Source organism: Bradysia coprophila (assembly GCF_014529535.1).
Source record: "Bradysia coprophila strain Holo2 chromosome X unlocalized genomic scaffold, BU_Bcop_v1 contig_155, whole genome shotgun sequence".
Taxonomy (NCBI): domain Eukaryota; kingdom Metazoa; phylum Arthropoda; class Insecta; order Diptera; family Sciaridae; genus Bradysia; species Bradysia coprophila.
Genome location: NW_023503298.1, coordinates 1 through 55,148, shown reverse-complemented (window position 1 = coordinate 55,148; position 55,148 = coordinate 1). Strand labels below are relative to the sequence as shown.

At 36.4% G+C, this 55,148-nt stretch overlaps 3 protein-coding genes across 4 annotated transcripts; 2 read left to right on the top strand and 1 right to left on the bottom strand.

The window, feature by feature from the left end:
- Window positions 1-6,411: 6,411 nt before the first annotated feature.
- On the bottom strand, window positions 6,412-9,533 carry LOC119067999 (ER membrane protein complex subunit 6). The gene is made up of 2 exons (XM_037171360.1): window positions 9,276-9,533; window positions 6,412-6,739 (listed from the first exon to the last, which is right to left on the bottom strand). The coding sequence occupies exons 1-2, from the start codon at window positions 9,409-9,411 to the stop codon at window positions 6,531-6,533; spliced, it is 345 nt and encodes a 114-aa protein (XP_037027255.1). The 5' UTR covers window positions 9,412-9,533; the 3' UTR covers window positions 6,412-6,530.
- Window positions 9,534-9,597: 64 nt separating this feature from the next.
- Window positions 9,598-11,068, top strand: LOC119067998 (WD repeat-containing protein 91). Its single transcript, XM_037171359.1, has 3 exons — window positions 9,598-10,197; window positions 10,268-10,408; window positions 10,464-11,068. The coding sequence occupies exons 1-3, from the start codon at window positions 9,954-9,956 to the stop codon at window positions 11,039-11,041; spliced, it is 963 nt and encodes a 320-aa protein (XP_037027254.1). The 5' UTR covers window positions 9,598-9,953; the 3' UTR covers window positions 11,042-11,068.
- Window positions 11,069-38,662: 27,594 nt separating this feature from the next.
- On the top strand, window positions 38,663-51,936 carry LOC119067997 (protein glass). Of its 2 annotated transcripts, XM_037171357.1 has the most exons (13): window positions 38,663-39,003; window positions 44,303-44,433; window positions 44,591-44,712; window positions 48,176-48,319; window positions 48,387-48,723; window positions 48,795-49,037; window positions 49,094-49,215; window positions 49,290-49,337; window positions 49,392-49,477; window positions 49,547-49,628; window positions 51,322-51,397; window positions 51,462-51,490; window positions 51,686-51,936. In XM_037171357.1, the coding sequence occupies exons 1-13, from the start codon at window positions 38,934-38,936 to the stop codon at window positions 51,753-51,755; spliced, it is 1,560 nt and encodes a 519-aa protein (XP_037027252.1). In that variant the 5' UTR covers window positions 38,663-38,933; the 3' UTR covers window positions 51,756-51,936. The 2 variants fall into 2 exon arrangements, with proteins under 2 accessions (XP_037027252.1, XP_037027253.1); XM_037171358.1 differs by lacking the exons at window positions 49,392-49,477; window positions 49,547-49,628.
- The last annotated feature ends 3,212 nt before the right edge of the window (window positions 51,937-55,148 follow it).

Here is a 55,148-nt window from a genome sequence, read left to right as displayed (position 1 = left end):
AGAACAGTCGGAGCGTTTGCTGCGACTGAGCCCGTACAAACCGTATATCTATTGCGTACGTGGCCTTAGTGCGTCTGTCACCCTACTTTGACCGTAAGCCTATGCGCCGGTTAAAGTAGTTAAAGTAAATTATTATGTAATGTGTACATCTTAGAAATTACGAAGCCCCGTACGACGTTCCTTTCAAATAAAACAAAAATTTCAAATAGCCCTAAAATTTTAATTTATTGAGTATAAATACACATAGGCCTAGTATCGGCCTCCAGTCCGAGGATCCAAATTTAATTTTTTTTTTCAACAACATTCTATTCGGCCTTTGATTACCTTCCAAATGAAACAAAAATTACGAAAAACGGAATGAAATTTGCTCGAGTTATATGTAAAATACACATAGCCCTAGTAGCGGCCTTAGTCCGAGGACCCAAATTTAATTTTTTTTCAACAACATTCTATTCGGCCTTTGATTACCTTCCAAATGAAACAAAAAAATTACGAAAAACGGATAAAATTTGCTCGAGTTATATGTAAAATACACATAGGGCCCTAGTAGCGGCCTTAGTCCGAGGACCCAAATTTAATTTTTTTTCAACAACATTCTATTCGGCCTTTGATTACCTTCCAAATGAAACAAAAATTACCGAAAAAACGGATGAAATTTGCTCGAGTTATATGTAAAATACACATAGGGCCTAGTAGCGGCCTTAGTCCAAGGACCCAAATTTAATTTTTTTTTCAACAACATTCTATTCGGCCTTTGATTACCTTCAAATGAAACAAAAATTACGAAAAGCGGATGAAATTTGCTCGAGTTATATGTAAAATACACATAGGGCCCTAGTAGTGGCCTTAGTCCGAGGACCCAAATTTAATTTTTTTTTCAACAACATTCCATTCGGCCTTTGATTACCTTCCAAATGAAACAAAAATTACGAAAAACGGATGAAATTTGCTCGAGTTATATGTAAAATTCACATAGGGCCCTAGTAGCGGCCTTAGTCCGAGGACCCAAATTTAATTTTTTCAACAACATTCTATTCGGCCTTTGATTACCTTCCAAATGAAACAAAAATTACGAAAAACGGATGAAATTTGCTCGAGTTATATGTAAAATACACATAGGCCCTAGTACCGGCCTTAGTCCGAGGACCCAAATTTAATTTTTTTCCACAACATTCTATTCGGCCTTTGATTACCTTCCAAATGAAACAAAAATTACGAAAAGCGGATGAAATTTGCTCGAGTTATATGTAAAATACACATAGGGCCCTAGTAGTGGCCTTAGTCCGAGGACCCAAATTTAATTTTTTTTTTCAACAACATTCCATTCGGCCTTTGATTACCTTCCAAATGAAACAAAAATTACGAAAAACGGATGAAATTTGCTCGAGTTATATGTAAAATTCACATAGGGCCCTAGTAGCGGCCTTAGTCCGAGGACCCAAATTTAATTTTTTTTCAACAACATTCTATTCGGCCTTTGATTACCTTCCAAATGAAACAAAAATTACGAAAAGCGGATGAAATTTGCTCGAGTTATATGTAAAATACACATAGGGGCCTAGTAGCCGGCCTTAGTCCGAGGACCCAAATTTAATTTTTTTTTCAACAACATTCCATTCGGCCTTTGATTACCTTCCAAATGAAACAAAAATTACGAAAAACGGATGAAATTTGCTCGAGTTATATGTAAAATACACATAGGGCCCTAGTAGTGGCCTTAGTCCGAGGACCCAAATTTAATTTTTTTTTCAACAACATTCCATTCCGGCCTTTGATTACCTTCCAAATGAAACAAAAATTACGAAAAACGGATGAAATTTGCTCGAGTTATATGTAAAATACACATAGGGCCCTAGTAGTGGCCTTAGTCCGAGGACCCAAATTTAATTTTTTTTCAACAACATTCTATTCGGCCTTTGATTACCTTCCAAATGAAACAAAAATTACGAAAAACGGATGAAATTTGCTCGAGTTATATGTAAAATACACATAGGGCCCTAGTAGCGGCCTTAGTCCAAGGACCCAAATTTAATTTTTTTTTCAACAACATTCTATTCGGCCTTTGATTACCTTCCAAATGAAACAAAAATTACGAAAAGCGGATGAAATTTGCTCGAGTTATATGTAAAATACACATAGGGCCCTAGTAGCGGCCTTAGTCCGAGGACCCAATTTAATTTTTTTTCAACAACATTCTATTCGGCCTTTGATTACCTTCCAAATGAAACAAAAATTACGAAAAACGGATGAAATTTGCTCGAGTTATATGTAAAATACACATAGGGCCCTAGTAGCGGCCTTAGTCCAAGGACCCAAATTTAATTTTTTTTTCAACAACATTCTATTCGGCCTTTGATTACCTTCCAAATGAAACAAAAATTACGAAAAGCGGATGAAATTTGCTCGAGTTATATGTAAAATACACATAGGGCCCTAGTAGCGGCCTTAGTCCGAGGACCCAAATTTAATTTTTTTTCAACAACATTCTATTCGGCCTTTGATTACCTTCCAAATGAAACAAAAATTACGAAAAACGGATGAAATTTGCTCGAGTTATATGTAAATACACATAGGGCCCTAGTAGCGGCCTTAGTCCAAGGACCCAAATTTAATTTTTTTTTCAACAACATTCTATTCGGCCTTTGATTACCTTCCAAATGAAACAAAATTACGAAAAGCGGGATGAAATTTGCTCGAGTTATATGTAAAATACACATAGGGCCCTAGTAGTGGCCTTAGTCGAGGACCCAAATTTAATTTTTTTTTCAACAACATTCCATTCGGCCTTTGATTACCTTCCAAATGAAACAAAAATTACGAAAAACGGATGAAATTTGCTCGAGTTATATGTAAAATTCACATAGGGCCCTAGTAGCGGCCTTAGTCCGAGGACCCAAATTTATTTTTTTTCAACAACATTCTATTCGGCCTTTGATTACCTTCCAAATGAAACAAAAATTACGAAAAGCGGATGAAATTTGCTCGAGTTATATGTAAAATACACATAGGGCCCTAGTAGTGGCCTTAGTCCGAGGACCCAAATTTAATTTTTTTTTCAACAACATTCCATTCGGCCTTTGATTACCTTCCAAATGAAACAAAAATTACGAAAAACGGATGAAATTTGCTCGAGTTATATGTAAAATACACATAGGGCCCTAGTACCGGCCTTAGTCCGAGGACCCAAATTTAATTTTTTTTCCACAACATTCTATTCGGCCTTTGATTACCTTCCAAATGAAACAAAAATTACGAAAAGCGGATGAAATTTGCTCGAGTTATATGTAAAATACACATAGGGCCCTAGTAGTGGCCTTAGTCCGAGGACCCAAATTTAATTTTTTTTTCAACAACATTCCATTCGGCCTTTGATTACCTTCCAAATGAAACAAAAATTACGAAAAACGGATGAAATTTGCTCGAGTTATATGTAAAATTCACATAGGGCCCTAGTAGCGGCCTTAGTCCGAGGACCCAAATTTAATTTTTTTTCAACAACATTCTATTCGGCCTTTGATTACCTTCCAAATGAAACAAAAATTACGAAAAACGGATGAAATTTACTCGAGTTATATGTAAAATACACATAGGGCCCTAGTAGCGGCCTTAGTCCAAGGACCCAAATTTAATTTTTTTTTCAACAACATTCTATTCGGTGTTCGATTATCTTTCAAATGAAACAAAAATTACGAAAAACGGATGAAATTTACTCGAGTTGTATGTAAAATACACATAGGGCCCTAGTAGCTTTTCACTTCTAAGGCCCTAACTCACGGTCCACTCACCCGATTTTCAAAAAATTCTTTTTTCCTGTATTGGTATTGACAATACCTATCATTTGCCGTTTCATTTACATTTCCATCGTTTATTTTGCCATAAATATCACCAAAAGACCTTAAATCACTTAGGTGGCCCTAACTCACGAAGGGCCGACCCGAATATGCCCATCTTCGAACTTAGCCTCACTATTTTGACTATCTTTCAGGGAAAAAAAATTTGTTGAAATCGGATTTGATTTACTCAAGATATCGACGTGACAGACAGACGGATAGATGGCCCAAATTTTTATTGCGGATTCGTCATCTATGAACATAGGCAAACACTTTGCCCGTACCGTCTGCTTCGAATTCCATCAATTACACACGGCATCGTAATCCTATAAGCCCCTTCGTACTTCGTACGGGGCTAAAAAATCAGAAATTTTGAAGAATTCTTACTCAATTTTATGGATTTTTTACAGTCAAAGGCAGTGAGCACAAGAATTTGCTTCAGCCGTTTTTCAGCTGATCAACACATACAATCAAAACCGTTCATTTTTATAATGAAAAAACTCAAAACATTAGCTGTGTTTACAGTTTATTCAGCTTCATGACAAACGTACGTTCAATTTGAATCTAAAAAATGATTTTGTTCATAAAATTTTACTTGTAAATGTTCATCAGTTCTTTAATCCTCAACCTTTTTTACGTAAATGTTACGGTGAAGATTTTTCTTAAATCTAGAAGTTAAAACTGGTTTCCATTTAAAAATGTTTGCCGTAAGAGAGCACCGTGAAGGATTTCTATTGGTTGAACTTCGTCTCTGTCGTTAAGATGCGTTCTTACGATGAAAATTTTGAAGTGAAAATCAAACTTGAGCGACTCAATTTCCGAGTTTCTTCACAAACTCGTAATGTCACATCAAAAATGTCATACGAAATACAAGTGAAAAATCACAATTCGATATTTAAACGATTGATATTCAGTTTGATTCTATGTTGCAATCTGCCTTCTCGGGTTCCATTTCATTAGTGAACCTGGGCAGGCTTGATATCCATTCCTTAGACTTTGTAAGTTCTCAATATTTTGTAATAAAAGTTAAAGACGATAATGTTGACGGATTGACTCTATCGATATTACGCATTATTATTTCATTTGAGCGAAATATCATCTTGCAATTTAAATTCGCTTATTTTCGATACTATGATTAAGTTTCCATTCCACTCAACAAAAAGTACTCCGTGAGAGAGCGAGCTGTCAAATAAACAAATTCTATTTTGTCTCTCGCACGGAGTACTTTTTTGATAAGAGGAAACTAAACATTATGTCCTGAGGTAAAACCGGTTATCAAATTTTTATTTACCGGTAAACGGTAATAGCCATTACCGGTTTTTTACCAGTTTTTGATTACCGGTTGCATTCACTAGTTGTAGTGGTAAAACCGTATAAGAACGTATAAACGTTTTTTGATTGTGTGGATCAGCTGAAAAACAGCTGAAGCAAATTCATGCTGAAATTTCACTGTCTTCGACTGTAAGCATTTACTTTCAAAAATTAACTTTTCCTTATTGTCTCTCGATTCTTTCAGCTTTTCAATAAAACAATATTTTTTTAAATCCATTCGTCATTTGGGATCAATGCCCTCTAGGATGGGTCGTATTTTCATTTTGTTTTTATTTTAAAAGGCCGGACTGTACTTAGAATTGACCAAGGAATCCTAAACAGCAAAAAAAAAATTCAAAAATTAATTTTTCCCTTGCCTCTAGGCTGATTTTGATTTTCGGGGTAGTAGCATGAAATTGCACACATTGCTGACTGATATCTCAGGCATTTGGTATTAGAAGGCATTACTGATAATTAGAGTTAATAGCTGAGGAGTCCAGCTAAGAAATACCATAACAACGTTGTTGACCTTCGCCTTCACTCGAGCAGAGTAACTCTGTCAGTGTTCACAACTAAGACTTTTCGACCAAAAATTTCAACTTTATTTGCAAATAAAATCAGCAAATCATGACATAATATGTCGTGTGAGGTATGTCTGAACACTGAACAGGTAATTTCGTAGAGAATCCATTGCATTATTCTAACAAAAAATTGCCAACATTGGGCTTCAAAAACAGAGCTCCTGTGAGTTTTTTAAACTCGTTTTCAACCAACTTCTCTGCAAGAAGTATAGCATAGCATAGTTTTCAGATCGGGTAGCATGGCATCGCCATTCTCAGAGACTCGATATTTGTGAATCACATGAGATTTGACGGGCATACAAAGGAGTTTCTTCGAAAAAATTAGTTTTCAAAAAAAATGCGCTGACAGAATTAATCGATGTCCCCTACGCAACGACAGGGAATGATGTAAAATTTATAGTTTATTGCTTGTGATCATCAACATAATATATGTGTAACAATTATTGATATTGATCGCAATTGTTGTAACTGATTCCTTTTGGGGTTACGGTTCAACCGATCACAAATTTGAATAAGGAAAAAGGTCAAAATCGTATTACACACACACCAGAGAATACAGAATGTAGAAATATGTTCAAATTTATGTTTATACATTAATGTTGTTTGTTATTTAAATGAAAGAGAGTTTATCTATCGTATATGTTATCTTTATGAAAAAGCAAGGCAAAAGAGAGAAAAAAAGGAATTTCTTTTTATTCTAGAATATTTTATTGCAATAATTTATGTAAATTTGGATTACAAAACGAAGCTGTTGAAAACACAATACATTTACACGATGGTTTTTTCATTATTTCGCATGTGGCGCCCTTCAATAGACGTGAACCATTCCGAACAAAAATGTCCAAAACAGAACGTACGTGCAGAGGCCGCCCATGAAACCGTTGGTGAGCAGACTCCGACGACTAATGAAATATTTCTGCCAATTTGAACCGGATTTTAACAATAGCATGCACCAAAGTCCCAGCACAGCAACGAAGTAAAATAGAAATCCTAAAATTCCAGTCAGTCCCATGATTCCTGTAATCGATAGAAAAGATCATCGTCGATAATATTTCAAGCGGGTAAAAAATTGTGTGTGCGTTGAACCACGATGGAAGGATAGATTCAGCGTGCAAAGTATACTTTAATCATTTAATCAGCGATGAAAACGTTCAAAAAAAATCTTCAGAACTCTTGCTGCACCGAAGATGGCTTGAACCCTCATAATATTGCACCCGTAAGATCCATGAAAATTGAAAACTTTGTAATGTTCTGCCTGGTTATGCTTTAAGAGTGATATCGCCAAATCTTCAGGTGATTGGGAAACAAGCGGTCTCCGATTTTAATGAGTGATAGCTCGTTGGATTCGTCATTTAATTCTAGGAAACACAAGTCTTTCACTTTTTCTTAAAAAAAATTGTTTTTTCGGCGCTGTTCTCGCTGTTCTGGCAGTTGGGCCCTCAGAAAGAAGGAAAAAATTTGCATTTTGGCACCCAATTTTTTTCTAAGACCTCTGTAAGTTTGCAGCACAAAAGTATTGGGTTCATTTATATGTGGGACGACAGTAGGTGAGGCCAGCTACAACACCCCATACTCAGTTCCGCAAAACATCGAAGCTTCAGAGAAGGCGGACTCTCCGAACATTCACTATATTTCTAGTCATGACTCTCGTGGATCAACTAGCACTAAGCGGTGCGTATAATCTACCTGTAGGTCTTTCCAAGGCCGACAATCGTATAACATTACAACAATTTAATAGTACATTTCGTACGTAGTACTAAAAGTCTTTTTTAGCGTGTGAGAAGTTTCCAGACAGAGCCGAAGGCGAGGTCTGGGATCGAATACACTAAAACAAACTTTTAGTCCGTGGTACGAATATGTAGTATTTTTCATGTTTTCCTATCGGGTCCTAGGTATGAAAAATAATTTTTAGACCCGTACGAAGTACTGGGGTCTTATGCGTTTACGCATACGTCCGTAACACGTCGAATTGGACTCCCTGAGTAAGGGGAAACCTATTGTGGTTGTCTAGAGATGCCAAATCAGTGAAAAAAAAAGTCCGTCTGTCCGTCTGTCCGTCTGCACGATAACTTGAGTAAAACGCATCCGATTTTGAAAATTCTTTTTTTTCCCGTTTGGTAATGTCAAAAGACAGGCTAAGTTCGAAGATGAGTGATTTTGGATCGACCCTTCCCGAGCTGTGGCCCAATAAGTGCTTTACGGTTTTTCGAAGATATCTCCGGACATTCAAACGTTACACTTGTAACTGATACGTCAAATAAAAGGTATTTACAATACCGATCGACAAAAAAAAAGTTTATGGAAATCGGATGACCGACTCGTGAGTTAGACCCCTTGGTGTGAAACAGGCACAGGGCGGCAAGCAGTTTTTGCTTGTAGGTCGGCCACATTTCAACATATTTCATCTGTTTTAGCTTTATTAGATAGGTATTGACCGTACCAATCAGGGAAAAAAAAAGTTTTTGAAACTATGTTCTCCGGAGCGTGAGCTAGGTCTCTTGGAGTGAGCTCTTATCTGGCTACTCGGCCGTACAGTGAACGTGGAGTATTTTGTCAATATCTCGAGTAAATTTTGACCGAATTTCATGATTTTTTTTTGTTTGAAAGGTATTAACGAATGTAAAGCGTCGGTAAAATTTCCGGTCTCCTAACAAAATGGCTGCCGGTGGCCATATTGGATTTTAATAAAAGTGATATATATTGGGAAAAATGGTACTTAGAGTGTTTCTGTTAACATGGAAATAATTTGTTATGTGTGGGGTGTTTCAGGCATTCCATATATGGACATCTATATATATCTATATTCACCTATATTGAGCTATATACAGGCATATAGAGCTATATAATAGCATATTCATCTGTGAAATGTTTATTTATAGGAAAATATAGGTAAATATAGCGGTATATAGCTGTTTAAATAGGAATTTATGAAAGTTGACTTCGTACGGGGCTGTCTATATTGCCTCCGGCAATTTATTTGTATATGCTAACAAGGCAAAGAAAGATAATGTAAGTGATTTTAAAGGGCGAATAGCTTTTCAGTAGAGAATGAAGTAAAAGAAATGAAGAGTTTCACAGTAAAGGCTTTTGATACGAATAGGTGTTTCGTACGGGTCGGCGTTAGCTATGTTTTATTGAGTTATTTCCGAAAAACTGTTTTCGGTACCCTCTGACATGTCTTCACTTTTGAGCGCCTTTCACAGAAAACTAATTTTTTTAAGAAAAAGTAAAAGATACGTCTTTTCTAGAATTGAAAGACGAATCCAACGAGCTATCACTCATTAAAATCGGAGACCGTAGTGACTTGACCGTGTTGTCTGAGTACAAAGATCTTTATTTACATTCATATGATATTTACATACATGATAACACTTTGGAGCTTATGCAAGTCTAACTTTCGCTACCTAGCTGATGTCCGGCTGATTATGTGAGTAAAGAAGTCCGATTTTTTTTTAAATGCATTGCGGCTCGTAGATACGTATCCGTACGTATTTTATGGTAATTTCATTGAATGACAATGTGTTGGGTGAAATTGGAATTAATCAAAACTTACCAGCTGTACTACCACTTAAGGCTGCCATCGATGTTCGGCAATATTCAACAGCTGAGGCATTATTTCGTATGGCTGATTCACTGTATGCAATGATTTCGCCTGTTTTTAGTTCTCTGGTTTTCACTCTGGACGACATTACAATTGATTGAAGCTATTAATTAATATAAGGAAACGTTTTTCGAAAACAGTGTGTGGAATGTCAGTAACATAAATTGATACACGAATCAAAATCACGCTGTCAAATCGACTGTCATCGCTGTCATTGAAGTATAGCGATTGCGTTCAATTGGCTTTTCTGCAATGTCATGTAAAATTGAACAGAATTTCTTATCTCGTCGTCCCTCCGAACATAAAAATATTTTCGGGATTGGGGTACTCTTTCGAGACTTTATTGTTTGAAATTTGAATGTGAAACCATTTCGTTTAATAATATTGCACGGACCAGCTGAAACAAACATAATTTCCTAGAAAACAGCAAATTTCGAACCGTGTCAGTGGTGTCCTCTGTGCATAAACAACTGTTATTATTTTGTTATGGCTTTCGATCGGTGTCGGTTCAGCTTCTGATATGTTTTTGACAAACATTTTTTTTAATGGTAAAAAGTTCCAAAATAAACTTCGAAAATTTTTGTAGCCAAACAGATTCGCCAAATTTACGGGAGAAAGACATATTGCACCATGGCCCATATTCAGTACGTCGATGGGCTGATACGAGAATATTTATTGTTTCGCGGACTGCCAAATTCTCTTAAAACATTCGACAGCGAATTGAAGAACGACAAAGATAAGGGATTTCGTGCAGATAAGATCGTAGAGCAAATAACCCATTCAATTAGCGTTCAGGATCTTCAGAGTTTACGTGAATTATGGAACCATTTGGATGGACATTTGTTTAGCAAATTGGAGCATTCGTTCGCCTCGGGTAAGATAAACACATCGTTTTGTGGTCCGGTCATATCGCTCAAAGTGAAATTTTTCCTATCGATTCAAAGCGGTGAAAAAACTGGAGCACAGCGTTCTGAAACTGTATCTGGTGACGGCATTCTCATCGAATAAACCAGAGAAAATCACAGAATTTTTTACCAAACTTGCACAGGAATTGCATTCACAAACCGAATGGAAGGAATGGTTTTGTAAGTCAGACAGAACCCAGACGAGACAGTGAATTGACCCTCTATTTACTTGCAGTTTTTCCATTCTGTAAAAACCCGGAGGAGCATCAAATATTTGGCGTATGCTTTTCCAAGCAGTGGCAAGACACACTTCTCGTCTCTTTGCACAATTTCTTAGCAACAATTTTCCAATGCATGCCTCAACCAGCATTGATCCGAGCCGAAGCTGAAGCGTCGCTCATCCGAAAGCTGCAAGACGAAAATCAAATGTTACGCAATCGAATACAAGCAATGATCCAACAGCAATCTCATCCATCGGCCACCGCATCTACCTCACATCAATCGCGTTTATCTACATTCCACAGCCAGAAGAATTTCGAAAGACAAGCACGAACCAGTTCAAATCCACAAACTCTCGACGATATCATTCCATTCGACATTAAGCCACCGAATCATATCATAGATGATTTCTACACAATTGCTCAAGAAACGTTGACGATTAGCAGTACGGCCGAATCTCAAGCGAGGGGACTGCGGTCGCTGATCAAGAATATCAGTTCAGGTACGAGTCCAGTGCTGGGCAGGAAAGAGTCACTGGACAGGGGAAAGAAGCGATCTGGCAGTGTAGGAAGTCGGTCATGGAATTTACACTAGAGTTCAATTAAAGTTTATACAAACGAATTGTCCGAATTTTTACTGTTGCGGATCACTCATTTAGCGAGCATAAGCACGCAGTGGTCAAGTTGAATCAAGTGAGGAAAAACTCGGTGACTAGCAATTTACGAATATCCTTTCTACTTCATAATTCATTGGTCAGTGCAGCTGAAGAAGATTCATTCGACAGTAACAGCTAAATCTGGCTACCGCTTCGTATTGGTTCGTTCGTTAAATTCAGCTGTAATTGTTGAATATATTTGACTTACCATAATTCATTGAGCAATAACTATGAAGATTGAACGAAAAAAAAAATCCAAAGAAATGTAATTCAGCATTTTCTAGGTGACATCTACATATCCCAACTAACCTAATCGGTCTGAAACTATTTTTGTTCATGAAGTCTGATTCATTAGCTTTCAAGGCTTTTCAGCGTATTTTGTCGCACAGCTTCATTTGAGGTGTTTTCTGGAATTGATTCTGTTATACTCACCGAAGAAAATAAACCTTAAGAGTGATATCGCCAAATCTTCAGGTGATTTTTGTTGGATTCGTCTTTCAATTCTAGAAAAGACGTATCTTTCACTTTTTCTAAACAAAAATTGTTTTCTGTGAAAAGCGTTCAAAAGTGAAGACATGTCAGAGGGTACCGAAAACAGTTTTTCGACAATAACTCAAGAAAAATGTATTTTAAATTGTTGTAATGTTGTACGAATGTCGGCCTTGGAAAGACCTACAGGTAGAGTATACGCACCGCTTGGTGCGAGTAGATCCACGAGAGCTATGACTAAAAATGTAGTGAATGTTCGGAGAGTCCGCCTTCTCTGCAGCTTCGATGTTCCACGAATTGAGTATGAGGTGTTGTAGATGGCCTCACCCACTATCATTCCACATATAAATTAACCCAGTACTTTTGTGCCCACAGAAGTGTTGGAAAAAACGTTGGTGCCAAAATGTAGATTTTTTCCTTCTTTCCGGGGGCTCTACAGCTGGAACAGCATCTGGAACGGTAATACGGCAGTCACTTTTTATCGTCAACTATTCTTTTACGTTATCAATACAAAAACGCGTCGCTATGCCACGAATATATCAGATCCAGTGTTTGTAATATCAATTCGGAGCTAGAGCTCTCCAAAGTCGCCATATTAAAGCCAATTTGTATGTGTGTGAGTGTTGTATATTTTGGTGCATGATATGGATGGTACTGTGATAGTGAAAGGTTGTGTTGTTTTTGGATGTGTTTCTTGTTGGAAATTGTGTGGATTATTAAATAATAACTTCCACTAGGTCGGTTCCTAAATTTTGGGATGACAGGTGATTCCTCTAGCACTACCTAACTTCCACCGGATTTTTTGATGGATTTAGGTTATATTCGGCATTAATGAGGTGTTCCCAGGTTGGTTCCCAAATTTTGGGATGACAGATGATTCATCTGGCTCTTCCTAACTTCCATCGGATTTTTTGATGGACTTAGGTTATATTCGACATGATTGAGATGTTACAGGGTGGGTTCCTAAACTTTGGGATGCCAGAGAAATGCACTACATAACTTTCATCGGATTTTTTGATGGATTTGGGTTATTTTCGACATGAATGAGGTGTTCCAAGGTTGGTTTTTAAATTTTGGGATGACAGATGATTCCTCTGGCACTACCTAAACCTAACTTCCACCGGATTTTTCAATGGATTCGGGTTATTTTCGATAAAAGTGAGGTGTTCCAAGATTTGTTTCTAGATTTTGGGATTCAGACTGATTGCTCTAGAATTGCTCTAGAAGTGGTGATATCAGTTAAAAAACCCCTAAAGGGTAAATATGACGCAAGTCCTTTATCTCACTTACAAAATAACTGATATCGCTGAGGGTGACTCATTGTGTAAAAGTTTTATCAATAAAAAATTGACCCAAAAAATTTGTGAAAGAAAATTTTTCAACAAGAAATGTGCATCACAAGTGGCAGATGTTGAGGAACGTATTGTTAGGAAAATGGTTGAAAAATGTACTGAAAGAATTCAAACGGAAGAAAACCGAATCATCTGCTACTTGTGACGCAAATTTCTTGTTGTAAAATTTTCTTTCACAAATTTTTTGAGTCAAATTTTTGTTGATAAAACTTTTGCGTACGACCCACAATGCGTCACCCTCAGCGATATCAGTTATTTTGTAAGTAAGATAAATGACTTGCGTCACATTTACCCTTTAGGCGAGGGGTGACGCACTTCCATTTAATCCATTAAATCCATTTAATCCATTTAATCCAAAAAAAATTTAGTTTTACCGAAATAATTAGGCTACCCACCTGAAAAATTTGTAAAGTAATTGCGAAAAATAGATTTGCACGATCCCCAGCTCGTTTAAGTACTCGTGAGGTATAGGAATTTTTTTTTTTGTTAAAAATGGTATTAAATTTATTTAATCCATTTAATCCACTTTACACCAAAAACTCCTAAAAGTGGATTTTTTCGCTTTTTAACATTGTAGTATGAGTTGTAGTACGTGGTTCGATCAAAATCAACAATTTTTAAGACTTTTACAGTATTTGGTAAAATGATCTTTTTTCCTATTTAATCCATTTAATCCATTAAATCCATTTAATCCATTAAATCCATTTAATCCAATTAATCTAGAAGTGAGTCACCCCTCGCCTTTAGGGGTTTTTTGACTGATAACGAGTATATGGAGAAATGAGAGAAGTAAGCAAAATAAGAAATTTATAATATATTTATCGATACTTTTGAATGTTAAAAACTGTATGAAACCGAATGCTTTTATAAAACCTTGATGTTCTCCTCGGTAACATTAAAACAATACCTCCCCATATATGTTAATTCAATAAGAATCTACATTTCCATAGGACAAAATAAAGGGTCTGATTATTATTGGGCGCAGATTAAAAAATTTCGCTCAAGGCCATCATTGGTTCCAGACCCAAAACATAGCTAACGCCGACCCGTACGAAACACCTATTCGTATCAAAAGCCTTTAATGTGAAACTCTTCATTTCTCTTACTTCATTTTCTTCTCTGCTGAAAAACTATTCTCCCTTTAAAATCACTTACATTATCCACTCTTTGCCTTGTTATCATATACAACTAAATTGCCGGAGGCAATATAGACAGCCCCGTACGAAGTCAACTTTCATAAATTCCTATTTAAACAGCTATATACCGCTATATTTAACTATATTTCACTGTAAATAAACATTTCACAGAGGAATATGCTATTATATAGCTCTATATGCCTGTATATAGCTCAATATAGCTGTATATAGGTATATATAGATGTCCATATATGGAATCCCTGAAACCCATCACACTTAACACATTATTTCCATGTTAACAGAAACTCTCTAAGTACGATTTTTCCCACTTTAAGTATCATTTTTCCCAAGATATTTCTATTTTACTAAAATCCAATATGGCCGCCGGCAGCCATTTTGTTAGGAAACCGAAAATAGTACCGACGCTTTACATTCGTTAATACCTTTCAAACAAAAAAAAATTCATGAAATTCGGTCAAAATTTACTCGAGATATTGTCAAAATACACCACGTTCACTGTACTTCCGAGTAGCCAGATACGAGCTCACTCCAAGAGACCTAGCTCACGCTCCGGAGAACATAATTTCATAAACTTTTTTTCCCTGATTGGTACGGTCAATGCCTATCTAATAAAGCTAAAACAGACGAAATATGTTGAAATGTGGCCGACCTACAAGCAAAAACTGCTTGCCGCCCTGTGCCTGTTTCACACCAAGTTGTCTAACTCACGAGTCGGTCATCCGATTTCCATAAACTTTTTTTTTGTCGATCGGTATTGTAAATACCTTTTATTTGACGTATCACTTACATGTTTAGCCTTTGAATGGCCGCAGATATCTTCGAAAAACCGTAAAGCACTTATTGGGCCACAGCTCGGGAGGGGTCGATCCAAAATCACTCATCTTCGAACTTAGCCTGTCTTTTGACATTACCAAACGGGAAAAAAACGAATTTTCAAAATCGGTTGCGTTTTACTCAAGTTATCGTGCAGACAGACAGACGGACAGACGCAGAGGCGCCGACTTTCGTTTGAGTTGTTGGGTGCTCAAACCTTTGACTCAGATCATAGTTTTAGTTTTACTGAAATTGATTAGTCTAGACCCCAAGTTGTTAAACACAAGAGTTTTTATTTCATCATTATGAAATCAAAGATACAAAATTATCGTTTCGGGCAACTTTTGAAATTGGAGAAAGTCGTAAAATCTATCATATTCCTGGAAAACTTTCATAGGCGTATAATATTTAAACTAAATACGTCCTCAATTTTTGCTTCATCGGTTGAGCGATCTTGAAATAATTCTAACGTCTTCAGACAACATATTCAGGAAAGTCTATAACTTTCGAAACGGTTCTCTGCGTAACATACTTTGCAAGACAAGATCTACTCTATTGCCTTCAAATAACACCAACTTCAAACGAATTTACGAAAAAAAAAAACTAAAGCTATGAGCCCATTGTAAAAAATTGTATTTAATTTTTATTTTTCTATCTTTTTTTAACTGAGTCACTATGGGTTGATAAATAATGACGTCCACTTCCTCTGACGGCACTCCTTATCAAAACTTAAGTGAACACTTACTACGCGAGCAGAGCGAGCGAAAAATTTTGAGATTTGAAGCCTTGCCGAGATGAAAATTTCTACGCATTCCCAATATTTGCGCAGTCCAATAAAATTTGGTTTTTTGGTTTGTTTTTTTCGTGTAAAAATAGTATATTACTGTCTCGCTGGGACATTTGAGGTGTGTGTGAAGTTTGTATTTAGAGCCGAATGCGATGAATTCATCCCACACGTCGAAACAAAAAACTTCGCTGCAAGACAGTGCGGTATTTTGTTGTCTTCCTTCCATTTTTACAAGGTAATGAGTCGTTTTCTGGTCACAAGACAACGAAACATTTTGTTGCATCGAACAACGATTTCGCCGATTAAAAAAACATAATCCAAAAAAAGTTAATATCGATAAGCTAAGACCGAATAGAATGATTTTTGACTCGTAGAACGTAACTCCAATCAAAGCAATTAGTTATCTGTTCGTAAATCTCAACAAAAAATAAATTGGAAATTAGAAAACTGACAAAGAGCACAATCGGCTCAATCTGACAAAACAGATAGCACTAATTGCGTGGATAGTATGGAAACATTTGATAGTGAAATTATTAATTATTTGAGCTGCAAAAGATTTGAATCGAAAATAAGTATAGCCTTCCCTTGTCGGGTGCTTCGCACCCAACAGATTCGTTTGTCGGGTGCTCGCGCACCCATTGCCACCTAGAAGTCGGCGCCCCTGGACAGACGGACATTTTTTTTTCGCGGATTTGGCATCTCTATACAACCACAATAGGTTTCCCCTTACTCAGGGAGTCCAATTCGACGTGTTACAAACGTATGCGTAAACCTATAAGACCCCAGTACTTCGTACGGGTCTAAAAAGAAATTGGAAAATATTTCAATTCTTTGAAATTTTAGAATGAGGAAGAAATCTTCATTGGTCTTCTGCTAGTTAGCGGGGAACAGCAATTTTTGAAAAGATATAAGAAAAGTACCCCCCGTATCAATTCCGAAAAACGTTTCAATCAAACTTCTGATTTTCCACTGTAATAATATAATTTTCACATGACTATTCATCCCACAAAAGTACTGGTATTTTGTTTGGTCCTTTATGATTTGTAGGCGTGAACCATTCATTTCATACCACCAATACGCATGTTATCCCGTAATACCTTCTCGAAAGTGGGAAATTGTACGTTGAAGTGTTTTATACATTAAATCGCTGGTTGTGTTCAACATTCGTTTCTATTAAAAATATTAATCATGAGGGGTTGTTGACGTGACAAAGGGTGTTAAACGCGAATTCAGTACAAATTAAGTGGTAGTGTGTTATACTATAATAATTATAATTAGTATGATTACGCAATAGTTCATGAATGCGAAACTGCTACGCAAATTCAAATGCAGAAGAAGTAAATCTAAATAAATTTAAAAGCTGCTCATAATTCGTCGTTGATGCTTCACATCCCCCATAATGACCTAGTTGTCCTGAAACAACATAAAATTACCTTTCTAATGACACTTCACACGACCATGTACGTTTCGTGTACCTCGACAAATTTCTGTAAGAAAAGTGAGTGTTTTCAGCCTTTTTTCGGTTGAAAACTTCAACTGTACATATCTCAGTGTCAATGAATTTTAAACTTAACCTGTTACAGATGGCTGTCATCTGTTATCGACAACGACAGCAATAATAAACGACAAGATTTATCTAATGGTATTATATAGCAAAAATTATGTTCGAAACAAATGAAGTAATAGATTTCTGAAATCAATATCTGAAAATCTTCGATCAAATTAAGTAATATATCAGATATAGTAAAACTGTTAATATGCTTGCCGTCTGTGACAGGTTAATAAGACCCTATTTGCCCCGGAAGTACATGCAATTACCTTTCTAATGACACCCCACACGACTTGTTTAACTCAATAAATTTTTGTAAAAAAATTGCAAGTTTTCTGTTTTTGATCGCCTCACACTAGCCACACAAGCTTAGAAGAATTTTTTTGTAAGTGGTAAAAAAGTTTTTTTTTGGCAACATTTTGGAAAATATTAAGAAAATCTTTTCCAAAAAAAACCCTGTACGTTTATATATATGTGTTGCGTCTTCGGCTCGTACAAACACATGCATATTTTTTGTTTAAAAAAAATCTCTCGGTATACGAACTTACAATTGAGTTACAAACAATTTTTAGACCCGTACGAAGTACTGGGGTCTTATAGGTTTACGCATACGTTTGTTACACGTCGAATTGGACTCCCTGAGTAAGGGGAAACCTATTGTGGTTGTCTAGAGATGCCAAATCCGCGAAAAAAAAATGTCCGTCTGTCCGTCTGTCTGTCTGCACGATAACTTGAGTAAAACGCATCCGATTTTGAAAATTCTTTTTTTTCCCGTTTGGTAATGTCAAAAGACAGGCTAAGTTCGAAGATGAGTGATTTTGGATCGACCCCTCCCGAGCTGTGGCCCAATAAGTGCTTTACGGTTTTTCGAAGATATCTCCGGACATTTAAACGTTAAACTTGTAAGTGATACGTCAAATAAAAGGTATTTACAATACCGATCGACAAAAAAAAAGTTTATGGAAATCGGATGACCGACTCGTGAGTTAGACCCCTTGATGTGGAACAGGCACAGGGCGGCAAGCAGTTTTTGCTTGTAGGTCGGCTACATTTGAACATATTTCGTCTGTTTTAGCTTTATTAGATAGGTATTGACCGTACCAATCAGGGAAAATTTTTTTTATGAAATTATGTTCTCCGGAGCGTGACCTAGGTCTCTTGGAGTGAGCTCTTATCTGGCTACTCGGAAGTACAGTGAACGTGGAATATTTTGTCAATATCTCGAGTAAATTATGACCGAATTTCATGAATTTTTTTTTGTTTGAAAGGTATTAACGAATGTAAAGCGTCGGTACTATTTCCGGTCTCCTAACAAAATGGCTGCCGGCGGCCATATTGGATTTTAGTAAAACGATATAAAGTGGGAAAATTTGTACTTAGATAGTTTCTGTTAACATGGAAATAATTTGTTATGTGTGTGGGGTTTCAGGGATTCCATATACGGACATCTATATATACCTATATACAGCTATATTGAGCTATGTACAGGCATATAGAGCTATATAATAGCATATATTCCTCTGTGAAATGTTTATTTACAGTGAAATATAGGTAAATATATCGGTATATAGCTGTTTAAATAGGAATTTATGAAATTTGTCTTCGTACGGGGCTGTCTATATTGCCTCCGGCAATTTATTTGTATATGATAACAAGGCAAAGAGTGGATAATGTAAGAGATTTTAAAGGCTTTTGACACGAATAGGTGTTTCGTACGGGTCGGCGTTAGCTATGTTTTTTTATTTTTTATCGATAAGACACTTTGTCCGTATCATATGCCAAAAAAAGTTAAAACTTTTTTTTATAAATCATTTTGAAAGTCACTAAAAACACGAAAATTCGAATAGAAATACGTCATCAAAAAATTTTGTATTTCGATTCGAATTTTCGTGTTTTCAGTGACTTTCAAAATGATTTATAAAAAAAGTTTTAACTTTTTTTGGCATATGATACGAGACAAAGTGTCTTATAATTAGGTTCTCCATCGATAAAAAATAAAAAAAAATTTGTTTGTAACTCAATTATTCAAAAATTTCGCGTGTTCGCTCCATGTGATGTAAGTACCTGTTGGTGGATCTATATAATGTATTTAGTAGCTGTTTTTGATGTATGAATGAGAATATTGTGGCAGAGAAGTCTAAAGACATCTGTCGCTACACAGTATATTCAAGCAAGAGCTAGGTTTACATTTTCATATATGAAGTTGACCAAAACTTTCTATTACAGGTTCGCGTTGCGCCAATACTTGGTTGCACTTAAAATTAGACTAACCGAGAAAATATTACCCATTTTATTGGTCAGAAAACTGTAATGTCTGGTCTGTTAGAAAAATGAAAATGAGGCGATCGAGTTTCAAAACGTTGTATAACTAGAAACTAATGAAATCACATTTGGTCAGCACGTTATATAAACTTATTGCATGTTGATTAAACGGCATTTGAATGAAATGAAAACGTCTACGGTATACGGTTGTATGAATTATATTTGTAATTTTTCTCGTCTGCCAAGTGACTCGGATTCGAATTAAAACCTTAAACTGAATAAATCTCAAATTACACATTCATTATATATATAAATGAAATTACTGGAATCAACGAAATGTTCGACAGTGGGAATTAGGGCTGTTGAGACTATACACTAGGTTCGTTGTACCGAAAAGTATGTGGCGAAAAACGTTTCAAATTCGGGCTCTTGGACTAAGGCCGCTACTCGGCAAAAACTTCGCACTTAAATCGAGTAAATACAAACCGATTTTGCTAGTTTTTATTTCATTTGAGAGATAATTGAATACCAAATAGAATGTTTGGTGAAACAGTTTCAAATTTGGGCCGGACGCATTAGGATTACGGACGCATTAGGTTTACAGACATATTAAGGCTACTGAGGTATTATGGTTATGGACGTACTAGGGTCACGTACGAAATAGGTTTACGGGTTCTGACCGCATGTTTTAATTTTGGCACGTGGTATTGTTGTCCTTGCCTTCGGCTCGGGCTGTAAAGTTCACACTGGACAAAAAAATAATATTTAGAAGCAGGTTCCTTTTTGTCGGTAAAACTTCCTTTTTGGTCGACATGATTTACATAATAGCGTCTTTACACAAATGTTGCAATGTGTGTTTCTTGACAGACTCCGCATTTTATCTCGAAATGTTTTGAGGGATTCTTTTGAAAAGCCGCCTACCAAAATCGGACCCATTTCGCCTGGGATTGATATATACATGGTTTGAAAGGTCTTTGACAGTAGACCTCAAAACAGGCCTAACACGGTCTCTAGCCACACCTGGTTGAACATCTCCGAAGTTGGTAAAATGGTGATTTTTATCCGAATTTTTTGGCCGTTATAAACGATCGTCCCGGGCGAGAGTGGGCTCGTTGGAAAGCTGAGTTCAAGTAGTTTCGGGTCATGCCTAGTTTAATTTAATTCATTGATATATGTTTGCAAAAATCTGCATGAAAATTTTTCAAAATCTTTAGACAGGTCTGGGCTGGTACTGATGACGCTTAATGGGAACCTAACATGCTAGTCGTAACATACATTGTCTAAGCTTTCCATTGATACCCCATTTGCAGTGCTGGTGATTGCCGACATAACAGAATTTTATGTTAGTACAACCGCTACTCGTAAAACTCGCCAGCAATCACCAGCACTGCAAATGGGGTATCAATGGAAAGCTTAGACAATGTATGTTACGACTAGCATGTTAGGTTCCCATTAAGCGTCATCAGTACCAGCCCAGACCTGTCTAAAGATTTTGAACATTTTTCATGCAGATTTTTGCAAACATATATCAATGAATTAAATTAAACTAGGCATGACCCGAAACTACTTGAACTCAGCTTTCCAACGAGCCCACTCTCGCCCGGGACGATCGTTTATAACGGCCAAAAAATTCGGATAAAAATCACCATTTTACCAACTTCGGAGATGTTCAACCAGCAACCAGGTGTGGCTAGAGACCGTGTGAGGCCTGTTTTGAGGTCTACTGGCAAAGACCTTTCAAACCATGTATATATCAATTCCAGACGAAATGGGTCCGATTTTGTTAGGCGGCTTTTCAAAAGAATCCCTCTTTGCTTCTAAAGAAGACATAAGTAATATCCTGGAAAGAACACTAACAAAATAACAGTTGCTGCAATCGACACAAAACAAATATCAGAAAACCATACATTGTATCGATTCTATCAAAAAACAAAATGGTAGCAAAACAAGTCAACAATGATTTCATGACTTAATCGTTGTATGTATTATTGGCACCCGGGTGCAAATAGTCAATGTATGAGCTCATACATTGACTTTTCTTTCGTTTCAACTAACAAAAAAACGTGTTTTTCAAACCAAAATTTCATTTCGTTAGATTTGTCAAGAAAATAATTTCAGTGAATTACGTTGAATGGTGACAAAACAAAAATAATCAATATTTTCTCTTTCGACGCGTTCCGACGTTTTGTGGAAATTGCATTTCTTCAAGGTCTCAGAAGGGCTCCTAAATATAGCGCATTTCGACAAAGGCTACTCCTACCAATTTCCTTCCTCACAAAGTTTGTAGAAGGATGAACTCAGTAAGAACACACCAAACTCCAAACATAGTTTCTAGAAGCGTGAATTCAGTAGGAAGAAACGAAAGTCCTTCCTTACACAGTTTGTTGAAGTTATAGAATTCAGTTGGATCAAACCAGACACTTTTTTTGTACAATTTGCAGCGAATTGTGCGAGTAGCATTTTCGATAATATAATTCGTACAGCTTACTAACAATGATTTTTAGCCCCGTGCGAAGTACAAAGGGGCTTATAGGATTACGATGCCGTGTGTAATTGATGGAATTCGAAGCAGACGGTAAGGGCAAAGTGTTTGCCTATGTTCATAGATGACGAATCTGCAATAAAAATTTTGTCTGTCCGTCTGTCCGTCTGTCACGTCAATATCTTGAGTAAATCAAATCCGATTTCAAATTTTTTTTTTTTCCTGAAAGATAGTCGAAATAGTGAGGCTAAGTTCGAAGATGGGCATATTCGGGTCGGCCCTTCGTGAGTTAGGGCCACCTTAGTGATTTAAGGTCTTTTGGTGATATTTATGGCAAAATAAACGATGGAAATGTAAATGATAGGTATTGTCAATACCAATCCAGGAAAAAAACGTTTTTTAAAATCGGCTGAGTGGACCGTGAGTTAGGGCCTTAGAAGTGAAATGCTACTAGGGCCCTATGTGTATTTTACATAGAACTCGAGTAAATTTCATTCGTTTTTCGTAATTTTTGTTTGATTTGGAAGGTAATCGAATGCCGAATAGAATGTTGTTGAAAAAAAATTAAATTTGGGTCCTTGGACTAAGGCCACTACTAGGGCCCTATGTGTATTTTACATATAAATCGAGTAAATCTCATCCGTTTTTCGTAATTTTTGTTTCATTTGGAAGGTAATCGAAGGCCGAATAGAATGTAGTTGAAAAAAAATTAAATTTGGGTCCTTGGACTAAGGCCACTACTAGGGCCCTATGTGTATTTTACATATAACTCGAGCAAATTTCATCCGTTTTTCGTAATTTTTGTTTCATTTGGGAGGTAATCAAAGGCCGAATAGAATGTAGTTGAAAAAAAAATTAAATTTGGGTCCTCGGACTGAGGCCGATACTAGGGCCCTATGTGTATTTTACATATAACTCGAGCAAATTTCATTCGTTTTTCGTAATTTTTGTTTCATTTGGAAGGTAATCAAAGGCCGAATAGAATGTTGTTGAAAAAAAATTAAATTTGGGTCCTTGGACTAAGGCCACTACTAGGGCCCTATGTGTATTTTACATATAACTCGAGCAAATTTCATCCGTTTTTCGTAATTTTTGTTTCATTTGGAAGGTAATCAAAGGCCGAATAGAATGTAGTTGAAAAAAATTTTAAATTTGGGTCCTCGGACTGAGGCCGATACTAGGCCCTTCAAAAAAATAAAATTTTAGGGCGATTTGAAATTTTTGTTTCATTTGAAAGGAACGTCGTACGGGGCTTCGTAATTGCGCTATGCGCAATTTGTAAGATGTACATATTACATTACATAATAATTTTACTTTAACTACATTAACCGGCGCAATAGGCTTACGGTCAAAGTAGGGTGACGTACGCAATAGATATACGGGTTTGGGTTAATATTGACTATTTGCATTCGGGTGCAAATAGTGTTCATATTGACTATTTGCACTCGGGTGCAAATAGTCACTTCGTTTATTTAAAAGCTTAAGGTAAAGTTTTGGCTCCGTGAAGTAAAGTTAACTTTACCTCACGTTTTTGAATAAAATCCTTTCACGATCTGTGGTGACTCATTCTTTTTACTGGTGGGAAGCATCCCAATCTGAATTTGAATAGTTAGCAATAAAATAATTTTCAGGTCAGGTCAGGCAAAGAAATTTTCGGGCGTCGAAATTAATTTCGAAAAGAGTGTAGGCTCAAATTAATTATCAACAATTCTTTAATTCATCGAAAAGTTAAAAAAAATTTTCCCACATTATTTAAAAAAAAATTGAAATTTGCATGCAGACAGTCAATCGGGTAGTATTACATACAGTTTCTTGAAAATCAGAGTAATGTATCATCCAACAACAACAACCTATTTCCTAAGCGTAACAATCTTTACCAGAACTTATTCATATAATAAATAAAAAACCACAATAGTCCGGTGCGTATGTATGACCATGTCAACCACGATTATTTTAGAGACTCTGAATGACTACCAAGGTAGATATAGTGTGTAGGTAATGCCATTCAGACGCACAAATTGAGCAAATTAGTTGATGTCAATGACACAGATGACATAAGATCATATGTAATTTTTGTTTTTAATAAAAGGATGAGATGGTGTTTCTACTGCTGCCGAATCTGATGATTCGGCTATGTATGACATTACCTCCCAATTATATAATTGTAATTAATCGGATTAAACGAGAATAAACTCGTTCGTGATCTAATGTGATCTTTAATCAGCCAAAAAAGGTTTATGAATTACAAACGGAACAGCTAACTTATACACACTGGGGTATTGAGGAGTTATGTGAAAATGACTTTTCGGTTTCATTTTACATCAACTCATCGAATAATATCAATTCATCCACATACCGTATACAACAGCAAAAAATACTCGTCGTCATCGATACCAATACTGTGTCATCAATTGGAAAATTTTCGTTTCCTTTTCAAAGGTTCAATGATTTAAACAAAAAATAAACCCTCACCCTTACTACAGTACCTGTACAATTAAAAACATTTTCAATTGAGTTAACTCGAGAAAAAAAAAACTATAAAAAGGACATCCCGCCGAAAAGGTATATTCGTTTTTTGATACTATATGTACATTTCCCGGTAGTCTGATAGGTTACATGAATTTTTCATTGTTTCGGAATACTTTTATATTATAAAATTACCAGACACCGCGTTGTTGTTGTTTTACATTTTTTTCCGTCTTTTTTGAGGTAAGTGAAAAAGAAACTCATGTAACTTAATATTTGTTTAAATTTTAAAAAAAAATTATCGTTGAGACATATTTATACCATGATGTTGAGTGACCGAAGTGGTAAATTCTAAAACAATACGATTGAAATGAAGGTTAACAATATATGCGTGCTTTCGTTGATAACAGACCTGTTTGTTAAATAAGTTGTGAGCCCAGTGCCGAACTAGCTTCCAAAACACCCTTCGGGAAAAGACCCCTACAATTCGAAAAAGTACCTTATATAAAGCTGCAAAAAGCCCTTCAAAAATCACCCGAATTCCCAGTATCACTATTTTTCTAGTCCCTCGATATTACAGATGCAGTTTCGATTGGAAAACTGCTGATTTAGCTAATCAGAAAAGGAGAATCATGTCACAAAGTCCGAGAAGTCCCTGTGAAAATTTCCAAGAGAAAGTCATTATCGTCAGCTTTGTAAAACCGTGTGAAATTTGAAGTCGTTTACCTATCGGATGTTTTTAGAAAAATTTATAAAAATGGAAAATTTGGGATAATGTGGCAAGTAAGATGTTGTCAATTCCGAGAGTTTCCTTTACTGAATTCGGAAAAATATCCCGTCGAGAGTATGCACGAACCGAGTTTTTTTTTATTATCAAAAGCATTATCGGAAAATGTAAACTGATAGCACATTTTGCCAAGACAGAACACTCACTCATCACCTTCAACATTTGATCTTATTGTTATTGAGGAAACAATGTTGCTACATTCTTACCCACCGCATCAATTGAATAAAATATTATTCCCTTGACTGAAAGTCATGGGTCTTACGGATGATAAACACCCTAAAATGTTTGTCACACAATGATCACTACTATGATTGAAAATGCATGAATGTATGACCAAAAACCTTAAATACAGAAAATGTCTGTCACACTTTGATGATTCGTTGATAACACGATAACTTGAGTAATTTTCAACGGATTTTCAAAAACTTTTTTTTAATCGACGGGGAATTAAATTAATGAGGTTAAGTTCGAAGATGGGCTATTACGGTCGGGTGTTCTTAGAGATATTCCCAAAAGAATTTTTGTCTCGTCCCTTGATTCCACGATAACTCGAGTAGTTTTTGACGGATTTCCAAAAACTTTTTTTTATTTGACGGGGAATTAAATTCCTCAGGTTAAGTTCGAAGATGGGTTATAACGGACGGGTGATCTTAGAGATATTCTCAGGAGAATTTTTGTCTGGTCGCTTGATTCCACGATAACTCGAGTAGTTTTCGACGAATTTCCAAAAACTTTTTTTTAATCGACGGGGAATTAAATTGCTGAGGCTAAGTTTGAAGATGGGTCGTAACGGACTGGTGATCTTAGAGATATTCCCAAAACAATTTTTGTCTCGTTCCTTAATAACACGATAACTTGACGTAATCCTCAACGGATTTCCAAAAACTTTTTTTTTATCCACAGGGAATAAAATTACGAAGGCTACGTTCGAAGATGGGTCGTAACGGGCTGGTGATCTTAGAGATATTCCCAAAAGAATTTTTGTCTCGTTCCGAGATAACACGATAGCTTGACGTAATCCTCAACGGATTTCAAAAACTTTTTTTATTCGACGGGGAATTCCATTCCCGATGATAAGTTCAAAGTTGGGCTATGACGGTCGGGGGATCTCAGAGATATTCCTAAAAGAATTTTTGTATCGTCCCGTGATATTATCGTGTTATTAGTTGAGTAATTCTTAATGGTCCACAAAAGACAATTATCCCACTAAGAAAGACATTTTTGGGTTAAGCTCGTTAATGGAATATACTGGAAAAATATTCTAGGATTCATTCTAAAATTTTGTGTGTGTAATATCTTTATATCGATGATAAGAAAAAAATTAAAGTTTGGACGAGTGTGAACTTTGCGGCCAGAGCGAAGCGAGGGCCGTAATCACACGAGTTTCATTTTTATTCAATATGTAAGCAAGAAATTCGCCTCTTTCCAGGGTCTGTATCTCGTGCTGCCTTTTTGATGGTATCTTTTCATCAGAATCCTTTTTTCAAAACACACGACCACGAATGTATTAGCTTTCAACAGAAAGTAGATTTGGTTGTAGTCACTTGACCAGTTCTGAAAAAAGTGACCAGTGTATCGAAATTTTCATAAACTGCTCAGTTTTCTCAGGGTTGGTCAAACTGCTACAACCAAATCTATTTTATGTTGAAAGCTAACACATTCGTGGTCGTTATTGCGGTTGTACATACTTGAAAAATGATAATTTTGGTGGAAATATATCACCAAAAGACAGTATTTAAAAATCACCCAAATGTATACTTTTCAGCAAATCATCGATGCCTCTTAAGTACTGAAAATACGTATGAGCCAGTATATGATCAAGTGCTGGATTTTCTCATATACGTGTTTTGTATCGAAAGTAGGGTACGCATACACTGGTACACTTTTATATACTTTTAGAGTGATTTTTTTTTGCTCGGATTACAAAAATCTTCTTGAGAAAAGTAGTCAGTCAGTCAAGGGATCTGACCCATCCAAAAGATGGGGCCTAGTTTTTAAATCAACCATGCACGCCGATAAAACAGAATTGTTTTCAAAATCAAACGTTATCATCGGGAATAAACCAATATTTAATCAACTTTCATTCACTTGTATTTAATATACCCTCGAAAATAAACATTTAAAATCCCATTGGCAAATACAGGTGGCAAATCAAATATGTTTTTCCTTCGACTTTTTTTTCTCAAACAATAAGGTAGCGCTGTTTTCATGCAAGTGAATCAGATAAATGTACACGTTCAGATCATCTTATTCCTTGTCTGAAAAATTAATTAATTCAATTTGTTACGTCAACGAGAAAAACCGAAACCGCCGCCACACATACAACACATATATTATTGTATCTATTTCGCATTGGTTAACAAACAAATAACTTCTTCTCCATTGATGTTTTCGAATTGGGGTAGATCCTATCAGCATTCACATTATTGTGTAGCCGCTAAATAATGTGGTTCAATTTTAATTTTTCGATTTTATCAGGAGGGTAAGCAATATATACTTGATGCACACGATAAAAATGATATTCTTTTTCGATGCGTATTCATTGTTGTTTCTTATTGCACTGCAAATTGATTGTGGGAGAAATATGTTTTTTAATTGATTGAAATTAACATTTGATGTTTTTCGATCACGAAATCAAATTGAATATTTATTGAATCATTAGCACTTGCAAATAGGCAAATTAATATTCTCAGGTGTCAACGGGGCATCGGGGAATCTGGCACACGCAAATGGCTTCTTCAATTCAAGCACAATTTTTAACGTTGCAATTTGGCAACGGAGTAAATAGACTAATATGAAAGACCGAAATTCAACAACCCTAACAGAGGTTCACTCCTCTTCCCTTACCCCATCATTCACGTGAAGTGACTTTGGTGAAATTAGTCACCGAAGCAAAGACACACAGAGACTGACTGTGCCAGTTTCGCCCCTTAGAGGTGACTCTGGCACACTATCAATTTGTATGGTGTGCCAGATTACCCCACACCGTGTAGCTTCTGCATCTATTTGAAGAATCTGAAGAATTAGACCTTAGCGAAAGTAATAGACGAGGAGTCCTCTGAGGATTTTCAGGAATATCTTTGATTTTTGGAACGTTTTATTTGGCTAGTAGTAATTTCGCGCCGTATGGGGGCGAAATTACACTATTAAAGTAGGAATCTCGCACCACGCGAAATTCCGACTTTATTAGTGTAATTTCGCGCCCATAAGGAATTTCTTGCTGGTAGGAATCTCGCAACGTCTCAGTTGCGATGCAGGCATCCTAACATTTTGTAAAAGGAAAATCCAATTTTTCTGAGTAAGGATACCGGTATCCTTGATGCAAAATATGTGTATCTCAGTTGGGATACCGGTATCCTAACGTTTTGTAAAAGGAAAATCCACACTTTCTATGACGGGATACCGGTATCATTGATACAAAATACGTGTATCTCAGTTGGGATACCGGTATCCTAACGTTTTGTAAAAGGAAAATCCACACTTTCTATGACGGGATACCGGTATCATTGATACAAAATACGTGTATCTCAGTTGGGATACCGGTATCCTAACGTTTTGTAAAAGGAAAATCTACACTTTCTATGTCGGGATACCGGTATCCTTGATACAAAATACGTGTATCTCAGTTGGGATACCGGTATCCTAACGTTTTGTAAAAGGAAAATCCACACTTTCTATGACGGGATACCGGTATCATTGATACAAAATACGTGTAACTCAGTTGGGATACCGGTATCCTAACGTTTTGTAAAAGGAAAATCCACACTTTCTATGACGGGATACCGGTATCATTGATACAAAATACGTGTATCTCAGTTGGGATACCGGTATCCTAACGTTTTGTAAAAGGAAAATCCACACTTTCTATGACGGGATACCGGTATCATTGATACAAAATACGTGTATCTCAGTTGGGATACCGGTATCCTAACGTTTTGTAAAAGGAAAATCCACACTTTCTATGACGGGATACCGGTATCATTGATACAAAATACGTGTAACTCAGTTGGGATACCGGTATCCTAACGTTTTGTAAAAGGAAAATCTACACTTTCTATGTCGGGATACCGGTATCCTTGATACAAAATACGTGTATCTCAGTTGGGATACCGGTATCCTAACGTTTTGTAAAAGGAAAATCCACACTTTCTATGACGGGATACCGGTATCATTGATACAAAATACGTGTATCTCAGTTGGGATACCGGTATCCTAACGTTTTGTAAAAGGAAAATCCACACTTTCTATGACGGGATACCGGTATCATTGATACAAAATACGTGTATCTCAGTTGGGATACCGGTATCCTAACGTTTTGTAAAAGGAAAATCCACACTTTCTATGACGGGATACCGGTATCCTTGATACAAAATACGTGTATCTCAGTTGGGATACCGGTATCCTAACGTTTTGTAAAAGGAAAATCCACACTTTCTATGACGGGATACCGGTATCATTGATACAAAATACGTGTAACTCAGTTGGGATACCGGTATCCTAACGTTTTGTAAAAGGAAAATCTACACTTTCTATGTCGGGATACCGGTATCCTTGATACAAAATACGTGTATCTCAGTTGGGATACCGGTATCCTAACGTTTTGTAAAAGGAAAATCCACACTTTCTATGACGGGATACCGGTATCATTGATACAAAATACGTGTATCTCAGTTGGGATACCGGTATCCTAACGTTTTGTAAAAGGAAAATCCACACTTTCTATGACGGGATACCGGTATCATTGATACAAAATACGTGTATCTCAGTTGGGATACCGGTATCCTAACGTTTTGTAAAAGGAAAATCCACACTTTCTATGACGGGATACCGGTATCATTGATACAAAATACGTGTAACTCAGTTGGGATACCGGTATCCTAACGTTTTGTAAAAGGAAAATCTACACTTTCTATGTCGGGATACCGGTATCCTTGATACAAAATACGTGTATCTCAGTTGGGATACCGGTATCCTAACGTTTTGTAAAAGGAAAATCCACACTTTCTATGACGGGATACCGGTATCATTGATACAAAATACGTGTATCTCAGTTGGGATACCGGTATCCTAACGTTTTGTAAAAGGAAAATCCACACTTTCTATGACGGGATACCGGTATCATTGATACAAAATACGTGTATCTCAGTTGGGATACCGGTATCCTAACGTTTTGTAAAAGGAAAATCCACACTTTCTATGACGGGATACCGGTATCCTTGATACAAAATACGTGTATCTCAGTTGGGATACCGGTATCCTAACGTTTTGTAAAAGGAAAATCCACACTTTCTATGACGGGATACCGGTATCATTGATACAAAATACGTGTAACTCAGTTGGGATACCAGTATCCTAACGTTTTGTAAAAGGAAAATCTACACTTTCTATGTCGGGATACCGGTATCCTTGATACAAAATACGTGTATCTCAGTTGGGATACCGGTATCCTAACGTTTTGTAAAAGGAAAATCCACACTTTCTATGACGGGATACCGGTATCATTGATACAAAATACGTGTATCTCAGTTGGGATACCGGTATCCTAACGTTTTGTAAAAGGAAAATCCACACTTTCTATGACGGGATACCGGTATCATTGATACAAAATACGTGTATCTCAGTTGGGATACCGGTATCCTAACGTTTTGTAAAAGGAAAATCCACACTTTCTATGACGGGATACCGGTATCATTGATACAAAATACGTGTAACTCAGTTGGGATACCGGTATCCTAACGTTTTGTAAAAGGAAAATCTACACTTTCTATGTCGGGATACCGGTATCCTTGATACAAAATACGTGTATCTCAGTTGGGATACCGGTATCCTAACGTTTTGTAAAAGGAAAATCCACACTTTCTATGACGGGATACCGGTATCATTGATACAAAATACGTGTATCTCAGTTGGGATACCGGTATCCTAACGTTTTGTAAAAGGAAAATCCACACTTTCTATGACGGGATACCGGTATCATTGATACAAAATACGTGTATCTCAGTTGGGATACCGGTATCCTAACGTTTTGTAAAAGGAAAATCCACACTTTCTATGACGGGATACCGGTATCCTTGATACAAAATACGTGTATCTCAGTTGGGATACCGGTATCCTAACGTTTTGTAAAAGGAAAATCCACACTTTCTATGACGGGATACCGGTATCATTGATACAAAATACGTGTATCTCAGTTGGGATACCGGTATCCTAACGTTTTGTAAAAGGAAAATCTACACTTTCTATGTCGGGATACCGGTATCCTTGATACAAAATACGTGTATCTCAGTTGGGATACCGGTATCCTAACGTTTTGTAAAAGGAAAATCCACACTTTCTATGACGGGATACCGGTATCCTTGATACAAAGGGTGTTAGAATAAAATTCGCATCTCCAAAATTTATGTGCCTGATACTCAACTGAATCTACCGCCAATTTATCGCCAGGTACTCGTAAAAATTCTCTAAATCAAGTTAGCCCTTGAAAAATGTATGGGCGCGAAATTCCACTATAATATGTGTAATCTCGCGCGGCGCGAAATTACTCGTTACCTTTTATTTATTGTTTTCGGTGGATTTTCAAGAGTTTACTTTTGAATTTTTGAAGATTTTCTTCGATTTGAGGATTTAATGAAAGGATTTCCTTGGTTTCAAAAATTTTCAAAGGACTTTCTTAGGATCTGAGAGAGAAATGAAGGTCGGTGTAATATTGACACATTTTATTACTGGTACGCCAGCACATGAGAGAAACCAGCACATGAAAAGTGAACGCATCCTAAGCTCTCTATTGAGAGAGAGTTTAATTTCTGAAATAAAAAACCGCACACCTCTGGGATCGAACACGGGCCCTCTCACACATCAGCTCATGACAATTCATGTGAGCTAAATCGTTCTTACATGAAGTACGGTAATTGTCGAATAGTATTTATCTGGGCTCATTGATTGTACCAATTACTTTTATTGGTTTTGGATGAGAAGGAAGTCTCGGATCGACGTCTTCTTATAATATTTTGAAAGCTTGTAAATTAAGACTTCAAAATCCAAAATACCTCATGGGTCCAAGACTACTGGCCCAAGATATAGCTTCTAGAATTTTCTATTCCATACAAAGGACTTTGTTCCAGAGCTACCAGATGTCTGCCTTGGACTCATGTCTCACTATACTCAATCGATTAACATTCTAGAAGCTATATCTCGGACCAGGAGTCTTGGACCCATGAGGTATTTTGGATTTTGAAGTCTTAATTTACAAGCTTTCAAAATATTATAAGAAGACGTCGATCCGAGACTTCCTTCTCATCCAAAACCAATAAAAGTAATTGGTACAATCAATGAGCCCAGATAAATACTATTCGACAATTACCGTACTTCATGTAAGAACGATTTAGCTCACATGAATTGTCATGAGCTGATGTGTGAGAGGGCCCGTGTTCGATCCCAGAGATGTGCGGTTTTTTATTTCAGAAATTCAACTCTCTCTCAAGAGAGAGCTTAGGATGCGTTCACTTTTCATGTGCTGGTTTCTCTCATGTGCTGGCGTACCAGTAATCACATTTTACAAGATTGCTTTATTTCGATTTGGATTTTCTATGACTGAGATTTGAGATATACATCAGGGCTCCCCTCATTAATGCCGTTGTAGGACTGAAAAACAAAAGTCGTAGAGGAAATGTGCTTCATCTTGCAGAATCTAACCATGTTACACGAATTTCAATCGACGACCCGATAAGGGACAACAGAGTCCGTGTAGCAATACTTTCTGGATCTTGGATCTTAGTGTATACCAACGGTATTCTAAGGGCTTTAACTAATGACATCGCACTGCCAACACAGACAACTATGTCAAGTCATCGAAAGCGACGACGAAATAATAGATTTTGAAAAAAATTAGATTAGGATTAAGAATAATAGATTTCACTGGCCACTTCTAAGTGGCTAAGATGATTCTAATAGTCACTACGTTTTAGAATGTATGTGAATTAGGACCTGAGATTCGAAAGGAAATTGAACACGTGTGCGACTTGCACCGATTATAGTGATTCAAAAAAAAACCCATTGCCAATTTCTGTTAAGTAAATTCTCGTGCTATGTAAAAAGGACAACTTTCACACATCGAATAGAATTTCTCCTCTATCATTAACAGCACACAGCAACGCAGCCAAAAAAAAAAAACCACTCACTTAATATTCACAACTCGAAAACATTTTCACATGAAATTAAGTCCAATAATAATTTTAGAATGCACAAAGAGATTATAGGACGATTACTCTTAAAACAGCATATTGCGGCAATGAAAATATAATATGATTGCAATGAACGTTACTTTGTACCTTAAAATTAACCATAAAAGACCAAAGCTATAGGCACGTGTGCAGATGAGATAATAACATATCGTTTACCTACTTTAATGCTTGTGACGAGAGATAGTTTCATTTTGGCAGTCCGTTAACGTGAAATTCAATATTTTTAAGAGTCTGCTTAAACTGGAAATGAGGGTAAATTAATTAATATTTCCAAATTGATGGCAACAATAACATCAAACGGTCATTCCTTTTTTTAAATTGTAAAATTTGTTGCAGTTTCGCTTTATACTGGTCGACTATACACTGCATTATACTAAATTTATAAATTTACATGTTTGTTCAGCTAAAATTGGAATTATACGAATTATACGTAGTGTCGCAGTGAAAGAATCGGTCATGAAAAGTATTCTATTTTCTCCCATTTCAAATAAAAAACCTCCAATGAAAATCGATAATTTGGGGAGCACAAAAAAACTTCGTATAATGTAAGTAATAAATGTCAACATATAACAGGCTTCAAAATCCAATATCCCATCTGAAAGACTTTGGAGGGCTTCTTTCAAATCATCATTTGTATTAGTGATACACTAGCGTCTATGTGTATTTGTTGAATTTGAAATTGAAATGATTACAATTATAACGTGACTCATGATAAATAAGTCTTTTATTACATAAAAAAGGCACTCAGACAATGCATTTAATTGAAAAACGAAATTAATTTCGCTGTTTTCTTCTTCCAGCAGTTATGTAAATATTATAATGGTGTGCAACAGAAACTTTATTGCGTGTGACATTTGTTCACCGGAAAATGTTCCTACATTTGATTTCTACCCTTTCAGCTAATTTGAGTTCATAGATCTTAAATGAAAAGCTCTTGTTCCCACGGTTAAATAAAAATTTGTTCGATTTTGTTAGTTATAGTTAATCAAATCTGTACAATCAATTCGGTTCCGTTGTATCGAAATTCATAAAACTGTGCTGATGGTTCAGTTGCATATTTTCGTGTTGTTACTTTTCATCACTAGTGATGAAATGTAAAGCCACCAGTGAACCAGTGAAAAAATTCCTTTATACGTCACCCAAATGAGGCATGAGAAAGTTCAATTTTCGAAGCGCTGTTGCAGAGTAGTTATTTATCTGCCCTGACGCAAGTCCCTGTTTCTACTTACAAAATAACTGATATCGCTGAGGGTGACGCTTTCTGAGGCGAAAGTTTTATTAACAAAAAATTGACTCAAAAAATTTAAGAAAGAAAATTTTAGAAAAAATTTCGTCACAAGTGACAGATGTTGAGGAAACTAATGTTAGGAAAATAGTTAAAACAGGGAAAAATATGTCCTGAATCATCTGCCACATTCTAAAAATTTCTTTCTTACATTTTTTGGGTCAATTTTTTGTTAATAAAACTTTCGCCTCAGAAAGCGTCACCCTCAGCGATATCAGTTATTTTGTAAGTAGAAACATGGACTTGCGTCACACTTTCACCCTTTAGGGTTTTTTGGCGGATATCAGTTCTTTTGGAAGTTTATGGGTAAGGGTCACTAGTTTTGTAAGCATCTCATGTCGACAACAGCTCAAATCAGCCAGAGGAATCATCTCTCCTCCCAAAATTTAGGAACCAACCTAGGAACACTTTACTTATATCGAAAACAACCCAGATCCATTGACAAATCCGATGGAAGTTAGGAAGTGCCAGAGGAATCATCTCTCCTCCCAAAATTTAGGAACCAACCTCGGAACACCTCACTTATATCGAAAATAACCCAAATCCATTGAAAAATCCAATGGAAGTTGGGAAGTGCCAGAGGAATAATCTCTCATCCCAAAATTTAGGAACCAACCTCGGAACACCTCACTTATATCGAAAATAACCCAAATCCATTGAAAAATCCGATGGAAGTTGGGATGTGCCAGAGGAATCATCTCTCATCCCAAAATTTAGGAACCAACATCAGAACACCTCACTTATATCGAAAACAACCCAAATATATCGAAAAAAATTGATGGAAGTAAGGAAGTGCCAGAGGAATCATCTCTCATCCCAAAATTTAGGAACCAACCTTGGAACACATCACTCATGACGAAAATAACCCAAACACTTTTTCCAACAATTACCAATCATAATTCATAATTACGAGCTGAAAAAAAATTCTTCTGACACACACACACACAAAACACGCTGTTATATGGCATTGTATGGAAACTTCCGGGAGTCCTAGCTCCCAAAAACGCTTGCATACCCCCATTTTTTTAAATCTTATTTTAATCTAGGGCCCGAGATTGTTCTATAACCAAAATTTCAGGGAAATCGTAAGAAACGTTTAGGAGTTACGAAATCGTCCTTTTTCAGAGGAACTAACTAACTAACGTAGTCAATTTGAGTTATGTAAAAATTCGAGATTTTACTTATTTTCATACAAAGATCAATATGTCGAAGTTCAATATCTCGGCCACTTTTGAAGCTGCAGTAACGTGTGATAGCTCGTTGAACTCGTATGGATTCCTAGATTCTAGTTATCTTAGTCAGGGGTCATTGGAGCCAAGGGGGAGACGTCAAAAAGTTGCTGTAAATATGCTCCTCAAAAAAATGTTGTAAAACATTTTTGGTAGTGGACTTGCGTCACGCCTGCTTACTAACGTGCGGGCATGATACAACCGAGTGGTAAATGTTTTTCTAGGCACTAGTTGTGTAGTCGAGTGTGACAATACACATCGTGTGCCTAAAAAAGCATTTATTATTCGAGTTGTGTTCCTAAATCAATTTTCTTGTTTTCCACAGGGGTGAAATGAAACTTTTTCGGATGAAGTTAAACGTTAAACGTTAAAAAACGCGCGTGAAATTTCTTTACTCATTGGACCATACCTAAAACGAGAAAACGTTTCTAATGGCTAAGGATCACATATATCGCTTTCATTGATCAACAATGCAGAACCAGATGTTCCAAAAATTCCTTTAAATTTTTTTTTCTAACTTTTTAACACGTCTTTTGACTCATTTTCGTCTCTCTTTGTGTACTCGCAATAAACTGTAAGCAAAATCCTAACAACGTTGACATCAAAAGTCGGGTGAAACACTGAAAAGTGGGTCGAAGCAATTCTTAAAATTAAACAAAAATTCAAATTGGATGATGTTGTAGAGGAATCCGTTGAAGGGAATCAATGAAGATACATTCGTTTGTCTCTGTGTCACAATTTCAATAAATGCACATATGGTGCAAGTGATGGTAAAACGATAGACAAGGTCAGCAATGTCTGAAGAATATTTTACCTACAAAACGGGAACGTTTTTTTTTTGTTGAACAACTAATACATCATTTTCCACCAACAACACATGACCACCCAACGATATATTGTGCATTCAAAGAGTATATTATAAAGTCTCACTAGATACAAAAACAAAAAGTTGTATCGAATTTCGAACGATACTCTCAGGAGAAAATGAACTTTATCGAATTTCATGTATACACGGTTTGATGAATGAGAATCATCGAACTTTCATTAAAATGTGTGAAAGAATTTTGAAATTTCTTCTCTTTTATAATGATGATCTCGAGTCAATCAAGTATGAATGACCAATGTCCTAACTTTTTCCAATTTTATTTATCATCCAGACATTCAGACTTCTTAATGCCAGACTTCTTCTTATTGAGCAAATATAAGAATAAAAAGGAAATGTTGGAAATATTGATTCGGTGAGGCGACATAACTACACGGTCAATATCGTCAGGAACGATATTATCGTTTTTTAGACGATAGTATCGTCTAAAAAACGATAGTATCGTTTTTTGGACGATAGTATCGTTTTTTAGACGAACTAAACGCCTTTTTTAAACACTGATGTGTAGGTGATTTCCTCTGACAATTGTTTTTTGATATTTTGGAAGAGAATTCGGTTCTTGCTGCACCTCTGAGTAAAATTAAGTCCTGGACAATATTACCACCCAAAACTAAACGATAATATCGTCCTGGGCGATATTATCGTTTTTTTTAAACGATAGTATCGTGCTGGACGATATTATCATTTAAGAAAACGATAATATCGCCCAGGACGATATTATCGTTTTGGACGATATTATCGTACAGAAAACGAAAATATCCACTAGATTTTCTAGAACGGTAATATCGTCCAGAAAACGATACTATCGTCCAGACAATATTTTAGAATTTTCCAATTTAGACGATATTATCGTCCTGGATGAAAATTTTTTGGACGATAATATCGTTTTTTTGGACGATAGTATCGTCTGAAAAACGATAATATCGTTTTTTGGACGATAGTATCGTCCAAAACGATAATATCGTCCTGGGCGATATTATCGTTTTCTTAAATGATAATATCGTCCAGCACGATACTATCGTTTAAAAAAAACGATAATATCGCCCAGGACGATATTATCGTTTAGTTTTGGGTGGTAATATTGTCCAGGACTTAATTTTACTCAGAGGTGCAGCAAGAACCGAATTCTCTTCCAAAATATCAAAAAACAATATTATCGTTTTTTTGGACGATACTATCGTCTAAAAACGATATTATCGTTTGTTAGACGATAGTATCGTTTTTTAGATGATAGTATCGTCCAAAAAACGATAATATCGTTCCTGACGATATTGACGGTGTCGAAATGTCCCGCCACCATTGATTCACTTCAAATTAATCCCACTAACGTCCTTTTGCATTCGACTTGTGAAAGGAAGTGAGATTAATTTCTCATTTGTTTCCACATTTGTCTGTTTCCTTTACTTCACCCCTAAAGATTTGCCTATATATTCTTCAATTACAGTACAGTACATATGTTGAATTCGATTTTCAACCATTACTACCGATTATATACAAAACTATTCAAAATGCTGATCATTCATTGGCTGATACGTTCCGACAATACAATATAATGTAATGTGAACCTACCGGATTTTTTTCATTCTTCTTTTTTTTACATAAAATTCGAACTCGTAAGTCTCACACCACACATATCGTATGCTGTTATGCTCAATATGCGGTTATATACACAATAAACTACTTATCCCTTTGCCTTTGGAAAATAAACATTTTTATTAGTTAACTACGTTATATGTGCGAGGTTTTCATTATATGAGTCAGTCAGTCTGTGTTCAGTATTTGTTAAGGTCAGTTGGATTTTTTTTTAAATTGGGATGTCAGTGTGATCAAACTATATAATTGAAATTTACGTGCTTCAGAAAGAAATATTTAACTTTGATAGAGTGTAAGGACACGAAATGATAATAGTGATAAAGTGAAAGGATATAGCAATGATCACAATTGACTGTTTGCTAGTAAAAAATTTGTAAATTTTTTTTCGTGTGCAAAATGAAGAGTGAAGTTCCTAAGAAATTTAAGCTTTTTTCGGATATCACTTCAATGATGGCAAATGAGCTTGGATAATGATACCGAGTTATCTTCCTTGTACGTGCCAAGGAATACACCTCTGATCGAACTGGGTGAGTTATGGCTCATTATTAAGAAGTAGTAGAGCTCTCGTAACATAGTAACACCTACAATAAAATGAGAAACAAATTCGAATAAATTCTTGGTTTTTCTTAAGTTTTCTTGGACTTAATTTGGACAGTTTGCGCCATTTTATCTTATTTGCTATTTACATTCATGGAGGAATGCGCTATACCCTTTCAGAAACGGCTGATCATCTGTTATCGACATCAGCGTTAAAAATAAACGGTGACCTCCGGTTAATGCCACTTCATTTAGTGAAATGTAGATATGCTAAAGTGAAAGAAGTAAAAGATTCCGATGCATTCTAGACAATTGAAGTAACAGATTTAAAGACTTTGTTGTGATACGCCTGCCGTTTCTAAATCTGTCACTTTTCAAAAACGTTTTATCATCACTGTTAACAGCAACGGCAAAAAACACCGATGACCTTCGGTTAATGTGTCATAAGTACAAGATGAAGCACTTGACCATGTTTGAATAAAATTAGTAAATAACAATTATATCGTGACGGGTTCGCAGCTCAATGGATAATTTCTAATGGCATCTCATTGAACTGATAGCCTCAAAAATAAGGTTGATATTCTTACAGCTAGGAGCGCTGAAAAAATGATTTGGTGTCGATAAAAAAGATTTAGGTTCCAGGTTGTCAATGAGGGATTCTTTTGAAAAACAGCCTACCTTTCTAATGACACCCCACACGACCCTGTACGACTCGTGTAACTGTAAGAAAATTGCAATTTTTCGGTTTTTGCTCACCTTTCACCAGCCACACAAGCTTCGAAGAATTTTTTTGAAAGTGGTTTTGGCTTCTAGGGTCGCAGTCCTTTCTAGATCATTTTTCTTCTCGATCCTGCTATATATACTCGCTAAATCCTTTTTAATAGAAATCTGTAGGTATTTTTTCGGATCGATGTTCTTACCTCTTGTAAAATTGTACTTGAGGCGAACCGAATTTCTTGTAAGGCTAAATGATTAATTGATATATTTTCGACTTTTGATTCTCTACGCTCCTCGCACCTATTATCATTTATTCAAAATTTATGCAACTATTCACCTAATGACTTTTGAGTGGCAATAACTTTGAGGTTTTGATTACGTTCCATCTATCATTTAATCGCAGACAAAAAATAATATTTTGTGAAAGTGATCGTTCAAGGCCACACAAGCTTCTTCATAAGTAGCTATCAAGGATTAAACACGACCACTACATAATTTCTTTGTTAAGTCACTCGACAACTAAACCACTTTTTCCTGTTATAGTTTTTCAGTATAGTACTTCAATCGACGAATAAGGAAACAATGCACCATTAGGAATGAATTCTTATGTATAAGTTAGCTAATCGAATAGTTTCATCATCAATTCAGAAAATCATAAACCTTGGAACAAGACCTATTTTGAGGACAAAGTGTGGTGACGCAATTAACTCAAGTTCACTATGTACTATACTTTACTACGAAGTTCCTTATAATTTTCAGTTGCAATTTTCATAAATTCATTTTTCGAAAAGGGGTGGATTTACAGCCAACAAAGTTATGTTGCGCCAGAAACTTTTCTTCTGATTCGGTATTTCCTCAACCCACACATGTTTTGAACATTGTAAGGATTGGCTTGCTCGAAACACACGTTTTATATATTATCAATACATATTTATTATTCCTTTTGATCTTTGATTAAGTTGAATATGCGTGCGTTGTTCTAAGTAAAGTTTTGTATATTGATTACGAATTCTACCGTGGTGAGACGACATAACTACACGGTCAATATCGTCAGGAACGATATTATCGTTTTTTAGACGATAGTATCGTCTAAAAAACGATAATATCGTCCAACAAAATTTCATCCAGGACGATAATATCGTCTAAAATTATAAATTTTAAAATATTTTCAGGACCATATTATCGTTTTCTTGACGATATTATCGTTTAAAAAAACGATAATATCGTTTTTAAACGATAATATCGTTTTTTTGGACTCTACTATCGTTTTTTTGGACGATACTATCGTCTAAAAAACGATATTATCGTTCAAAAGACGATAATATCGTTTTTTTGACGATAATATCGTCCTGGATGAAAATATCCGCTGGACGATATTATCGTTATTTTCTTTTTCTGAACAAATTTATCGTTATTTTGGACGATATTATCGTCCTGGTCCGATAATTTTGGGACGATAATATCGTTCTGGACGATAGTATCGTCCAGAACCATAATATCGTTTTTAATTTATTAATTTTTTTAAATTTGAGACGATAATATCGTCCAGGACGATAATATCGTTTTTAATTTATTTAAAATAAAAATTCTAGACGATACTATCGTCCTGGGGCGATATTATCGTTCTGGATGGTTGTTGAAGACGAAACACAAAATCTTGTAGATAAACACCTTTTTATAGACGGCAAATATATATTAAAAATTGGTTCATTTGGTTCCGTAAATTTAAATTTATATAGAAAAATTACACAGACTAATTATGAGACGATGCGAGAAAAAAAAAATTAACTCCTAAGTTCCGACACCGTTCCGGCGCCCGGCTCGCATTGCGGCCCTCCGCTTCGCTCCGGGGCAATGGGCCGGATCGCTCGGCGTGTTAAAACGCTTTTTATGTACAATCTAAGTTGGTATTCATTTCGTAAAAAGATGAATTATTTAGGGACGAACTAAACGCCTTTTTTAAACACTGATGTGTAGGTGATTTCCTCTGACAATTGTTTTTTGATATTTTGGAAGAGAATTCGGTTCTTGCTGCACCTCTGAGTAAAATTAAGTCCTGGACAATATTACCACCCAAAACTAAACGATAATATCGTCCTGGGCGATATTATCGTTTTTTTTAAACGATAGTATCGTGCTGGACGATATTATCATTTAAGAAAACGATAATATCGCCCAGGACGATATTATCGTTTTGGACGATATTATCGTACAGAAAACGAAAATATCCACTAGATTTTCTAGAACGGTAATATCGTCCAGAAAACGATAGTATCGTTTTCTGAACGATAATATCGTCCAGAAAACGATACTATCGTCCAGACAATATTTTAGAATTTTCCAATTTAGACGATATTATCGTCCTGGATGAAAATTTTTTGGACGATAATATCGTTTTTTTGGACGATACTATCGTCTAAAAACGATATTATCGTTTTTTAGACGATAGTATCGTTTTTTAGATGATAGTATCGTCCAAAAAAACGATAATATCGTTCCTGACGATATTGACGGTGTCGAAATGTCCCGCCACCTACCGTTAACCATGCAACTTTATTTTCCAATTGAAATATATTCGTTGTCACCATTCAAACACGACACATAAAAGTGCAACGAATTTCGGGTGCGAGCCTACAATTTTTGATGGAAGAGACTATTGGCACCGGGTGCCAATAGTCTCTTTATTATACAAATGCTAACCGCACCGGGTGCCAATAGTCGCTTTATTATACAAATGCTAATCGCACCCAGTACAGTATTATAAAGAGACTATTGGCACCCAGAAAAATTAATTAAAATTTGAACAAAAAATCCGGATATCTTGAAAATAAAACTTGTTTTGAACACAATCCTAGGTAATTCATCTTTTTACGAAATGTAACGTATAGGCGGTAGTTTGTTCGATCTAAGTGAGTTCGTCATTTTACGAAATACAACACAAAGACGGGTTGTTCGATACTAGTGAATTAAACCTTTTACGAAATTTATCGTAAGTGCGTTTTGTAGAATACGAGGGAATTCATCCATCTACCAAATGAAACGTTAAGCCGTTTTGTTGGATCATAGGGAATTCGTCCATCTACGAAATTCAACGAAAAGGCGGATTGTTCGATCCTGAGGAATTCATTTTTTTAACGAAATGTAACGTAAAGGTATCGAAGGTATGCCTTAACGTTACAATTCTCAATAAGATGAATTCCATAAAATCGAACAAACCACCTTTACGTACATTTCGTAAAGGGATGAAATCCTCAAGATCGAACAATCCGCCTTTACGTTAAATTTCGTAAAAGGACGAATTCTCTAAGATCGATCAAACTACCTTCACTTTACATTTCGTAAAATGGTGAATTCCTCAGGATCGAACAACCCGACTTTACGTTACATTTCGTAAAGAGATGGATTCCCTAAAACAAGCTTTATTTTTCAAATATCCGGATTTTTTATTCAAATTTTAATTTTTCCGGGTGCCAATAGTCTCTTTATAATACTGTGGCTAATGGCACCGGATGCCAATAGTCTCTTCATGATACTGTGGCTAATGGCACCGGGTGCGATTAGCATTAGAATAATAAAGAAACTATTGGCACCTGGTGCCATTAGCCACAGTATAATAAAGAGACTATTGGCACCCGGTGCCAATAGCATATTCGATTTTTTATATGAGAAAAATTATATGGAAGACTCGGACATCAAACATGTATGATAAAAAGACACTTTCTGTCTTGCAAACTTACGAGAAATTTGAACAGAATTTTCCTTTGTATAGTTGAACTTTGACTGTTGAAGTTACCTACACTACAGAATCTTATCCAAAACACTAAAATAGGCCGCAGTATGATTTGTACATACGCGATTTCATGTTATTCCATGACCGTTATGATTAATCTGTACCCGTATCTATTCCCAAATCGATGATGATTTTCCTTCGACTTTTCTAATCTAAAATCACATCATCACATTTTATGAACTGACAAAATGTCGTGAATAACGATTGTATCGCGATTATATGTTTTCTCAGGCTTAAAGTCTCGTAAAGTGTACCATCCAAAATCTTTTACTTCATTTAGTTAACTAATATATTTAACGAAATATGCTTACCATGGTTCATCGTTCATCTTCGATGAAAATGTTCCAACAAGGATATAATCTCCCAATAGTAACTGTTCCATGCGGAATATTAATCGATGACCACGTAAAAATCCTTCTTTTACAAATATAAAAATTCATTTTCCAATCCCCCATTTCGTTCTAATATAACAGCAACAACGTTCATAGCAACCAATCACAAACGGTACCGCCTTTTGCGCTATTTCATTTTGTATGCCATGTGAATGTGCTTGTTCTTATATTAGATTGCTCACATATCACACCGTACAGTGTGTAAATTTTTGCGTTATTCTGCCATCGGGATAGAATTATTGAAAAGAAAGATACGAATTTGGTCATTTCGACAAAATTATTGAAATTTTCGTAATTATCAACCAGTGAATGATTACTTGCAACGTATACCATCTAACAGAATCGACATAGTGACGAAATAATTTTTTTTATCATAAATTCATTTTCCAGATTCAATAGAAAATCAAGAGGGTGGAGCAATGTATATTTCTTGTGGGGATGATGGAGCTGCTGGCGTGGAGTCTGAGATGGGCTACGTTCCAAATAATCCATTATTTGGATTACCTCTCGATAGTCCTCAGGTAAAATTCATCTAGATAACATCAGAAAAACGAACATTGATTCATAATTTGAAATCTATTGCTTCAACAAATTGATTAAATTGATAAACAAAAATCAACCAAATTACAATTGAAAGCGACTAAAAAGCAATTATTTTCAATAATTTCTTTACAACAGGAGTGTGCTCCGACGTGCAGTGGATGTGCAAGTTGTCATACGGGATCATCAATACCAATTCCAGGACTTCATGGATCGGATTTCGATTGTGATAACTGTCTAGATCACAACGGAGTTCTAAGGTAAGGTATTTCGGGTTGTGATTTTATTGATTGCGAGATACGACCGAGACTGTGTTACGGTGATAATATATCTAATAAGATTTCTTTCGTGTTAGTGTGCCTAAACGTACACCAAATGTACAATAATTTTTGTTGAAAGGAGGTTTTATATTCGACAAAGGATTTCTCTAAGACGGACTGAAAAATTCTTGTCTCTCAATCATACATTTAAAGTCATTCACCTCTTATGATGATTAAGAAGTGTCTGCAAAAACATTTTCAAATCAATCAGGAAATATAATTGAAACTCGGTCCTCATCATCAACAAAATTTCGGTCTCTGACCATGTTGTGTTGTGAAGTGCACATAAGATTCTGTTTAAAAATTATTTCGTTAAAATTACGACAAAAAAACGTCCAAATTCTGAATTCTATCCTCAGATTGCATTGGACTATTTTTGAGAAAACATTTTCTTGTAACTTAATCGATCGTCACCTAAATGCCTTATATATCCCAAAAAATGTAGAAAAATTCGGCGAAATTTAGTAAAATTTGGCGGAATTTAGGAAAATTCGGCGGAATTTAGGAAAATTCGGCGGAATTTAGGAAAATTCAGGAAAGTTTAAGAAAGTATGGAAAATAGTTCCCCAAAAAATAATTCCTGATGGTTCGGCAGTTCTGAAAAACCCATTTTACAGGTCATAGTTGCTCAGAGTCCTATCCTATCCTATGAATGTTTTGCTTTAAACTTTAATGTTGTGGGGCAAAGAATTAAGAAAATCAAGTCAAAATATTTAAGAAATGAGGACAGATAATGCTAACCGCTCCGCCCTACATAGTTAAATAAAATCAACAGTGTGCAGACAAAAAGTGAATAGTGGAGTGGACAGACTCAAAGGCAGAAAAGAAAAGAATTTATCAACACGTCGTAATCTCGTCGCTGCTTCACTTAACCGATCTCGACGGATATCGCCGGAGTAAATCTAATAAATCGGTTCTTTTTCAATCATCCTGAAGTAGTTGCGAAATAAGTTTAAAAAAATCGTAAAGGGAAAATGTTTCTTGCAACAACTTCAAAAAGCTTCCCTTCCACGCCAACAATTAAATTAATCAAATACCCGAATGATTTTATATAATATGTGCTGTGCCACTTACACATTCGTAAAATGGATGTTTTCCCTGCCATCCAAAGGTGTAACTAATTTTTAGGTCTGCGTTCTTCGTCAAGCTTCGTTGAAAAACTGTGTTGGACCTTTCAAGATTATGATCCCTGAGTAGTGTCGCATTGCCTGTTTAATTGTACAAGCAAAGAAGTGTGTAAGTGGACACAGTTTCTGTGGTTGAAATGGGTAGATTGAATATTTTACATCAAGAATCACTTACATTTTTCTGTTATGGTATTTTGATGTTGTTACGTACGGAATGCTGAAACCTAAAGTTCTAGTTTTTCGTCTGTAAATTGGAATTTACGACCCACAAATAATCTACAATTGACCCACAAAATAAGGAACATTAAAGGTGGCAAAACAGTGTCTGTTGGCGACCAGAATTATCGCCCAGGGAATTATCGCCCAGACAGATTTTTTCAAAAATTAATTGGTATTATCACCCGGGGAATTATCGCCCAGGAACTATCACCCAGCTCGATGGGAATTATCACCCGGGGAATTTTCGCCCAGGAATTATCACCCAGCTCGATAGGAATTATCACCCAGGGAACTATCACCCAGGAATTATCACCCAGACTAACTGGGAACTTTCACCAGGGGAATTATCGCCCAGGAATTATCACCCAGCTATCTGGTAATTATTCCCCAGCTAGTTAAAGCTGAGGAATTACGGCCCAGTAAATTTAGAATTATCACCCAGTTATTAGAAATTGAGGAATTATCGCCCAGTGAATTTGGAATTATCACCCAGCTATCTGAGATTGAGGAATTATCGCCCAGTGAACTTGGAATTATCACCCAGCTAACTGAAATTGAGGAATTATCGCCCAGAAATTTGTGTTCAAAGTATTACCGAGTCAGCAGTAACTTTTCAACTATGTTAAAAGATTTATCACATTTTCGATATACACATCTTTTACTCCTATTAATTCGGTAAAACATTATCTATAGTAGAGAAAGATAACTTCCTCAGTGTGTAAACTTTAATGCGAATTTACGTCTGATCTAATCAATTGTGCACCGTCTTGTGTTAATCTCATTCGACCTAATCGATTGTGCATCGTCTTAGGGGAATGCACATTTGATTCAATCGATTCACCTAAGACAATGCACAATCGATTGAATGAAACATTTAGGTTAACTAATTGTGCATCAACTTAGAAGCACCTACAATTAGTCTAGCAAATTGTGCATCATCTTAAATGGATGCACATTTAGTTTAACTAGACTTGCTAGACTAACTGTAGGTGCTTCTAAGTTGATGCACAATTTGCTAGACTAATTGTAGGTGCTTCTAAGTTGATGCACAATTAGTTAACCTAAATGTTTCATTCAATCGATTGTGCATTGTCTTAGGTGAATCGATTGAATCAAATGTGCATTCCCCTAAGACGATGCACAATCGATTAGGTCGAATGAGATTAACACAAGACGGTGCACAATTGATTAGATCAGACGTAAATTCGCATTAAAGTTTACACACTGAGGAAGTTATCTTTCTCTACTATAGATAATGTTTTACCAAATTAATAGGAGTAAAAGATGTGTATATCGAAAATGTGATAAATCTTTTAACATAGTTGAAAAGTTACTGCTGACTCGGTAATACTTTGAACACAAATTTCTGGGCGATAATTCCTCAATTTCAGTTAGCTGGGTGATAATTCCAAGTTCACTGGGCAATAATTCCTCAATTTAAAATAGCTGGGTGATAATTCTAAATTTACTGGGCCGTAATTCCTCAGCTTTAACTAGCTGGGGAATAATTACCAGATAGCTGGGTGATAATTCCTGGGCGATAATTCCCCGGGTGAAAGTTCCCAGTTAGTCTGGGTGATAATTCCTGGGTGATAGTTCCCTGGGTGATAATTCCCATCGAGCTGGGTGATAGTTCCTGGGCGATAATTCCCCGGGTGATAATTCCTATCGAGCTGGGTGATAATTCCTGGTCGAAAATTCCCCGGGTGATAATTCCCATCGAGCTGGGTGATAGTTCCTGGGCGATAATTCCCCGGGTGATAATACCAATTAATTTTTGAAAAAATCTGTCTGGGCGATAATTCCCTGGGCGATAATACCCGTCACCATAAGTTCAATACCATCCCATAATTAAACAAGTTAAACGACACAGCCATATAACTGATTCTAGAATATTTTAATGAAAACTGTGATTCTTGAAACGCCTTGACCGTTTCCCTTTCAACCTCTTAAAATTCCTAACGAGCTCGCATTATTGTAGCCCATATGTTCAACTTGAAATGCCAACGTGACCATTTAAAATCACACCGAAATTTACAATAAAATCTGCTTTCCAGTTCATCACAGCTCAATTCTCAATCCAACCTTGGTGCTGCATATTGGAGTCCCGACGACATGAACTCATTTTCCGGATTATCTCCACTGGATATGGATCCATTACCCAGCTTATTTCCATTCTCACCGTGTGGTGCAACGTATAAGTACGGAACTTGGCTGCATTTGCATCCGACACCATAATTTCATGTTACCGTTTATATCCCAATTTAGATCGGAACGTCCTACTCACGATATGGCCGACGTGCTTTTGTCTTTGAAACATGCAGTTTTGAAACCTAGTCCTGAACCCCAACAAATGCAAAGCCAAAGTCAATCGTACGGTCATCATCCTCAAGCATCGCTGTCATATACAGTGCATCCACAAATGTTAGTTTCACCTAGTCATCAGTCACAAGTTCAAAATTCGAATTATGGTTCGTCGAGCTACTACGATTCGGCATGCGGACAACATCCGCCATCCATTTATCCTAGTATGAGTGTCAATGTAAGCATGAATATGACAATGCACGGATATGGTGAAGCGAGTGTTCCAATGCAATGTTCACAAGTACATAAATTAACATTTGTCCGATTTGATGTCAATTCAATCAACAGAAAGCTTTTACTTTACACAATCAGATGCAATGGACACCACAAAATCCATCGTCATCGGTTAACGTGCTCTATCCACCGTTATTAAGTCCCGGACATTATCCTAGCAGTGCAACATATTCGTTTACAGCGGATTTTCGTCCGCCTGGTCCTACACCAACGATGAATTCGATGATCGATAATATGAAAATATCGTCTGCGTCACCACCTCGATCGTACTATCAATCAAACGTGAACTATTCCCCTCCGATAAGTCCGACCTACGGACAGGTACGAATTCGGTTATCCAAAAATGTATTGGAGTCTCAAATATTTGTAATTTTTAGATGAAAATTCGGACTGGTGCAAAGAGCATTGGATTTGACGAAGAGGACAGCAACGACGGCATTCAATCGGACTCAAAACCAAATCTATGTCGTCTATGTGGTAAAACGTATGCTCGGCCCAGGTAATTCATTTTTTTTTACTCTTTCTTTAAAAATGGAAACAAAAGAAAATATTTTTCCCAATACCCATTTCCAGCACTCTGAAAACCCACCTTAGAACCCATTCCGGAGAACGTCCGTACAGGTACATTTCGATAAATAAAGTCTGAGTCACCTTTCAGTTACCCGGTATTTTTAGGTGTCCCGATTGCAACAAAAGTTTCTCTCAAGCAGCAAATTTAACAGCCCATGTACGCACACACACAGGTCAAAAACCGTTTCGTTGTAAGTCCATAGTGGAAGAAATTGTGATTCGATTCGACATTAATCTGCAAATTTACCAATGCGTTTCAGGCCCAATTTGTGATAGAAGGTTTTCGCAAAGTTCGAGTGTAACAACGCACATGAGAACCCATTCCGGAGAACGTCCATACCGGTAAGTGGAAAGAAATTTCGGTAAAATTAGAAGGGGCGAAATTTTATTGAATCAATATCCTCTCCAGCCAACCCAACTACATTTACTAAGGTGGTAAAAATGCAATGCAGCCTTTGCATTTTACATATAAAATTAGAAATTAGTTGACAGCGTATGATTCTACAAACAAAGGAATAAGATGGTATTTTGACAGCGTCAAAACGAAGTTTGTTTGCTAGAGAGGGTATTGGTCGAATACAAAGCTTTCGCAAAATTGACATTTCAAAACAGTTAGAAAAGTTGGGAAAACAAAACAATTTTCGTAAATTAGAATTTTTCCCTCCACTCAGGAAGTCAATTTTTTTAGTAGGTTACATTGGATGCTGCGAAGTGTGTTTTTGACCAACAAGCCTTGGTAGCTGTCTTCACGACAAGTGTAGAGCAACTACACAACTACAACTACACTTGTCGAAAAACAGTTGCCAAAGATTGGCGGTCACCAAGTTGTTTCCAAAATAATGAAGTAGGTAGCAGCATCCAATGTATTCTGGTCTATTACCTGCCCCATGCGAAAATTGATTTCCATATAGGAAAATGAAAAAGTGAATCGAAAATAGTTCATTTGATGATTTTTGCATACTATGCAATGCATAGGGGGCGAATTGCTATGTAATGGTCAACTTTCGCTTGGGTCAAGTATTAAGAGTGATATCGCCAAATCTTCAGGTGATTGGAGAACAAGCGGTCTCCGATTTTAATGAGTGATAGCCCGTTGGATTCGTCTTTCAATTCTAGAAAACACGTATTTTTCACTTTTTCTAAAAAAAATGGTTTTCTGTGAAAAGCGATCCAAAGTGAAGACATGTCAGAGGGTACACCGAAAACAGTTTTTCGACAATAACTCAAGAAAAATGTATTTTAAATTGTTGTAATGTTGTACGAATGTCGGCCTTGGAAAGACCTACAGGTAGAGTATACGCACCGCTTGGTGCGAGTAGATCCACGAGAGCTACGACTAAAAATGTAGTGAATGTTCGGAGAGTCCGCCTTCTCTGCAGCTTCGATGTTCCACGAAACTGACTATGGGGTGTTGTAGCTGACGATAAAAAATGACTGCCATAGTACCGTTCCAGATGCTGTTCCAGCTGTAGAGCCCCCGGAAAGAAGGCAAAAATCTGCATTTTGGCACCCACTTTTTTCCCAACACGTCTGTAGGCTTGCAGCGCAAAAGTACTGGGTTCATTTATATGTGGAACGATAGTGGGTGAGGCCAGCTACAACACCCCATACTCAGTTTCGTGGAACATCGAAGCTGCAGAGACGGCGGTTTCTCCGAACATTCACTACATTTTTAGTCGTAAATCTCGTGGATCTATTCGCACCAAGCGGTGCGTATACTCTACCTTCCCAAGGCCGACATTCGTACAACATTACAACAATTTAAAATAATTTTTTCTTGAGTTATTGTCGAAAAACTGTTTTCGGTATCCTCTGACATGTCTTCACTTTTGAACGCTTTTCACAGAAAACAATTTTTTTTAAAAGTGAAAGACACGTGTTTCCTGGAATTGAAAGACGAATCCAACGAGCTATCACTCATTAAAATCGGAGACCGCTTGTTCCCAGAGTTAAAAAAATCACCTGAAGATTTGGCGATATCACTCTTAAAATACATTTTCCGTTGATCAACGCAAATTTTCCAATTCTTTTTCAGATGCCGTTCGTGTAAAAAAGCCTTTTCAGACAGCTCAACTCTTACAAAACATCTACGAATCCATAGTGGCGAAAAGGTTAGTGATTTAAATTTCATTTTTGTTTTCTTGTCGAATTTAATCGTTTCACTTTACTCGCCAGCCATACCAATGCAAATTATGTTTACTGAGGTAAGAACTTGCACTACAATGGTCAAAAAAAAACCAGATTCATTTCAGGTCCAGTATGTCCTATAAGTTTTTCAAATAACGAAAACTCCGCAATAAACCGAGGACCTTTGGTCCATTATCCACCTCTCATCCATTCTTCCAATACTATCGTTTACGAGAATTACTAAACCAAAAATCGAAATGGGTTTTTTTCAGATTCTCTCAATCGGGAAATTTGAATCGTCATATGCGAGTCCATGGATCGAATGGCAATTTGATGACATGACATCGACAAGTCGGACGGCATTGCAATCTGGGCAACATGGGCTTCGTCGATGTGAAGCAATATCAGTGTGTTTATTCAGCGCAAACAATTTCGTGTGGAGATGAGAGTCTGAAAAAGAAGCCAGTGGATAATGGCGGAGGATTTTGCTTGAAAAATGGCTACGGCAATTTATTTTAGAGAATAGATCATTGTCAATGTCGTTTGAGATGTCAAATGAGCTGTCATTTTCACAAAGCTAACCACAATGTTAGAAAAATTTATATGGAGCTGTCATTGTTTGAGGTTAGCTTTGTGAAATTGACAACTCATTTGACACTATTTTGAGAGAAAAACCGTTATTTGACACTGATCTATTTCCGTCTCTGTTATTTGATCTCGGCAACATTTAGTTGTCTTATGAAATGAGGAAGTGAAAAATTTTGTGGTTATAAAGTAGTGAGTGGCTCCGTAAATTTTTTAGTTCTTCTGTTCTTGTTGTAAATAATTACCGTACCCGAATATCTGTGAATATGTGTGCCAAAAATTTAAAATTAAAATAAAAAAATAATCGGAAAATCAATTTTACGTAAGCGATAAGACTGTAAATAGAAACCATTTGAAAACTGTGTATGTCTAACTAAGATTACATTATAGAGAGACTTATCCTGTATGAATTTCTAGTCAATAAAAAAAATGTGGAGTTTCATGTACCATACTTTATGTTCATCGGAATAGTGATTTGTTGATCGACGGGAGAAAAATTCCTATTAGAGCAATGCTTGCGCTGAGCGAAGCGAGAGCCGGCATTCACTCGAGTGGGTATTTTCTATTTTCTTACCTAGGTTAACGCAACGCATGCGTGTGCAGCGTGAATAACCGCTTTTAACGCAGTTTATTGTTTCACGACTTTGTTAATAAAATAAACATTTTTCATTTAATTTATGTCCAAAATGGTTTTTTTTTTTCAATTGCTTGCAGCACAAAAGTACTGGATTCATTTATATGTGGAACGATAGTGGGTGAGGCCAGCTACAACACCCCATACTCAGTTTCGTGGAACATCAAAGCTGCAGAGAAGGCGGACTCTCCAAACATTCACTACATTTTTAGTCGAAACTCTCGTGGATCTACTCGCACCAAGCGGTGCGTATACTCTACCTGTAGGTCTTTCCAAGGCCGACATTCGTAAAACATTACAACAATTTGAAATCATTTTTTCTTGAGTTATTGCCGAAAAACTGTTTTCGGTACCCTCTGACATGTCTTCACTTTTGAATGCTTTTCACAGAAAACATTTTTTTTAGAAAAAGTGAATGACACGTGTTTCCTAGAATTGAAAGACGAATCCAACGCGCTATCACTCATTAAAATCGGAGACCGCTTGTTCCTTAATCACCTGAATATTTGGTGATATCACTCTTACCATTAAAATATTGTAGTCTTGACTAACGTTTTTAACGCTTATCAGAATTGTCGTAAACTGATAAGCGAAACGTTAGTCGAGACTGCAATATTGTTATAACGAAGGACTTAAGGTTTTAAGAGTCATATCGCCAAGACTTCAGGTGATTGGGGAACAAGCCGACTCCGATTTTAATGAGTGATAGCTCGTTGGATTCGTTTTTCAATTCTAGGAAACACGTATCTTTCACTTTTTCTAAAAAAAATTGTTTTCTGTGAAAAGTGTTCAAAAGTGATCACAAGTCAGAGAGTACCGAAAACAGTTTTTCGGCAATAACTCAAGAAAAAATTATTTTAAATTGTTGTAATGTTGTACGATTGTCGGCCTTGAAAAGACAGGTAGAGTATACGCACCGCTTGGTGCGAGTAGATCCACGAGAGTTATGACTTAAAATATAGTGAATGTTCGGAGAGTACTGCTTCTCTGCAGCTTCGTTGTTCCACGGAACTAAGTATGGGGTGTTGTATCTGGCCTCACCCACAATCGTTCCACACATTCAAGTGGGAGCAAACGGTTTGCCAAACTCCTGTCACGTAGCAAATATTGGTCCGATTGAAAAACTAACTACTGTTCCGGAGTCCTGAGGTCATTTGCTATACGCTAACACTTTATTTGACTAAAATCCTCCGAGAAAAATTTAATAATTTTTCACTCGAATTACTAACATTGGATCTGATATATTCGTGACATATCGAAGCGTTTTTCTATTGATAAGGTAAAAGAATAGTAGACGATAAAGAATGACTGCCATAGTACCGTTCCAGATGCTGTTCCAGCTGTAGAGCCCACAGAAAGAAGAAAAAAATCTGCATTTTGGCACCAACTTTTTTTCTAACACTTCTGTGGGCTTGCAGCACAAAAGTACTGGGCTCATTTATGTGTGGAACGATAGTGGGTGAGACCAGCTACAACACCCCATACTTAGTTCCGTGGAACAACGAAGCTGCAGAGAAGCAGTACTCTCCGAACATTCACCATATTTTAAGTCATAACTCTCGTGGATCTACTCGCACCAAGCGGTGCGTATACTCTACCTGTCTTTTCAAGGCCGACAATCGTACAACATTACAACAATTTAAAATAATTTTTTCTTGAGTTATTGCCGAAAAACTGTTTTCGGTACTCTCTGACATGTGATCACTTTTGAACACTTTTCACAGAAAACAATTTTTTTAGAAAAAGTGAAAGATACATGTTTCCTAGAATTGAAAGACGAATCCAACGACCTATCACTCATTAAAATCGGAGTCGGCTTGTTCCCCAATCACCTGAAGTCTTGGCGATATGACTCTTAATGTAGAGAATAACCTACCTCAAATTGGTTAGTAACGCTATCATTACCTTGCGATTGATCTGCAATGACAGCATCAAATCATTGACATTTTCTTCATAAAACTATATGAGTTCGTTGTCCGTGTATTGGGTTGCAAACATATGCGTTTTGTTCTTATCAATGTTTCGATTCTTAATTCAATTTTATTAATTTTACGTTTTTGGTTTCATCATAATTGGCCGGAAAATTAACACATTTATATTTTAGCGTCAGTGCACTTGGCCGTTGCTCAACTATTTTAACTATTTTAGAGAGATTCTCATCGCTTATTTGAGCAAAATTTACCAATTCTAATTGTTCTAAATTTGCCATATGTCGTATTATGTTGACTATGTCATGATCATGACCAATACATACTTTCTTCAAAAACATTTTCTTTACTTGAGTTAACATTGTCCATGGAACGGGGCTATAAAGTCTGCCAACGAAAACCGGCAAATATAATTCGCGCAAGTTCGGCAGTTGTGATAACGCAACAAAAAAATGAAAAGGAACTTGTATCAGTCCATCAAGTATCACCGTTTCCAATGACTTTGAAGCTTGCACAATTGCAACACACTGATCGAAATTGGCGGACTTCACAATGACTAACTTTCTTAAGTTTGTCAGACGTTTCAGT

What these genes read in the sequence shown, in the direction of transcription:
- LOC119067997 (XM_037171357.1), top strand. Translation starts at nt 38,934, where the DNA reads ATGAGCTTGGATAATGATACCGAGTTATCTTCCTTGTACGTGCCAAGG. An exon ending in TTCCAATGCAATGTTCACAA is followed by an intron (nt 48,724 to 48,794) that starts GTACATAAATTA and finishes TTACACAATCAG; the next exon opens with ATGCAATGGACACCACAAAA. An exon ending in TCCGGAGAACGTCCGTACAG is followed by an intron (nt 49,338 to 49,391) that starts GTACATTTCGAT and finishes CGGTATTTTTAG; the next exon opens with GTGTCCCGATTGCAACAAAA.
- LOC119067998 (XM_037171359.1), top strand. Translation starts at nt 9,954, where the DNA reads ATGGCCCATATTCAGTACGTCGATGGGCTGATACGAGAATATTTATTG. An exon ending in GGAGCATTCGTTCGCCTCGG is followed by an intron (nt 10,198 to 10,267) that starts GTAAGATAAACA and finishes ATCGATTCAAAG; the next exon opens with CGGTGAAAAAACTGGAGCAC. An exon ending in CGAATGGAAGGAATGGTTTT is followed by an intron (nt 10,409 to 10,463) that starts GTAAGTCAGACA and finishes ATTTACTTGCAG; the next exon opens with TTTTTCCATTCTGTAAAAAC.
- LOC119067999 (XM_037171360.1), bottom strand. Translation starts at nt 9,411, where the DNA reads ATGTCGTCCAGAGTGAAAACCAGAGAACTAAAAACAGGCGAAATCATT. An exon ending in CTTAAGTGGTAGTACAGCTG is followed by an intron (nt 6,740 to 9,275) that starts GTAAGTTTTGAT and finishes TATCGATTACAG; the next exon opens with GAATCATGGGACTGACTGGA.